The sequence below is a fragment of the Zeus faber genome (genome assembly GCF_960531495.2).
Source record: "Zeus faber genome assembly, chromosome: 11".
In the NCBI taxonomy this organism is placed as follows: domain Eukaryota; kingdom Metazoa; phylum Chordata; class Actinopteri; order Zeiformes; family Zeidae; genus Zeus; species Zeus faber.
The window spans coordinates 12,301,865-12,361,294 of record NC_137205.1 but is presented as its reverse complement, the minus strand read 5'-3'; the positions used below and the strand labels follow the sequence as shown (position 1 = coordinate 12,361,294).

The window sequence follows — 59,430 nt, the reverse complement described above, 5'->3', positions numbered from 1 at the left end:
CTCGAACGCAGCAGTTTTATCAAGCTGCAGCCGGAACAGGCCTTCACCCAAGTGGTACCCGAGATACTGTATCTCCCTCTGTCCCACGGCACAATTCTTTGGGTTGGCGGTGAGCCAAGCCCGCCTCTGGGATTCAAGCACTGCACCCACATGCTGCATATGTCGCTCCCAGGTGTCGCTGTGAACTATTACGTCGTCTAGGTAGGCCACGGCGTATGCTACATGTGAAGGGGTCTATAAGTCTCTGAATGGTGGCTTGGCACCGAACAACCCAAACGGAAGTGTGCGAAAGTGGTACAACCCAAACAGAGTGGGAGAATGCAGATTTTTCCTTGGACTCCTGAGACAAGGGAATCTGCGAGTAGCCCTTGGTTAAATCCAGTGTCGTGAAAAAACGAACCGTACCTAACCAGTCGAGAAGTTAATCCACCAGGGGCATCAGATAGGCGTTGAACTTTGACACTGCGTTCACCCTTCGATAGCTCTATGCAGAACCAGGCAGACCCATTGGGCTTACCCACCAGCTCGATGGGACTAGACCAGTCATTCGTGGACTCCTCTATCAACCCCATGTCCAGCATTGCCTCTAATTCTGCCTGCACGATCTTGCGTTTATGTTCAGGCAGGCGATACGGCCAAGAGTGCACCTTCACCCCCCGGGGTCGTCTCCACATGGGTTAGGGTTAGGGTTGGTGTATGAGAGACGTGAGGCCTGGCAGGGAGGAGAAAGCATCAGAGATGCAACGCTGAAGTGCAGCCATGTCCGCCCTCTGGGACGAAGAGAGACGGTCACTTAATAGGGCCGTGGGAAAGGGAGCCATATTGCCGTCTGCAGCTGGGACTTAAGCACGCCCCTTAGTCTGCCACAGTATAATATTGAAGGTCAATCATTTGTAGCAAGTGAGATTTAGGCTGCACATAACCCAGTTTCCTGGTATATTGGGAATAGTGTGACGGTAATTCCACAATAAAGTGTGCGATTGCTGGAAAATATCTTAAATGTACATTTTCTAAAAGGGGGCCTATTATGAAAAGCTCGCATTTTCAGTGCTTGTGCACATACGTTTGGGTCTCTGATGGGCCTACTAATACACAAACTGTGAAATAAGACAACCCAGTCAGTTTTTTGTGGGATGGCTGTCAGAATACATGAGATTCGACAAGCCGTTCAGATTTGCCTCCCCCTACTATGCATTTCTCAAAACAGATGTATTTATTCTATTTTATTTTATTTCCCGACATTTCCTAATTGAATGAAACAAAAAAAAAGCCCTGCGCGGTGTCCCCCACAAGCTTGAAGCACGGTCATGAAAGCAGTGGCGACTGCCAGTGCAGCAGTGCCCTTGATTTACGAAAGTGGGAACAAACTTTTAAACTAGGCCTTGTAGATCTGGTATGAGTGAAGATTCAGCAACTGGGTTGCTTATTTCCTCAAATTTGTTCAGAAACTGACTTTGGTGGACTGCTAAGGTAAAATAAGTAAAAGTTTACATACTTCATACAATGGAACCCTACTTCTCATGCTCAAACCCCATTGGCTCACAGAACTAGTGGCCTCAGGAGGGAGGCTCCACCCACTGAAACAGACCGTCAGCAACAGGAGGGTAATGGAGGCATGTTAGAATGGCTAGAATGCAAAATCCAAGTGGTATTATCAGCAAAGAAATTCAAAAACATGTTTTGGGGCCCTAACAGACCTATATTAACTTGTTGAAAAGGAGCATAATAGGTCTTCTTTAAGTATCTGTACTTAAGTATATTCACTTTTAGAGAAATTTTTACTCGATTACATTTCAAAGCAAATATCTATACTTTCTCATTTCTCACAGTCGCATTATTATAGCGTTATTATAGGATTTATATTAAAAATCAGGGACCGGCTCTCTCAAACTGCTGATTTAAGCTCATGATTCAATGATTAACTAAGTCCATATCCTTGCAAATAACACTTACTGTAAATTGGAACCAGGATACACATGAGTATCTAAAGTTATACCACTCTATGAAAAACTAACATTTTATACTTTTAGCACTTTTAAGAGCAAATGCTTTTATACTTCCGCTTAACTAGAAACATCAATGTGGAAAAAGTAATTTTGCATCACCTGTATTTGTACTTTTACATCATTATAAGCTCTAGGTACTTCTTCTACCACTGTCATTTAAAATAGCTTTAGGCCAGTAAAATTCCCACATTATCTTATGTTAACATCCCTCAAAATGTGTGTGTGTGAGGGAGAGGGAGAGAGATAGAGATAGACAGTGAGTTAGCTGATGTATTATTTTGTGCTGGGCGTCCCTCCCTCAGGAAGGACAGGTGTCCCTCGGGGGAGGCCACTCCCACATTGCCCCCCCGCATCCTGCAGTCCCAAATAGCAACACACACACACACACACACACACACACACACACACACACACACACACACACACACACACGGCAGGGAAACACACCAACTCTGAAGCCGAAACACCCAGTGCCTCTAACAGGGAGTGAGAGAGCAACTGGAGAGAGGGAGGTCCTTGTGGTTGTAGATTTTCAGAGGACAGACTGGAAAACGCACTCCTACACCCCGGGCGCTGTACACACACACACACACACACACCCACACACACATACACACACACAAACACACACACACACACACACACACACACACACACACACACACACACACACACACACACACACCCACGCTTCCAAGGCAACTGCTTCCGTCGCTCAGGTGAAGGGGACGCCACTCCCACCCGCCGCTCATCACACTTCCTGGTACCTCTCTCCTTCGACAGGTGAGTGTTGACAGGGATGGAAAAGGGCTCGTGTTGTTGAGAATATGTGGTCTTTCTAATGCGCGTGTGTTGGATCTCTCGATGTATTTTTGCGTTTTTTCGTTCCTTGGTGAAAATCGGGTGCAATGACAATGTAAGGAGGGGTTTGGACAAGGATCCTTTGTCTTATCTCCTGAGACACAGGCTCCAACGTGCAATTATTCCTCTCAATGGCTCCCTTTGAGATTTGTCCGGGGTTGGGCATTGAAGTTGGCGAACCGGAAAAAATATCTGAGGCTTTATTGATGTGTAAGAAAGGAAAGAAATGACTTTTTTCCCCTTATGCTGGAAGAATAGGTCTATTATTTCATTGGCAAATGTAAATAATTGGCCAACAGATTATTATTTCCTCTGTATTACTTATTCAAATATACAATTCAATGATAAGGGATAAGGCATACACAGTTCACCATATCATATTTTGTTAAGATAAAGAAGGAAACTTCTAGGAAACCTCTGCATCGCGTGGCTTTGGATGGCTTGTTGTTTGGACTTTTTGTTGTGTGTTTCCATTTGCATGTGACCCTACCTGTTAATAAATCACCTGACCGAGCACGCAGTGTTAGACTGCAGTCACCAAGGCGACAACTGGCCACAAGGAAGTAGGAAATGTTGGAGGTTTTTAGGGATGTTTCCAACTCGGCCTCTGGGCAGATAAGTAATTAAACGAAACACTGGAGAGCATCTTCAGATGTGGTCAGTCTAATAGTTGAGGATGGGTGAAGACCATAGAAGCCTGTACCCGCAATTAGAGTGGATTTGCTTGGTCATTGTTGTTTGGCTTAACAATTTGTCTTGTTTTGGTCCCCGCCACACAAAGGGCTCTGTTTCCCATCTGGACGTCGCACACAAACAGAGCTCAGTCGAGCTTGAGGAGACTCGCTGGCAAAGAGAAACTGTACGGGGTCATAAATTAAGATGGATGGGATGGATGGTTTATTTGTACTGGTTTCCTTTTCGATCGCAACCATTCCCTGATTTGTGTGGGTAATCTAAGAGGGTTGTTAAATTACCCAGTCAAATCGCCGGTTAATTGGCGGCGGTAGTTAATGGGGCTATTGAACCTCGATGTGCCCCAGACTTTAGAGAAGAGAGATCTCGGACCATAAAGGTTTATAACGCCGTGTCCCAGAGCAATGGACACAATAAATCGACTGGATGACCACAAAGTTTCCTATGCAAATAGAGAGCGGGGGGATAAGTGTTTGAAAGACAGAGTAGAGGGAAGAGAAACCACCATGTTCCTGGGGCGCGGCCTTGAATAAATAACTTTGCATACCACCCACCACTCCTACTATTTATAAGCTGATTCATTTTTCACCGAAAATACGTAATGTAGGCATGTGTTTTGTTGTAGCCACTTTGCTTTATACTTCAGGCCGCTCTCTACCTCCACGTGGGCCATAATGAGTGCAGCGTGACATCCTCGAAGGTGAAATGAAAAGCAAAGGCGCTTTTGTTTGAGAACGATGATAAGGGTTCTCTCGTACAAAGGCTAAAAGCTTGTGAAAGGGGCAGGTGTTTTCCCCACCAGCACCTCTACCCTGTGGTGTTTGACCCCACTCTGTTAAACAGTCATTCGGTCGTGACGTAGAGAAACCCGGGACAGCATCGCTATACACCAACAAACTTCCTGGCAAAATTGACTGACCGTGATATTGTATTGCGGAGCTACCACATCATACATGGCCTCTGACCAAGTTGAACTTTTCCCTTCCCTGCAGGTCGAATAATCAACAGCAAGAATGGGGTGCTTTGGATTCCTCAAAGTGATGATGTTCGCTTTTAACGGCATTATCTTTGTAAGTTGCACCCAAGTATGACACAGAAATACAGCTCTTGGAGGAGTTTGCAACGCTTGGTGTTCAAAATATGAACCATTACATTGGTCACTACATGTATTGAAGGGATAATGTGCAGCCAGCCGATCATTATCGCAAATTAACCCCAGATGCGGTGTCTTGTATCACTCCGAAGGGGGTTATTTTGTCATAATGACCGGCTGGCTGCACATTTATCTGCTTATTACACAACTACTTAAATTACATAAATTAATACACTGATCCAAAATAACTGGTTTGAAATGATTTTATTGAAAGTACGCCTAGCTTAAGAGCTTCTGCTAAGAAAAAGAATCACTCACTCATTCACTCACTCAACCTCTCTCTCTCTCTCTCTCTCTCTCTCTCTCTCTCTCTCTCTTCTTCTCTCCAGTTGGCGGGTGCCGCCGTCCTGGGCGTGGGGATCTGGGTGAAGGTGGACAGCGGCTCCGTCCTCGGCCTCCTCCAGAAAATTGACAATGCACCGGACGAGCTGAACCAGCTGCTGAACGTGGGCTACCTCCTGATCGCCGTGGGCGCGGTCCTGCTCATCATCGGCTTCCTGGGATGCTGCGGAGCCGCCAGGGAGAGCAGGTGCATGCTGCTGCTGGTAAGGCTGGCTCACATTTGCATTTTGGGTGTTAACAAAGGAAAGTTTGGCCGGTTTGTTTTCACTGGGTGGCAAGTGCACATCTAAATGGCTGAAAGGAAACAAAATGAAAGTTTTGGCATGGCTAGGTCAAAGGCCATGACTTGAACCCATCCTATAGTTGGAAAGACTGGAATCCAACTATAGGACGGGTTTGGCTGCTAAAGATGGTGCAACCAGTAAGTGCAACCATGAGTCTTAGGGGGCTATTATGTTTTCACATTGGGGACAGGGGAGCTGTATGGGGGGGAAGGGGGTAAGGACGATTCTAAGGGCCTGTGACTCACGGGGCCAACATTAGGGGGGGGCAAATGTGATATCTTTTCAATGGGGCCCAAAAGCCCTAGTGGCGCCCCTGATTGGGGATCTGAGTGTTAATAATTTTTTTCCATTGATTATATGACATAATAATGTAAAAAATGTGTTTGATATTGGTTCCATTTTTCTAATATTATGTTTTGTCTAAAGGTCTGAAACAATTCAGTGTGCCAAATATGCAATAATGGATGAAATTGGAAAGGGGGCAAATTATTTTTCACAGCACTGTAGGTTGGTCTTTGGTGTATATAGACCTGCCAGTAAGTACAGTGATATTTGTGTTGTAATAGGGCCCATCAATTGAGCCATCAAATCTCTATGCGATTTTAAAAACATACTTTTGCCATCTCATAAAAGACTTGTTAAAAGACTTCCATGTCCCTTCCAGTTCTTCGTCATCGTCTTGGTGGTCTTCATCGCGGAGATAGCCGGCGCGGTGGTGATCTTGGTTTTTAAACCCTTGGTAGGTTGTAAGAGGTGTGCTTCACAAGTTTGATAAATGCATCCTCAAGAAAGTATATCCAGTCACGGGATCTCTGTTTATGTTCCAGGCAGAGGAGTTGATTAACAAGCTGGGTGTTGAAGCTGTGAAGAGCATCAGGAAGGACTTTGGGGAGAAGCCTGACATCACCGGGCTTTGGAACGCCACTATGGACACGGTACATTGTTCTGGTGACAATGGGAGGGGATGAACGTCGCATCCATTTTTTGCCAATCCTTTGTGTATAACACCTTTGTGTCCTTTTTATGTCCCCATAGCTGAAATGCTGCGGCTTCTACAACTACTCGGATTTCACCAACTCCTCTTACTACAACAGCCACTCCAACTCCTACCCACCGCAGTGCTGCCTCACCCAGTACGAGCCCTGCAACGCCACAGGGGCCAGCGTTTCGTACAACATGGTAATGGGGCTTTCCACCAGAATCCATTTCTGATGCTTCACCCTTTTATTCTTTTGGGGGGGGGGGGCTGCCGATTCAATTCTGATCAGCAACCGTTCTGCTTTTCAGACAATCACCGGTTGCTTCCCAAAGTTGATGGAATTGATTGATAACAACATAGTCGCCATCGCTGCGGTGGCGCTGGGGATCGCAGCTCTGGAGGTAGGTCTGCTTTCATTCATTCTCCCATTCAGTTATCTTAATCTGATTCATCCTGCTTGAGATCATGTGATCTGATCTGTTTACGAAGGGCATGACGTATAGAGCTCAACAGTGAGTTTCCAGAAGTGAAAACCCGATTCATATTCTGAATCGAGGATTTTGACTATTAGCCATAATTGTGTAACCATCCAAGGTAGACCTACCACGAGCTATGAGATTATGAAACAATGGTATATAACATGGCTTTATATCAGCCATGTTTGTTGCATGTAAGAAAAACATGCTTTAATCGCCATGTCATGGAGAAGTACTACACTACCCACAATCCTAAAGTGTAACAGCCACGTCTCTGATTGGTGGAGCTTGCTGTTGTCCGCTAGTGAGTTCCTTCTACCACTGAACTTAAAACACTATATATACACAAACAACACACACTACAATATGTTACAACACTATTATTAACAATAAAAACACTATAATAATGACAAAGGTTAAAAGAAGCGCATTAGACTATCGTTAGGTTGGAAGTCGTTGGAAAGGTCGCATTCACAATGGTTCATGGGATGAGTAGTTCCTTCACTCTTAAAATAATTATGTACACAGTCTGACGATCTGACGATTTTTGGGCCCGTTTCAAAGTGCTACCATGCCAAAAAAAATCGACACGCCTTGTAATTGTTTTTATTGTTATTACTGGCATGAGAGCAGAAATGAAAACCGATTCAACATTTAGAAATATGTACCCTTTTTTATTTTTCACCTATAATGATCTACACCGATCAGCCACAAAAATTTAAACCGTAGCCCCCCCCATGCCGCCAAAACAGCTCTGACCCCTTGAGGCATGGACTCCACCAGACCTCTGAAGGCATCCTGTGGTATCTGGCACCAAGACGTTAGCAGCAGATCCTTTAAGTCCTGTAAGTTGTGAGGAGGGGCCCCGGTGGACCAGGCTTGTTGTTCCAGTACATTCCGCAGATGCTCCATCGAATCGGACCCTAACACTGGCCATCTATCATCAGTCCAGGCCACCTTCTTCCATTGCTCCATGGTCCAGTTCTGACGCTCACATGCCCATTATAGGTGCTTTAGGCGGTGGACAGGGGTCAGCATGGACACTCTGACTGGTCTACAGAAACACAGCCCCATACGCAGCAAGCTGTGATGCATTGTGTGGTCTGACACCTTTCTATCATAGCAGCATGAACATTTTCAGCAATTTTGTGCTACAGTAGCTCTTGTGCGGGATTGGACCAGACAGGCGAGACTTTGCTCCCCATGTGCATCAATGAGCCCATGGGCACCCATGACCCTGTCGCCGGTACACCGGTTGTCCTTCCTTGGACCACTTTTGGGAGGTACTAACCACTGCATACTAGGAACAACACACAAGATCTGTCATTTTGGAGATGCTCTGACCCAGTCGTCTAGCCATCACAATTTGACCCTTGTCAAAGTCAGATCCTTACGCTTGCCCATTTTTCTTGCTTCCAACACATCAACTTCAAGAACTGACTGTTCACTTGCTGCCTAATATATCCCACCCCTTGACAGGTGCCACTGGAACAAGAGGATCAATGTTATTCACTTCACCTGTCAGTGGTTTTAATGCTGTGGTTGATCGGTGTATGTTACATTCACCCTGATTATTTCCTGCGCTGATTAAGAAACAACTCTCGATCAAGTGCTGCTTATTCCTATAGAAGTTTAGCTGTGACTGTTGTATATAATTGTTTCAAACTGTGACAAAATGTACTAATTGTTGGTTGCTTAGACAAAAGTGTCTGCTAAATGATATAATGTAATGTCATGTTGTATTTTCTTTTTTGCACCAGGTCTTTGCCATGGTGGTCTCTCTGACCCTTTACTGCAAGATTGGGTCGAAGCGTGGCTAGCGGGCCGAGCATCACCTTCCGATCACACACACAAGTGGCGAAATTCACTCTGGAGGAGCGGCAGGACGTCCACGTTGAAGAAAAACAATGTGTCTTCATAATAGGAAAGTGATATTGGACTTTGTGAAATCATTAGAATTACTGATCTCATAACAAATCAACTTTTTCCCTAATGAATTCATGAAGGCACATATTATTTATTTCTTTATAATGAAAACTACCAGAGAAGCTGATGAGCCCTTTCACAGCTATAGTTTAGAATAAAGTCGAAGCAACGTTATGTATGTATGTACAATATAACAAAATGAATATAGGTAAAGAGTCAAAGAGACTGTAATGCTTGTTGCAAAGTGTAAAAGTACAATTTTGCAAGAGAGCAACCTGCACATCGCCAGGAGATTGTTTTAAATTCATTGTATACTGTATGGCAACATTTTTTAAATAAAGTTTTGAGTATTTCCCTATGGCTGCCATTGTTATGTTTCATGCTATTTTTCCCCCCAGAAGTTACAAGAACATCCTCAACGGGATTACTTTAACACCCTCACATCCCATTTAACAGCTATTGGTGACGTAAAATCACAAATTGGAAAATTGTGGTTGTGGTTCCTCAACTGGGTTGATAATTATTAAAATCTAGAAGATCATAACCAAGATGCTTTTTTAAAAGAATTCATTTCCCTGTGGTTGACGCTGCGGTCAAGAGTTCACTTCGATTTCTACAAAAATCCTTCATCCCCAACGCCCGATTCAATCTGCGCTCACTTGTGACCAATTTGTTTGGTTTTTCTTCCTTGTAGTATTCCTTCCTTCCTTATAGTACTTCCTTATAATATTTGTGGACTTGGGCGTTTTTTATTTCTCTGGCTACAAGTTTCCCTTTTGGGACGATAATAAAGTTGACTAATTAACTAAACATACATACTTGCATTACAAACTGCTTGTTGTTCTGGGAATTTGGCTCAATAAATATAATTTAGAGGAACATTGTTCACATAAGGAGAAAAATATATTTGGATTTCTTCCGCTTTTTTTCCCCTGAGGCCATAATAATGACGAATAAGCCAAACAAAGGGTGTTTTATGGCTACGTTTTATGACTAGATGAATAAAAGGTGTGTCGGGTTAATCGCCATCATGACCAAGGCGACACGAGGGAATGATTTCACATTGTAATTAATTTCCCATAATTTCATCGATTGATCAATTAAATGAATGTAATTCAGACGCCTAACTACTCTACCATTCGTCCATGTTTCTCTTTGCTCGAAGCAAAATTGCTCAACTACCCATCTGCTGTGTAAATACTGTCAGTATAATTCGCCACTGGAGAATCTTTCACTTTCCACTCTCCAGTGGACTGGATCAACTATAATATAATATAATATAATATAATATAATATAATATAAAATAATATAATACAATACAATACAATATAATATAATATAATAATAATACTTGTGATTATTATTATTACCACTTTGGCACTTTTGCACTTATCACTTTTGGGATTTGTGTTCTATTTTGTCTCTGTACTGAATAGTCCTGTCTGTCTGCAACTTTGTGTTGTATTGCTGCTCTTGTCTTGACCAGGTCTCAATGAGATTACCTGTCTAAATAAAGGTTAAATAAAATGAATACAAATTATTATTATTATTATTATTATTATTATTATTATTATTATTATTATTATTATTAATAAAATCATCATCACTGTTATTATATATAGAATATATATATATATATATATATATATATATATATATATATATATATATATATATATAATTTGTGTCGAGTAAAAAACAATGTTTACATTACTGTTAAATAAACAGTTTCACCTAAATAAATTCTGGTTGGAGCTGAGTCTGGAGGCAGGTTTTAGGCCCAGACTCCTGATGTTGTAGGAATCTCTCACACACTTATCTGCAAAGTCTTGTTCAAACAAATGTTTAGTCCCCACCCCACCCGTCCTCCCTCCTTTTGCAAAGTTTCCTTTGAGATCTCAGTAATCCAATGTATTTTCGGTTTTTTTTGGCAGCTACTCGTCAGGGAGCCAGCTCTGTCGCCGTTCTGCTGTTTGCAGTTGTTTTCAATTCTGTTTTTTTGTATATCATGCAGGGTTAAGATCGAGACCTGTCTGGAAAATCTTTTTGTTGTTGTTGTTTTTCGTGTTCATAATTGCAAAATAGCGGAAATGATAATTCAATGACTGCCGTTCGCCTCAGGATATGTAAGAAAATACGATATTATCTCTACGGCTCCTGCTTGCTTTTGCCAGTCTCTCATAAACCTTTGATTTTCATTTGATAGTCATTATTTATATCTTTACTACAATAATTAGGTTAATTATTGTAGTAATTTAATTTAAACAAAGTTACTTTACTAACTAAAGTGCGTGCAAAGGCAAAATGTTGAGATATTTGAATCATTTCATTCCCCCCCCACGATCAGTCTTTTAAATATGTCCCTAATCATCTCCCGTAGACACAAAATGGTCAATTCAATCCCCTAAATTAAGTGTAGTGTGTCTGTTAGCGTCGTGGTATTAATATCCTTATGTCCACATTGCGAGCATCACTGTGGCCTTGATGTTTAGTCACTTTCATTGACGTTTGCGTGTTATTTAACGTTTAGTACACACATTGGTAGTAGTAGTAGTAGTAGTAGTAGTAGTGTGTAGTTTGTTACACTAATCTCTGTCGCAATGTAGCTGAATGTTATTCTCCCTTGTAAGTCGCTTTGGATAAAAGCGTCTGCTTAATGACTAAATGTAAATGTAAATGTAGTTACTAACGAGGACAACTGCCCGCGGCGAAATAAACAGACGCGCAAATAAGAAAACAAGGGGAATAAAGAAGTAAACGAGCACATAAACGAACGCTGCAACATGTATTACTCGAATGGCAGTTGTACGCCACCTGCCGTCGTTGTGCATTTGTATTGGACCTTTTAATCTCCTCTCTTTTCTGCTGCGTGTCTGTTGGTATATCTTTTTTTTTTTAAAGTGTATGTCGTAAGGTCTTGCTCTCTTGATTTATTTGCTATCTAGTTGTATTTATGTAATTATTTATTATTTATTTATGTAACTATACTTATTTAAATGATAATAAAAAAATATAATAATAATAATTATGTAATTATTAAAAAATATAATTACGATTATTATTTATCGATCTATTTTTTTAAATTATTCTTTAAAAATCTCAGAATGATAAAAATAATTATAATAATAATAAAATACTGTTGTTGTAGTAGCGTCAAGTAGTGTTCTCTCTCCTACAGTTTCTGTTTCTATTTACATCTGATAGCTGTATCTACTTATTTTCTCTATATTCTTTGGTTCGGGAATTTCAAAAACCCATTTATTTCACGTTTTCCATGTGGTGCGTCGCAGACGCGCGGAAGATCGGGAGCTGCGTGAGTGGGGGAGTGCACTTCATTGCTAAGGAGGAGTCGGAGCCGCCGAGTCCTCTCTCTGCTCACTCCTTCAGAGTCCGCAGAGGAAGGGACACTCTTCAGCTCTGCCAAGGAGGACCCGAGGAAGACGTTCGTCAAGCCGCCATCACGTCTCGTCGTCCGTCGGGGGTTTGCCACCGAATCCAGTTTCGAAGGCGGATCCTGGACGTCGATGCACCTTTCTTCTCTCCGCTCTGTAGCAGGTGTCTGGGCAGCGGCCCACTGACAACATGTCCAATGGGAAGGCGAAGTAAGTGAGCCTCCCTCGAGTTGATTTATTTGTTCATATTTTCCTTTTTGTTTTAGCGGAACAGACAAAAAACAGCAACATTAATCTGTATTATTATACTGAGGAGCAGTCATTTGTTGGGGGGGGGGGGGGGGGGGGGGCAGTTTTCTCACGCACACACAGTGTCACTGAGCAGGAAATAACAAGACATGTCATTTCCTAGTAGAGGAGTAATTTGATCTCCTCCATGGCAGAAGTGGATCCTTTTCTTACTTATTTACAGAACTTCTTTCGACAATGTCGTACACATTGAGTTCGCATGGATCTAGAACACCCCCCCCCCCCCCCCCCCAGTCAGAGTGGAAGACGTGTTGCTGCCGGGCTTACGTGTGCAGTGCACCCATGGGAGCAGCATATGTTGGTGTTGACTCTCCTGCAGCGAGTGTTGTTACCTCACCCCTGCGCCCCCTCCCACAGCCAAATACATACGTACAGATCCTTGTCCAGTAGCTCGTGTCGGTTGGGGATGGGGGAGAAACGGCCTCGGCGGAATGTATGACCGTACTTGAGCTAAATCTGAGATATGTTGTTGGTTCAGTGTGTACGGGTGTGTGTGTGTGTGTGTGTTTGCATACATTTGCCTATGATGTTCAACCGCTCAGCCATGCCTTTCCATCGCTTTCCGCTGCAGCTCGACGCAGACGACCCTGAAGGAGAGCCTGGACGAGTGCATGGAGGCCCTCGACATGTTCCTCAACAACCGCTTCAACGAGAGCCTGGAGATGCTGAAACCGCGGTAAAGGAATCCCCACCATAAAAGCCCCCAAAAGACGGCGGGGGTCGCGCAGGGATCCGAGGGGGGAGCATGGCGCCTCGCTTTTATTTTTAAACTGTTTTGTTTTTTTTGTCTCCGAGCTCTTTATTACTGTCTGGAGGGGCTTTGTTCTGGCGTTGTAGTGTGACACGACGTGGGTGCTGAGTGCTTAGTCCTTCAGGATGTTTGCCGAGGCTGACGCCCTAGGCCGAACCGGCCCGACACCTAACAGAATGGCAGCCCTGGAAGATAAACACCAGAAACAAGGCAGAGGAGATAGCGGAGATCGAGACAACGACACACTGACTCACGTCACATGTATTCAGTCATACGTTCATACTTTTCCTTCCCTCTCTCTCTCTCGCTCCCTCTTTGCTCCTGTGCCCCCCCCCCCCTTTGCCGTAGAGCGCACGAGAGCATGTACCACGCTCTGGTCTACGCCACGGTGCTGGAGATGCAGGCCATGATGACGTTCCAGCACGACGACATCACCAACGCCGGCAACACCATGAAGTGCGCCCAGGAGATCTGCCAGCGGTCAGTACGTCCGCTCGCGAAAGAAAGCGGCGGAATTGCGGCAACGGCGGCTTCCGTCTGGGTCTCTCTCTCTCGCCGTCCTCCCGGTTGTCGACATGCTTCGTTGTTTGTAATCTCTTAGAATTAAAAAAAAAAAAAAAAAAAAAGTAATAAAGTCTTTAAGAGCCCCGTGTCAATGGTCACGCAAGTGATAACAGTCAAATGAGAGGATTTACATGGGCCGGTCCGGTCCAAGATCCAAGCTGATCCAAATAGATCCACGCTGGCCTTTTTAGCTGCATTTGCATCTGAGGAGCAGATAACGGCAGTGCCAGGAGGGGAGTGGGGGAGGGTAGGGGTTGACCTTTTTATTGATGGAGACAAAACGAAAGGGACGTCTCGAGGCTGCAGTAAATATTTTAACAAGATAAGACAAATGAAGCAGCCCCCCCCCCCCCCTTCGTTTGACGTTCCATCGCTACTCAGATCGTGGCGTGTCACGCTTTGATTGTCATCTGCCTTTTTTTTTTCTTTTTAGGTTTAGAAGGAAATCCGCAGGTCTGGCCGGCAAGTCGTCCGGAGAATCGTGCGCTGAAGGTAAAAGGCTGTTTTTTTGGGGGGGGGGGGCTCTCCCGCCTCGAGCATCCCCCCACGTTGATGCCGCCTGACTTTCTAACGCATTCCTCTGTGATCTGTGCGTACCGGTAGAGCAGCTCCACGCCGAGGTGTGCTACGCCGAATGCCAACTGCAGAGAGCGGCGCTCACCTTCCTGCAGGTACTGCAGCAGAACCCGGCCGCCGCTTCTGTCTGGACTTCCGAAACGTTAAAAAAAAAATCCCCCAAACGCTTTGAACGCCCCAACGGCAGCCGTGTTGAAAGCGGACCGGCGCGATGGAACTGCTTCCCTCCGACTTGATTCTTCCTTCCCTTGAAATGCGTCTCTTTTGAGGAGCGTCAAAAATCAAACGCTCGCTCCTTTTTGATTCGCAGGATGAGAACATGGTGAGCTTCATCAAGGGCGGAATCAAAGTACGCAACAGCTACCTGATTTACAAGTAAGACTCCGGAGAGATAGCGGGAACCATCCGTTTAGATTTTCATTGACCTCATGGAAATATGTCACCATCCCTGTTTACGGGAACGGTTTCCTAATCCTGAACATCTAACCTGATTGCCCCTTTTTCGGCCAGAGAACTGCATTCCTACATCCAGTCCCATGACTCCGTCACAGGGCCCAGCCACATCCACCTGGAGGGCGGCGTAGCGTTTGGAATCGGGGCATTTAACTTGGTACGTTCCGCACACGCATCACGTGTAATCGCAGCGTGTTGCCCTCTTCCCATCCAAACTAATCCGCCCTTTTTTTGCGAAACGCCTTTCTCCGTCAGACGCTCTCCCTGTTCCCGCCGCGGATACTCAAAGTGCTGGAGTTTGCCGGTTTCTCCGGAGACAAGGTTGGGTGGGGGTGGGGGGGGTGGGTGGACTTCTTCGTTCTCGCTCTCTCTGCTCGAAATCAGCAAATACACCCCCGTTCTCATGGAAATGTGCGTTTTTGTTTCAGGACTACGGCCTTTCTCAGCTGCATTACGGCGCGACGGGGGTGAACCTGCGCTCCATGCTGTGTGCCCTGCTGCTGCTCTGCTACCACACCTTCCTCACGTTCATACTAGGTACCGACCTTAACGACGGCAGAGGTCAAAGGTCAAGTGAACATTGCCGGGCATACAGTCGCATTTCACTTCTCCGTGTTAGCCTCTTTGAGTCTCTTTTAAAGGACACACCCGGCCACGAACGCAGGAGACAATTTCACTGAATACACGAGATAGAAACTTAACACATGAACGGCAGAGCACTGCAGTACAAAACAAACATTTGCAAATGAGATGTGGAAAAATACAAAAGTGGTAATCCAGAAGGTGAAACGGGTACAATCCCTTGCTTCATTAGGTTCATATTTAATGTTTAGTAGGTCTAGTGTACATTACCACATTTCTTTTGTTCATTATTTATCTTTAGGTTCATTTTTTTGAATTATTATTGGGTTTATTTTATTGTCAACTTCCTTATGGTTCTATGGCTTTATTTTTATTGCCAAATTATTTTCGCTTATTTTTTTGGCAATTTTTCTTGTTTTCTTGTTGCTTTGTCTGATTATAGTTATTGTTTCTCATTATGTTTATTGCCATATTTTTGTTATGTCCTGTTAATTGTTCGGTTTATTGTGTATTCTCACATTTCCATCTTCTAGTTAACTTTGTGGTTTATTGGTTGTTGCCGTTTTCTTTTTTCTCTTTTTATTCTATTGCATTCTGTCTTCATTTGTACGTTTATCTTTCTTCTTTATTGTTGCTTGCTCATTTTTGGGTTTATTGTATATTGCTAAGTTTCTCTAGTTTATTGTTTATTTTAGGCTTAATTTTATTGTTCGACTAATTAATTTGTTTTGTTGATTTTGAGGTTTATTGCATTTTGCCATTTGTCTTATTTTTTTTTTTCTATTAATTATTACAGTTGTTTTGATGTGGGCTGCTGTGACGCCGCAGCGAAGCTTTGTTCGCATCTCTGGGAGCTATTTGAGCACGGCCACAGATATAGCTTGACTTTTTTGAACAAAACGGCTCCAACAAAAGTGTAGAAATGGTGGTGGCGAGTGCATATATCTAGAGTCTCTCGTTAAAATGTCTCACCCTCCCCTCCTCTCTTTCACCCCCTCAGGGACGGGGGAGGGGGAGGTGGCGGAGGCCGAGGAGCTGCTGAAACCCTTCCGCCTCAGATACCCAAGGGTGAGCTTTACTGCACCCTTTTTGGCCTTTTATTATTTTTATTATTATTATTATTATTATTATTATTATTATTATTATTTATTTTAATAATCAAATTCCCCATTTACAGATGTCTTTTCGGGCTAGGTCTGCTTTTCTGGCTCCTTTTTTAATTTTTTTTTTATTGTACTTCCTCCTCTACCTGCGCCCTCCCTCAAGTCCTTTGGAGCTGCCGTACTCCGCCATGGACTCCTACCTGCTGTTACTCTATCCCTTCGCTGCTTCCTCTCCTCTTGGCGTTCCTTCGCTCCCACTCTACCTCTCACCCACATGCCTGCCCAGCCCAGAGAGCAAACTGTGAAGGCAGCAGTGTGTACCCATCATAAAGAGTAATGGGTGTACAATGAGGGTGTGGGCTCATATTAATATTATTATTGTTGTTATTGCTCTGTTTGTTCTTCTTCTTGTTCTTCTTGTTCTTCTTGTTCTTCAGCCTTTTCTGCGTCGGCTCTTTGGGGGCCTTAACATAATCAAAAACACACAAAACTCTGCGCACACGTCAGTCCCCGTAAGTCGTCTGATATTCTATGGGTCCCGTGCACGGGCCTGGCAAAATGGCCTGACCATGCCCCTTTTTAAACTTTCAAAAAATCAAACCTAATCACCTTTTTTTCCCCAAAACTCCCGAAATTCGCTACATATATGTAACATTACTTTACTTACAAAAAATGATATCGCCGCCATGATCGACACCCAACAGGAAGTCGGCCATATTTGATCTAAGATGCCATTTTTGTCACTTTTTCTTCATTTTTATGCTTTGTACTTTCGCAAACTCCTCCGAGCCGATTTATCGGGTACCACCGACACTTGCACTTCGAGGACCCGGTTATTGCTGCTTGCAGCGTTAATTATGATTATTATGATTATTATTATTATTATTATTATTATTAATCAAAGTTATTTTCATACTAGACAACACCGGAGTCTGCACATTGAACTGATCATTCTCCTTCTTCCATCCAGGGAGCCATATTCCTTTTCTTTGCCGGCAGGACTGAGGAGATCAAGGGGAACATCGATCAGGTACAACCCACAGAGGGTTTCAGTACTGTTTTCCTTTTTTATTTGTTGTTTTATGCAGCATTTAGCATATGTCAGACGGACAACAGGACATTTAAGCAATCCTATTTTAATTGTAATTTTTGCTTAGTAGTTGCAGTTATCGCATGCAGTAAACACGCATCACTTCTTCATAGGCAGTTGAATAAATCATTGCTCACCTATTTCATACTAGAAAGAAACACCTTAGATTGAATGTCTTCCAATCACTGGCCATCATTTCATCGCCTAAATGTCTCTATGGCAACAGGCCGTGGCTCTGTTTGAGGATGGCTGCAAAGCCCAACAGGCCTGGAAGCAGTTCCACCACATGTGCTACTGGGAGCTGATGTGGTGCTTCACCTACAAGAGGGGGTGGAAGATGGCGTACTTCTACGCTGACCTACTGAGCCAGGAGAGCCGCTGGTCCAAGGTGACCAGAGACCAATTTAGTATATTTGTCTATCAGATATTTCTATTCACTGGATGGTGAGAATGGGTTGAACGGTTCTCCTCCTCTCTCTTCCAGGCAATGTATGTTTATATGAAGGCGGCGTATCTCAGCATGCTGCCTAAAGACGAGGAAAGGCCTTTTGGGGAGGACGAAGTGTACCTCTTCAGGTAACGATGTGGATATCTGTCTCATTGTTAACCAGAACGGAGGCACATTTACTGAAGTGGAAAACCCACATAATATGAACTCAAGACTCGCCACACTGGATCATCCCTCTCTAAGCGATGGGGTTTGAGCCACTACCGCCATCTCTGCACACACAGTCATTGTGTGGTCATTGGGTGTGTGTGCTCTCAGACAGGTGCCCGCGCTCAAGCAGAAGATTGCGGGGAAGTCCCCTCCGACCGAGAAGTTTGCAATCCGCAAAGCCAGGCGGTACAAGGGTCACAGCCCGGTCCGGCTGCCAGTGCCGGTGCTGGTAAATTTGCACACACATACTCTTTCTTTCTCCCTGTGACATAGAACACATTCCAGAGACAAGTGTTTTACCTCTACGCCGTTTTCAAATTCTAGGAGATGATGTACATGTGGAACGGCTTCACCATGATCAGGAAATGTCCCGAACTCACTGAGGGAATACTGCAGACATTACTGGAGGCAGAGCGCACCCTGATGGAGACTCCTGGTATTACAACTTAACCGACCTAGCGTTCAAGCAGCCAACAGATGCTTGGACATATTTTCTGGAGGTTGTTGAGATTCAGTGTTTAATCTTTGTCCTTATCTTTCGTTACAGAGAATGAGTATTCAGTAGATGACAGCTGTGTGATCCAGCTCCTGAAGGGTTTGTGTCTGAAGAACCAGGGCCACATCCAGGCTGCCGAGGAATGCTTTAATCAGGTTTACAACAGGTGAATAATGGGGGGTTTTGGTCTTTCCCTGCAGTTGCAATGCAAGCAGCTTCAGCAACCAGATGCCAGTTAGTTTTCCATTTACCAGAGAAGTGTCAGTGTTAACCGTGGGCAGTTCAGAACGACCATTGGAACCGGGATGCAAACTCTTTTATTGAGCTCATACAGAGATAGCAAATACTGAAAAGGTGTCAGTCAAAATAGTTTAGCTCTAGGTAGAATCACCATGGCAACTTTTACTGATGTTTGCATATGGATTTCTGACTGCAGCTCCTCAGCTCATTATATAAATAGTGTTGTTTGCTGAGACCGTATCAAACCCTCTGATACAGTGGTAGCTCGACTTACGACTGTAATTCGTTCTATAAGAACGGTCGTATGTTAAAACAGTCGCATGTCGAAGCAATTTTTCTCATCTACACCACGCTCATATTTTTCTACGATTTCCTTCTTAGTTTCAATGGGAGTCATTGCCTTTTTCTTTTTCCCATCATCCTTCTTCTTAGGACTCATCATGAAGGGTGAAAATAAACAAAATACACAGCACAAACACAGTAAATATGAAAAAAATATCGATAAGCCACGAACTACGTGCGCACACACAATGTAGGTCGCCCGCTTACTGACTTTCTGACTGGCCGCCGACGCACCAACTGCAAATTTCCACGCTCATATCTTGGAGCAGTCGGTCGCAAGTCGATACAAATTTTTGCGACTCGTATCGTGGATTAGTTGTAAGTAGATGCAGCCGTAAGTCGAGGTACCACTGTTCTGTAAAGTGAATATTTGCATGAAACAGGGTGGCAAAGGATTAAAAGTCCTAATCCATCATCAAATAATTTCTCTGCTAATGAAAGTTACATTGCCTTAGCACCATCTTAGGTCTGCTGTATTCATTTCAACATGCTTTATTAGAAAAAAGGTTAAACTTTTTATTTTTAATTGACGTAAATCAACATTAAATAATTTATTCAATGGGGAACAAACGCTCAATTCATCTTTCGTTGTATCTTAAAGTGAGAAGAAGATGAAGTTTGACCACTATTTGGTTCCCAACTCTCTCTTGGAGCTCGGGTTGCTCTACATCGACCAGGGCCGGAGGGACGAGGCCGTCAAACTGCTGCGCAAAGCCAAGTGAGTGGTCTAGTTTCAAACTGTTCCATGATCGCATCCAACCCTGGAATTTGGTACCAATAGGTCCACTTTTTAAAACTTAGTACTCAAATCTGTCTTACAACTGGGGAGGGGGACATTGAATGACACACAGTCTCTGGTGTTTTAGAAACAACTACAAGGAATACTCCATGGAATCCCGCACTCAGTTCAGGTTGCACGCAGCCCTGGGGAAGCTCAAAGCTGATCAGGACGAGACTACTCGGCTGTGAAGAGACTTTCCCTCGTTCGGGCAGAGTGGACACCCAGGTCTCCCCACGCTCACTGGGTGTTGTGCCCGGAAGTACATTGTCTCCTTCTCCCCTGACTGATCTCCAGGGAAATACAACTGACCAATGGATAAGCTTTTAACAACTGCTATGGTTTACAGACTTGGTTGTGTGTGTGTGGATGGATGGATGGATGGATGGATGGATGTATAAATAGATAGATAGATAGATACTGTTTTTAATGTTTACATTAAATTATGCAGTTAGGTCTTAAAGGCAATACATTTTAATCCCTATGACATTTATTTGAATTGGTTTGATTTTAGTGTAGATAAATTTTACTTGATTGCACAGTAGGAGCTCTGCTCTTGAGCTATGTATATGACGATTTGAAGTGCAAACAGCAGGTTGTCATAACTTAGTGTTTTGGGTAATCAATCACATCTGAAGTATTGGCAAGGCCAAGGTGTAGTGATTTTTGTACAGGTAGTTTTTACTTTTTAATATCTGTAAATAAAATCAACACATTCCTAAGATATGCTTTTGTTATTGTAACCAGAAATGACTCATCTGTCTAATATCAAATGAAGTCTAAGGTTGTACATTTATTGGTGAGATGACTTAATGGCAAGTAAAGTTCATATAAAAACAATGGTGAAATTTGAATCCGGAAGATTATACAGCATAATTTAATATTTACATTTTATAAAACATAACTGATCTGTGCCCAAACATGGCAGCAGAAATTCTTTGATGGTTGTCCTGCTTGGAATCACAGATGTAGTTAACAACAGGACAATGGAGAGGCCAAACAACAGCGTCTTAATTCCATTGTGTGTCACAAGTCCATCCTATGTAGGCAACAACACAAGCAGCAGGTTCTTACAAATGTATGCAGTAATTCTAAATGTGCAGGTCCAAAACTATGATGACGCAGCATCCGCGGGAGAAGGAGGGGTCGACACCTGCTGCTCTCTTAGTCTGCGTTTCATTAGTTTCTTCTTTTTCTTCTCTTCCTTTTCAATTTCAGCCACCATCTCCAAGAACTTCGGGGTGCGGGGATCAACTGCGTAGCCGAAACGTTCGCGGGCCTCCGCCAGCATCTTATCGCGCCGAGCCTTCTCCTCTTTTAAATTCAGTTTGGACTCGCGCTTTTCTCTACGCCAGTCAGCAATCATCTGGGGCATCTTGGCCATGTTGTCAGCTATTACCTTTTCCCTGAAAGACACATAAACGGTGTTGAGACCAGTCATTCAGTTTACTCCTGCATGATGTAAATGTTAAATATTGTCACAGTAAATGGCGATGATTCATTATAAATCGTTGCTTAACCCTTGCTTTTCTTGTCAATACTGCAGGACGTTACAACCTGTCCATTGTAAAATTATATACGCTAAATCAACTTAATATACACATGCAAGATAAGTAATGAACCGTTCAAAATAATATACCATGTAGGTATTTCCAACGAAATGCAAAATAGAATCGAAACATAAAATAAGCGATGTAGCAATATCTGCAGGAAATCTACCAAAAGATTAACTTCAAGAGCTCAATAACAATCTATAATACAAAATGCAGCTCAAGGTGCTTTACGTGAATAGAAGGAAATCACGTTTTATTAGTCATAATAGAAAAACATAATTCAATAACACTTATTATTAGTCTTGAATGACTCCAAGCAATTCTCCCTTAACGCTAAAATAACCCGCACAACGGTTGAGGGCCCAATCATGTAGACCTACAACAGCAGATATTATGACAACAATCGGAAAGTAAACGTGGGAGGACGTTGGCTGCACACGCCAGCGTACTTACCTGGCACGGCGTTTCGCAGCCTCCTCCTCCTCCCTCGCCTCCACGTTCTTCAGCGTCACATCCAGCGGCGGGTGCCATTCGTCCTCCTCTTTAACCATCACCTCCAGTTGGGCGTGAGAGGGCCACAGCGTGGCGGGGTCGACGCCCGACGCAGAGCCGTGCTTGCCGTACAGCTTGCGGTCAGCTTTAGCGGTCTTCTGCCACTCCGGCGTCCTCTCGCTCTCCTTGTCCGGGATATAAAGCCCCTTCAGGTTCAACTTCAGCGGCTTCGGGTTGTAATTCGCGGCGTGCGGCAAGAGCCCGCTCTGCGAGGCGCCGGGAATTCGAGTTTTCAAGCACGAAACACGTTTAACTGTCTGACATAACGTCGCCGTCCTACCGCGCAGCACGGACGCCGCCATTTTCCCTGGCCGGAAGGACCCCAAACTGTGCGCCTGTCTTTATTTGAAGGGTGCCCAGCGCAGTGCCTGCTTATAACTACCGAGAAGACGCAGCGAGCGGGCAGGGCTGTACAAAAACAAACGTAAAGTATGATGTATTTCTTTTTTTAAACGTAAATTAATATGCTTTGGATTTTGTTTTGTTAAACGCAGCTGCGCAGATAGTTTTTCTTGATAGACATTGTGCAGCGTTCAACGACCACATGGGTTTATACCAGTGGTATGATTATGTAACAAAAAAAGATCCAGTGTCAGAAACAGCTTCGTATCAAATGGTGTCAGCGGTCTAATGCATATGGAATTGAGGGTCCTTGATTTGAGCAACCGGGAGAACCCATATTAATGACTAAATACAATTATTTTATTGCTGGGAAATCGTCTCTCGCAACACATTTTCAGAGACTTTAAAAATGTTAAATAGTGCCAAGGAGCATTCTGCCGTCCTTAAGATCCTCCTTGACTCAGTCATGAGCAGGTGGGGGAAAGAGGGCCAGACTCTTAGCGTTTCGACACCTTCTTTGAACATTTAAGGAGCGCTGGGCAGGGGGAATTGGAAAAAAAACAAACCTACGGTGAAAGAAGGCGTCTTTGTTTCAACCAAACCCCTCCTCCCCCCTTGCTCCGTCCGCCGTTTAGGAGACCCCACCCTCCCGCCAACTTTTATATCTGATTCCTTTTCAAGGAGGCGAGAATCGAACAGGAGGGCGTTGGAGTGCGGCCCTTTCCAGAGACGGAGGTCAACGCTTTTGTGCGGCGGCTAGGCGCGGCCTCTCCGTCGTCATTAAAGATGTGGGGTTTCCATGCCGGGAGTGGCGAAGGGGCTGGGGTGGGGGCGGGCATGACAGAAGCTTAATTTGGCTTAGGAGCGATTTCGCTGCCAAGCCTCGGGCTTTAGGGATCACATCAACGTCAGTCACAGGCAAATAGGCTTGTTAGAGGTTCGCAGATAAGGGGATGGTGGCAGGAAGACAGGTCTATTTCTGAGTGAGGGAGGGAGTAAGAGGGGTGGCTGTCTTGGCGACAGACGTTGAAGCGGCGTTAAGTAGGACGTGGTAACTTTCATGAGCGATAAGGCCGCTATGAATTGGCCGCCTGAGCTGTATTCTCCACCGTCACTTGGAATATGAGTTTTCGCTAAGAGATGCTGTCGTTTGTATGGAATTGCACATACTGTATGGAGTGAGTGTGGCACTTAACCGCAGTCAAAGAGCCTCCCCCCACGAGAAGGTAGAACATTATCTGCAGAGAGCGTTCCTGGCATCAAATCCTTCCCTTTGAAGGCCAAAGGTAAAAAGCGCGCATTTGAGCCCCTTTCGTACATGGCATCTGTTACTTTGCTGGATTAAAAAAATATCCGGCAAAGGCAGGAGGTAGTCATTCAAACATTAGCCTCCTTTACGGAAAAGTTCCGTATGGAGTCTGTTCCCGTATGATGACTGTTCCGGATACATTACGTAATGTTCGTGCGAGAGGTGTCTGATATCACACGGGACTTGGCAACAGAATCGTTTTTTAGACCAGCGCTTTGCTCCCTGTCTCCCCTCAAGGGAGCGACTCGGAGGAGACAGAGCCCCCGTCCCCGGACACAATAACCAATAAATCCAAAGTTGTTAAATCAGTGTGAACATTTTCAACCTGTCCTTCACTCTCTGGCTCCGGATAATAAAACATTCTCCCCCTGTTCTCCCTCTCCCTGTCCGCTCGCTCCCTCCGGCTCCGCGCTGCGGTGCAGCTGGCAGGCAAGCGAAGCGAAATATATATTCGTAAAAACCCACTATTTTTGCTTTATTTGGATTCGGCTCCACACCTACTTTACCGAAATGTTACTGCTTCCATTCCCACACACTTTCATTCACAGCGATACTTGCAATTTACCGGAAATTATACTAGGTCGAGAGTGGGGAAATTTATGGAACGACTTTTACTCAACATCAACACCAGCACCTTTTCCCACATGACGCCAATACCGAACACTGTCGGTAGATTTACGGCTTTCAGTGTAAGTGGGAAAGGGACTTCAGTTTTAGAAGTTCTAGCCCATTCTGATGTGGGCTAGAGTGACTTAAACTAGAAGTGCCGACCTCCGTCCCTCCATCTTCTGGCGTGAATGAAATATTGAAGTTGTCTCTGTACACTTTTAGGAGCACGTGCGCTGAGGATGGATCATGTTTAATTCATGGCAGGTAGCTCCTTATCGTAGTCTCATTTTGGTGACCCCAGCCAAACTGCATCCATTTCATCCTGTTCTCATGCTTGGTGTTTTTTGTTTTTTTTGTTGTTTTTTTTCTTTCCAAGGCAGTTCAGTCGCTCAAGCATGATGCTGTGGAAAAAAAAAAAAAATCTAAAACACTTTCCCTCTCTTCTTCCACTTTGCATTTGGTGGAGTGCTGGGAGAAGGCAAGAGAAAAAAAAAAAAAAAGATGGGGTCATCCTTTTTATGTAACAGTAAAAAAAGAAAAACTATTTTCGTAACGGCTTCATATTTTGTAGGTGACTCAATCCGGGGGGATTATGCTGTGTGCTTTGTAAAAATGTAAATGTTTTCTCCAAAAGCTCTTTCAATCAGTCTGTCTGTCTCTCTCTCACCCCTTTCCCCCATTTTCTCTCCCTCTCTTTCACATCAAACACACAAACACACACACACATACACACACACACACACACACACACACACACACACACACACACACACACAAAGCGATCGTCTGGCTTCGCCTCCGATGCAATGCTATTTGCCAAGCCAATGTTACTATTTGTTGACACAAAGAAGAAATCATAATAAATTAGGACTAAATGAACCACTCTTTTGTTGGCCTCGAACAATGAAAAGGGCTTTGTTGAGAATTTGGCAAGAAGAATGAGATTTGTCAGCAACCTCGGCAGAACGAGAGGATGAGGAGAAATTCCAAATAGAAATGAAAAGTGTCCAAAAATATCCCATTTCCTGGTAATGATGACACTCTGTGTTTAAACAGTAGAAACAGAAAAAGGGCAAAATGAATCTCGTTTCGAAGGATGGGTCTGTGCCGAGAGCGTTGGCACCCAGCGGCTTCCCAGAACATTAATAGGCTGAAGGTATCGCTCAACCATAATAATAATAATAATAAACATAGCTGCAGGCAGCTATACGCGGGGTCCAGGGTAGTCGGCCCTTCATTAAAGTTCAATGGGTGAGTGTGCTTTGGCTCTCTAAAGTGTGTTGTGACTGCAGAAGTTCCTTCGTTCCGGCCTGCTTACAGTGTAATTCCATGATGGGGGTGGTGTTTGGGGCTGTGGGTGGGTTTCCTACGACGCAACTAACACCGGTTATCATTCATGGCTAAAATGATAATCACCATTATTTTACTCAATATTGTTATCATGATTATTTATCACGATTATGCATGCATTTTGGGTAACACAATTATTTTATTGCACATTGTAACAGAAAACTGCCTTCACAATATTCTTAATATTCTTAATATTCTCAATATTATTGTTGTTAGGGACCCAGGGGCTGGGCTAATAATAATAATAATAATACTAGTCTTCACCGTTCATTTTGCCACTTATCATTTTTTATATTTTTATTCTATTGTTTGTATTACTGCCTATCTGTCCATTGTGATTATTTGCTTGCTCATCAGAGAGGTTTATCCTTAATTATAATTGATTTCTTAACGCACCCCGTGACTCTCTGAAGACAGCACTCCTTTCGGAAGACGGCAATTCCGCTATGCTAGGATTCTCGCAGCGGAGCATAAGTTGTGACTGTGATCACTCTCACAGCTCACTGCAGGCTGTTCCTTAAACAGCCCAGCAGCCCTCCCACTGATGTTAAACCTGGAGCCACTCCAACGCAGAACTGCCGGTGTAAGCGGTATTATAACGGAGCGGGTGGGTTGGTGGGTGGGAGGGAGGGTGACGTGCACACAGGGGGAGAGAGAAAGCTGTGTGTGTGTGTGTGTGTGTGTGGGTGTGGGTGTGTGCGCGTGGTGACGGGGCACAGTATTTTATGGTAATGGATGTGCCACATGGAGATCCAGTTAGTGATGTGTTTGGAGCACCACGGGGGGCTGGGGGGCTGGCAGGGGGCTCGGTATCCTGCTGCCTGGTGGAAAAACAAAATGGCTTCTTAGAAGATTAATTCACCTGGGCAGATACAGTATGGTTGGTGGGGGGGTAAAAAATATGACCGTCCCCATTCTCCCCCATCCTGCATGATGCCACATAAAAGCCGGGACCCTTTAAGCAAATTATCTCACATCGACGATTTCCCCCATATCTCATGCTCGCCTGAGCACCTGCAGACGAGGACAATTATAACCAAGAAACAACAACTGGTTTTACATCTGCTTTTGGCACTAGCGGGACGGGATAAATGGGGGCGGATTCCCCCGACGGTAAACAATGGCAGCGCTCTCTGCCTTTGACACGTGACTATTTTTCTACAAATAATCTTATGGCCCTTGGAGGGGTGGGGGTGGGGGGTTGGGATTCGGCAGTTTGTTGTTTAGAAAAAAAAAAAAAAAAGGATGCACAAACAAAACCAATGAGCCTGATTTGACAGATTAGCAAACAACCTTGACAACCCCCCCACCCCCCGAAATGTTCCGCTGCGGCCGGGGGCCCAGAGCGCAGTCGTCTTTCGTCTGCCACGTGGGAAGTCGTAAAGCCCGTCCCGCGCCGGCCCCGGGGTCCTAATGAAATGATGGATGGGAGCGGGAGGAGTGACGGAGAGGCCCCCTCCGTCCACCGGTGACTGCTAATTTGAGGGGGAATTCATCAAAAAGCGGCTCCGCACCCTGGCGCTCCTTCATAACGCCGAGCCGGGGCCCCGCGAAGATGAATGGAGGTAATTATGGGCTCTACCTGTTCACAGACGCTCTGCTCTCCTCCACCGCATGCCTGAGCTCAACGGCTTTAACACCCGATCTTCATGTTACTCTCTCTCTCTCTCTCTCGCTTCTTTTTGTTTTTTTTCATTTTGATTTTGATTGATCCCGGCAATGGATGCTCTCTTTGTCGGTTCAACTCGAATCTCAGCGTCGCTGCCGCCACAGGCGTCGCTGCTCCCCTCCCAAGGTTGCGTTTGCTGTCATTTGGAATCAGCTCCTTCAAGATGTCCTGTCAAGTGCAATGTACAGTACACAGGTACTTTCATCGAACAGACCCCCCACCTCCCCACGGAGCAATAATGTGAATGTGAAGGAGTCTTTTCCATCTTCTTCCACAGGCACACAGAACAACAACAAAAAATTAAAACCTCACAATACCTTTATCGATTCCATGATTAATGTGTGAGAAATGCTTTGGTCGGTGCTGAAGAAAATATTAAAGAATATCGAGAGGTCTCTCAGGGCTGGGAGTGCAGAGGCCTGAGGGGGATATGGAAAAGAGATTTGACCTCATACGCTTGCGATATCTTCCTTCTGTGAAAAAGAGGAGTTTCTTTGGAAAGAGCCACGGAAAAGACTTGCTCCAAAGAGGTTATTTCTCCTCTCCACGTCACCTGATCCGACCTGGAAAGCTCCGGCTAACACATGGTGTGTGTTTGTGTGTGTGTGTGTGTGTGTGTGTGTGTGTGTGTGTGTGTCTGTGTTGCAATGCCAATCCCTCGTCCAGTGTGGGGGATCTCTGTCGCAAACAAACACACCCACGCGTGGGCGGGCACAGACGCAATTTGGTAAATTTGGTGGCTGGGGGACGGTGGAGCAGAGGGGGGGGGGGGGGGGGGTTGAGGTGGGGGTGCCAGTGGCACGAGGCTAGTGCAGACGTTGCGCCCAGCGCTCCCTTAGCTGCGCCCGCACCATCTGTCATCGGCGCGAACATCTGCAAACCCAAGGTGCCCTTGTCACCCAATGTTACAGCAGCATGTTTGGCTTCTCCATTAAGGAAACCCGGAGTGATTCACCACAACAAAACCTATTAGAAGGGACGGTGTCGTGGTAAATCAGCTGGGCGGCTGCGGCACATTAAATAGCGGGACTCATCCTCCGGCTACACCGCCTGGCCGTCTAGCGTGTCTGGCTCAAGTGATATTTCATCTACGGACTGACTGACAATTTGGCCTGAGTCGGCTCTTTCTTTATGAGCCTTGGCTCCTCCGTTTTATTTTTTTTTCTTTTCCCCCCGTGTCTCTCTTGTTCTACCGTAAAACAGATGGCTTCATCCCATCCTTGTTTTTAATCTCACTCCCCTCCGAAAAGAGCACTCGGGGTCACGGCCGACGATGAAATCATGTTTGTATTTACAATATGCATGGAAACCTCAACGGCTGCGCAGTGGAACTATTTCACGTTTGCGTGGCGGGTTATTGCCTCCATCTTGGCACAGCAAAATTAATCTGGAATGATAGTATATTTGCCATTAATGCAGCGGAGTAGTCAGTGCTTCCAGCAGAGCGAGGGAGGGAAAGTTAGAAAGAACACGGGGTATCCGTATAAACAATAAAAAACTCTCCCGCCTGTATAGATATTCTGGGAAACAAAGAAACTAGAGTACTTTACAGCAGAAAGTTAGCACCCCCCGCCACCCCGTCAGATTTCAGGAAAGATATTTCCAGACGCCGCGAGACGATGGCAGATGGATTGCTGCACCGAGGCTGGACAATGTATTATTCACCGGCGCGGCTCTCTGGAGAGGCCCCGCCGTCTATTGCATATGGTGCTGAGCTGGATTACAGCAACAAGATCAAAACAATATGCTCATTGTCCACCACACAGGGATATAATCTCCAGGATTACTCTCCAATCAAACCGACCGCCGCCTCTCCGGATGATGCAGAGTGATACGGGGTTGGGGGGGGGGGGGGATTTAACGCAAGCTTTGGCAGCGGCGGCTCGTTTGGAGATTCCAGATATTTCTTTTTTAGACCAGAGAGAGGGAGAGAGAGAGAGAGAGAGAGAGCTTATTTGAATATTTCCCTTCTTCTCGTCATTATCTGGGCCCGCTCCGGAAGCCGGGCGGGGAAAAGGCTTTGCCTCGTGCAGCTGTCTTTCCGAAAGAGATGCGCGTGCATAGAGAGCTCTGGTGCCTCTGTTCCATCGGGCTCAAGCGCGTTGGCCACACAGGGCGACCCGCTGACCCGCCCCGACCCACGCTGACCCGCTGAGGAACTCCTGCACACGGTGACAGGCTGCATTTGAAATCCCCTCACGTCAGCTTTAATTTAGTATAAATCTGGTTCAGTAAAGTGGAAAAAACTTATTCGGAATCTACGGTGTGAACAAAGTCGGTTCTTCATTGGTCGACCCGCGAAACCCCTTAATGTCCGCCCAGGATCTGGAATCAAATAGAAATCCATTGAAATTCTACTCGGAAACAACTGAAACAAACTTTTTCTTTTTTTTTTTTTTTCTTCTTCTTTCCGGGACGCATTTTTGAGCAGGTTGTATTCTGTGGCTGTTTTTTGAATTGAACGTGCTGTCAAGCCAGTGAAAGAAAGCGCAAAAAAAAAAAAAGGGACCTTAAGCTTCAAGCGGACATAGACACCGCGCATACAAAGAAGCACACAAACAAATGTGGCGGTGGCACACAACGCTCAAGACGGGGCCAAGAAGTGCTTGGCAGGGAGGGTGGCCTTTGAAAAAGCACCTGCGCGTTCGTAAGACTCCAAAAAAAAAAAAAAAAAAAAGCCAGTCTCCAGAAGTCTGCAAAACAGCAACAGACGCCCGTTCTCTCGCTCTCTCTCTCTCTCTTTGGTGAGCTTTGTGTTCCTGGACGCGATCCGTCATCTGGGCCGGCGTTTTGATGTATGCCCCATTTGCATACCTGTCACCTGGCGTGTTTTACTTCCTTCCCCTCGTTTAGCACTTACCTTCGTCCGGCTGGGCTCATTATCGGTGGGCCCCCACCCCCGCCCTCCGTCACCGACCACAGGTTAAAAATAATGAGACGTAGAACCACGCTCCGCCATTCAACTGAGGTCCAGTTTACCTTGGGTTTAGTGGCGGAAAACTGAGCCAAAAGTGCTTTCCGCGATGCTCATTGAAAAAAAATCACCATTTTAATGAAGGATAGGCCTCGTTTTCTGGAAAAGGCAATACACTCGCTTGTTATAATGGGGTGTCGTTTCATTGTTGGAGCCTAGGGGGCGGCAGTAGCTCCAGCAGAGGCAGACCGGTCGTCTGGGTAGATCCTCAGCTCCTCCTGGCTCATTTGCTGAGGTGTCCTCGAGCGAAGCTCCCCAACCCCTAAGAGCGGCCGGCGAGCTGGTTGTCCGCTTGCACGGCTGACACGGCCGTCGGTGTGTGAATGGCCCACTAATGGCCTTAGCAGCTAGAGAATCCCTAAATACAGTAAGCGCAGTCGATTTACCATTCAATTGACTGTCACGTACACGTTTCCTGACCAACACGCTAACAATCTAGTTCGCCTTTTCCCAAGTCATGTCTGCGGCACGGAACATAAATTCAACGTCCCAACAGGATCCTCATGCATCTGGCCCACGCCTCACCGCTTTACGGCGGTTTATCGACGCCGCCCCCCCCACATTTCACAGAGTTATACGGGGCTGAAAACAACAGTTGCCTATGGATCATGAGGTAACACAATGATGGCTCCCCGGGGATGAGGGAGACGGGCGGGGTTCGGTTCTTTTTCCTCCAGAACCGCCGGGTCAGTCTCGAAAGACAGTCCGGGGAGCGGGGACGTGATTGCTCATCTTTTTATAGTCCATAATCTGTGTGTGTGTGTGTGTGTGTGTGTGTGTGTGTGTGTGTGTGTGTGTGTGTGTGTGTGCGCGTGTGTGAGCAAGCGAGGTGCTGACGCAGGCGTTTTCTCTCTCTCACTTTTCCTCCGCTCATCTTTTTAGGGGAATCTAATTCCCGATATAAATTAATTTTCCCTTTATTGGATCCCTCCTCACATTGCCATCCAGGTATTTGACGCGCGCCCCCCGGTGCCAACTGGAGAAGACACGTCGAGGCGGCTCACGCTGATTGGTGCGGGACGAACTGGAGACAGATTTGGGGGATTGTTGGGGTAAATTAGAGTGGGGGAGAGAGGCAGCGAGGGAGAGAGGGGAGAGAGAGAGAGAGAGAGAGAGAAAGGAGGGGGGAGAGGAGGAGCTGAGAAAAAGGAAGGTAAAACTGAAAGCAGATGGCAATGCTGGCACCTGTCTTGCACTAAAATCTGTTTGGAGCAGTTTTCCACGTGTATTAAAAAAAGAGAGAGCGAGAGAGAGAGAGAAAAAAAAAAATCCAACGCTGCATGTTATGCCAAAACAAACCCGCAGGTTTTAACCCCTTCCTGACCAGGCCCTCCCAGGCTTTCTCCAATCATAATAGCACAGAGATACAACAACCTTCTCAAATCCCTGCTCCCGCTCTCGCTCTCTCTCTCTTACCCAGACCTTGTAAGTAAACACAGGGGGGCATTCATGTTATATACAGGCAAGACTCATTTGGAGCTTTAATCTGGGAGCCACATGGTCTGCGACTGCAGGAACCGTGCGCACACACGTGCGCAGACAAACAGCAGCAGCATAAGGTTTGCGTATGCTAAAATGAGTGTGTATGTTGCATGTCATGGTTTCGGTCAGCATTCACTGCCCTTCTCCTCCTAACATGTTGTCATTTTTAATGTCCCAGTGCAGATTAACAGTGTGCTCTTACACAATTTAGGATTTACCACTGTTTAGCCTCAATCAAGTTTTCCAGTTCTGTGATGATGACATTTCAGCGGATTATTATCATTCAATGTGGAGGGGGTGATAAAAAAAAAAAAGCTGTTCCCATGGCATCCTTTGCTACAGTTCAACAAAGTATGATGGCAATCATTTTTGTTGGGTTTCAACCGTTATAGGCTACAAAGCCATCACCTCAAATGACTCAGGACTGTCCTGAGTGTAGTTCCGCACTTTTACCGCCAGAGAGCGCCAGAGTACCCGAAACCGCGTCTATAGGCAACACGACACACGCACACACTGGATTTAAACACCGCTACAAGATTTTTTTAATTTATTTTTTTACTGTGCAACAACTCTGAGCAAGACACCTGTCGAGGTTATTGTCACCCTCTCATTTTACTCTTTACCACACCTTCATAAACTGAAAATAGCCGCCTTCCTTCCCTCCGCTGGCTTCTCTCTCTTTTTCTAAGGAACCACAAATTGTTTCCAGGTTTTCACACATAGTAACTTTGTGTTTGGGGCTATTTGGAACGAAACGATTACAAACAAACCTACGTTGTATGTTGTATCCGTTCACGGCTAATGGAGTGGAAGGGACAAAGAAACATAAAACGCCACGGTATTTCCCCTATTACAGGCCTATTTTCATATAATGGTACCCCAATGTTGGTGCATGTTTCCTGGTGTTCGTAACAAAAATACAAGGTTCTCGAGCGCCGCTGAATTTACAGATACGCAACCTGCTGCAGATCTGTTTGGGAATGATAAATTGTGATCCGAGTAACGATTGTGTAATCTTTTAATTCCTTGGTAATTTGCTGACAGACTTATGGGTTTAGTAGAGAATAGCGTGTGGATATGGGTAGTGTGTGCATATATGGGAGAGCGGGTGAGACAGGCAGGGACACTGAGACAGACAGGTAGGAAGAGAGAGAGAGATAGAGAGAGAGAGAGAGAGACAGAGAGAGACAGAGAGAGGGAGAGAGAGAGACAGAGAGACACATTTTGAGAAGAAAGAAAGAGAGAGAGAGGACGTTCACGTTTATGATTGCATTACAGTCTGGCAGTGCCTGCAAGATTTGGGTTTCTTGCTATAGTGGTGGTGCTGCCCAGAGGTTGTTGCCATGCAACTCAATGTGGCACACACACACACACACACAGACATGCACACACACACGCACACACACAGGCCCCAACAATGGTCTGCTTTATGAGGTGCCCGCCGATGCCATGGTAACCCCCTCGTTCTGGGCAAAGACGGGCAGAGCCGTGTGCCAAAAAAATGCCACGGTTTCTTTTTTTTTTTTTTTCTCCCCCCCTTTCTCAAACCACGTTTCCCAGAAACCTTTTGAAACTTAATAAGTGAAACCAGTGGGCAGACAAATTACAACGGGAGCGGAGTGTGAGGGAGAGAGAGGGCTAAAACTTTGGGAATTTGAGCGTATCCCCGGACCCTCTGGCGTCGATTCAGACCGGAGTGGAAAAAAATGAAGTCTGTGTGATTGCAGATCGGTGACTCTGCGACGCGACGCCCGAGTGTACGCCGGGGTCCAAAGGGACTCATTACAAGGACCCGGTGACACAAACTCTGCCCTGCTATTGAATCGGGTGTAACTCCACCCCGACCCTCCTCGGGTGTACGTACCCCAGAGGAAACCCTGGAGCCTTTCCGCGAGGCGCTCTGTCCCGTCACCGACCCCTCTGTGTAGTTCGCTTCTCTGGAGATTATCAGCGGCTATCCGGCGTGAGGTCCTGACCCGTGGTGTGAGCGTACAGGAGGGAATCTGGTGCAGTTATATAACGCCGGCCTTTCTGCAGAGGTAGAGGCTGGGGGTCACACCGCTAGCGACAGGGCTGCAGCGTGAAGCCGAGCAGCTCTCGTCTCGACGCCAGGTCTCCGTGCCCCGGGCTTCTGTGGGCGTGTCGGCTGAAAATTGACTGGCTTTTGTTTGTGCACTAGACATTTCAAACCGCTCTCCCTTCCGTTATCTAATATACATTATAAAGAAGGATTTTCTTTTTATTAAAATGGTGTAGCTGTTTACATAGCAGAATAAATGCCTCGAGAAAAAACGACATAACTAGTCTCGCCATCAGTCCCGAAAGATAACTGGATGTTTAATCTTCCCTCCTATTGGCTGTCGGCCGGCGCCCAGCGCTGCTCATTTGCATGAAGTTGAAGTCTGCTCAACTTCCCTTGTCGTCGCCGAACGTAGCTCCGCCCCTCGCGGCTGGATGAAGCCGAGCTCCGATTGAAATGCATTGCAGCCGCAGTCGCTTTGCAGTGCTCGTGCAGCGGCAGTGTGACCCTCGCAGTAGAGGGAGCGGACCGGAGAAGAAAAAGAAAAAGGATATTCCTCTGGGCAGGAATGTGTCAGAGGTGAAACTGTACTGATGGAAAATCAAGAGTGTCTAGAGCGCGAGGGTTTACTCCCTCCATTTCCATGATATGAGGGGTCATCCAGGCACCGGGCCCACTCCCACTCCCACTCCCACTCCCACTGCCGGCCCAGACTGAGGCCTGATGCAATCGGAAAAAGAAAGGTGTTGTATAGGGACGATAAGCAACAGTGTGGATGTTGAGCTAAATGGGCAGGGTGAGGGGGTGACACATAAAATGCCTTTAAAGTCCCCTTAAATTATGGACCCTGTCTCATCAAACGGGCTAACAGGCTGTTACCAGCCCTATAACTGCCACTCATCCCACATACACACAAGATGGAACAGAGATCCGTGTTCCATCGCTCTTCTCCGCGTAAAACACACGGGGCACGCGGCCGGTTTAACCCTGTAAAGCCCAAATGAAATAAAAAAAGTGCGGGAGATGAGTTGGCAGACTCCACGAGAACCAAATGTCCGGATCTATCACACATTATCCATCCGATAGGGTTGTGAGAATAAACAATTCTAGTGCAAACGAGAATGTAAATGCAGTCTTGTGGTATCACAAGCGTGGGCTTTAAAGGGTTAATGGTTTCCTGATTTCTAGTCCAACGGCCGTTAATGCAGCTATACGTCAGCGTACTGTACCGGCCTGTGCCGTCCTTCACTGGGATGGACGGAGCAAACCAGAGAGGTAGAGGGAGGAAGAGAGAGGCGGAGGGCGAGGGGGGTGGGGTTGTCAGACTCACAGACGGACGGCGGGGGACAGACATTTGGACACGGAGGCCGTGCCAGCAGAGCGACTGGCGCGGAAACAGAGTCGCGGCGCTCTGTGAGACAAAGTGGATGTACAGACAGATCTGTAAGCAGAGAGACGGATACATATACAGACCGTCATGCGCTGGCAAGCGCACATACACACTCACACTCGCGCACACACACACACACACGCACACACACACATACACACACACAGATCGATGGAAGAGATAGAAGACATCAGATAAATACGCCCGTTCCACTATGTTCGGCCTCGCAAAGTAAAAACAAAAGGGCAAACCCAATTTTACTCTCAGACGTCTCTTTTTATTTTCTATAATGGGCATGACTAAATAAAATCCACAATAATGCCCTCCTCATGCGAAATGACTAAATGTTTATACCGCAGGAGAAAATGTCTTTCTCTTGTTTTTATTATGTTCATCAACAACAGATTGCCCCTTTTGCGCGGCGATGGAGGAGGAGAGGAGAAACATGGCGCTTGGCGAGGTGAGCGGGGCTCAGAAACTATTTCTGTGGAGGGATTTTATCAAACGCAGCCAACGGTCTGATTCTTTGAGTGCAAACAGTTTTTTTTGTTTTTTTTTTGGTATGTGTGGCCCTGGTCGGTGAACAAAACATACACATCGTCAGGACAGCGCTCTCCCCATTCATCTGCAACCAGACCACAAAATAGGTTAAAGCGCAAATCCCCGGCCAGGAAACTGCTCACAGGGAACACGGAGGAATTCCAACCCAGAGTGTATGTTTCATTAGAAATTCCCATGGCTCGTCCCGCGGACGTTGACAATTATGTAACATGACTCCCAACACAAAATAAAAGTAAGCCTGTAATAACGGACAGGAATCGTTTGGGTTTGGGTTTTTTCTCGTCTCTTCTCTGAGTATACATTGGATGGAAGCACTTCTTCCAACCTGGCAGAGGGACCTCGGCCTGGAACGAGTCTATCAACACCGAACACAACAGAGGGAGAGAGTGATAGAGAGAGAGAGAGAGAGGGAGAGAGAGAGGGGGTCGTTGTAGAGGGGGGGGTCCTCCCTTATCACTGGAGGGAAGGAAAGAAGGAAGGAAGGAGGGAGGAAGGAAAGACGCTGTGATTAGACTCAGAGCTCAGACCTCTCAGTCTAGGAGGAATAGCAATGGAAGGAATGAAGGAAGGAAGGGAGGGAGGGAGGACGGAAGCAAGGGGGGGGGAGGGGGGAGGGAAGTAATAAAGGAAGGGAGGGAGGAAGGAATCAGTGAAGGAACAGAGAATTGGAGGAAGCGAGGAGGGAAAACGAGGAAGGGCCCAAGAGAGAAAGAAAAGAGGGAATGAATGAATGAAGGAGGGAAGGGTGAAGGAGGGTAAGAAGGAAGGAAGGAGACTCAGATTAGGCAAAGAAATAAGAGCTCTGGAAGGAAGGGGGATGAGGAAAGAAGGCAGGACGAGGATTGAAGGAAGGTGGGAGGGAAGGAAGGAAGGAAAGGAAGCAAGCAGGAAAGAAGGCGAGGGTGCTCAGACTGGGCCGAGCAGTGTGTTTGAAGCAGGGCTGGTGGCTCAAGGAAGGAAGCAGGAAAGGAGGTGAGGATGCTCAACTGGGCAGAGCAGTGTGTTTGAAGCAGGGTTGGTGGCTCGGGGAGCGTGGACATGGCAGCAGCAGCTCTTGGACCGGCTCAGCCCGGGCACAGCTGCTTGGAGGAGAACCCGGTGGCATTTCTGCCCGTGTCCCCTTTCTCCACCGCAGACACACGCGCACGCACACACACACACGCACACACACACACACACACACACACACACACACACACACACACACACACACACACACACACACACACACACACACACACACACACACCACGTATACTCTCTTCAGCACTCCCCTGCCTTCACAGCATCCTGGTGTTGTGTAGCCCCAGCTCCCGATTGGTGCTCTGTCCGTCTTCTCCCCCGTTCGTCTGACTGTGTTTTCTTTCCAGATCGACGCCTCCGCTCCCAGGAAGCAGCGCCGTGCCGCGGGAGGCAGCGACGGCCGAGTGGTGGATGGAGGGTCAGAGGCAGCGAGCGGATGATCCAGGACTCAGGTGGCAACTGTGTTGTGACTTCCCTGCCAGGTCATGGTGGATGGTAGGACGCTGCCTCTCCTCTCTCTCTCTCTCTCTCTCTCTCGCTCTCTCTCTCTCAACTCTCTCTCGTACTCTCTCTGATTCTCTCTCTCCCGCTCTCTCTCTCACTCTCTCTCTCTGTCTCTCTCTCTCGCTCTCTCCCTCTCTCTCTCTCTCTAACTCACCTTTTCTCCTTTTTTCTCATTCGTTTGCCATTTGGATTTTCCTAGTTTTATTGAGGACTCTTGTGTCATGGGCTCAGTGTAGGTTTATGTTGATGAGTCTGTTGTAGTGCACGTTTCCTTGGAGCTGGGAAGTGTCATTTTGTGATCTGGTAGTAGTTCCATAACCTGCTAAATATTGTATTTTGATTGTAAATATTGGACAAATAAGTACTGAATAAATTCCGGACTCAAAAACCTTTAATCCATAAAAAGTTTTAATCCATGCTTCCAGTAATGACAGCGTTCAAAGGGAAGCACATCCTCTATGTTACCCATTGAGTAATCACTTGAAATTTTAATCGGTAGAATTATCAAACAGTTTGCATGTTTTTTCATATTGACCCTGTTATCATATTTTGAGCATGTCCAATTTGTAGGGGCAAAATAAATGTTTAAAGAACATATTTGAAAACTCTGATCTAGACAGAGCACTCTAAACTAAGCGTAGTAAGTCACACGACGAACACATGAGGATGAGCAGAATTACAGACGCCGAAACATACAGTACTCAAGAAAGCACCAAAACAAACCAAAAAAAAAAGGGTCTCACTTTAAGGAATGGGATTAGTTGTAATAAGTTGTTTACGCTTTTGCGTCCACAAATGCAAATTTTTTTTTATGTATTACACATTATGTTATAAATACGCTATGGGAATTTTGTCCCCTAAGGCCAGAACAATTACCAGCTTTCAACAGCAGCATTACCATCACACTACCACTGTATAGGAGAGGGTTCATGAGTCATGTTCCCCAAATTAAGGTAATGGATCTGATCACTGAACTTCTGATGCATTCATCTGAAACCATGGAGAGTGAAATATCGTTTACATGATTTAAACCTTTGACATGAATTCTGTGAATCAGAAGTGAACTGTTATGATAGACGACTGTATTTGGGCGGCAATTTCAGGACATGGACCACTTGCCCTTTTGAGCCGACTTGTTTTTATTTACCTAAATTCTTGCCACCCAAGACTATCTGGTTGAATTAATTAAAGATGTAGCGCATCAAACAGAACTAGGTCTCGTCCCGAATGGATAACGGGCTTTAATTACGTCCTGTGAGCTTATCAGGGCTGCGATGATAGATAGGCAATATTGAAGGCGCATCCATTAAAACATTTATGACCATTAATAAAACATATTCATGGCCATAAAACATACGGCTCACTTTGTTATCTGTCACAGTTGGAGGCAGCGCCCCACCTGTGTCCGGCCCCCCAAAAGCCTATTCGATAGGACGCCTTAAAATGGTTCTTAATAAATGTACCTGCAAGATATTGACGGAGGAGAACATGTCGAGAATGTTGAGTATCGTCTCAACTCCTGAAACTCGGTCCGCTCTAAATTAAACATCCACAGGTTGCACTCACGTCACAGGCCCGTTTTTCATCGATTACTTTTTCATTTATGAAGTGACAACATCAATCATGTGGATCTCTTGGTATTAGCCTTGTATTACCCCGCCCCCCAGCCTCACCCCCGCGCAGCCTCCCACGTCGCGGCGGCTGGTGTCGATCACTGGGGCGTCTTGAGGCCTGACACACTTTGGAAACCCCAGGGCTCCTCGCAGTGCCAGCCTGCTGCGCTCGCCGCTATGTAGGGCAGCACCGAGCCCCACCGCCGCCTTCAGTGGGCACGTATGGGGGGGGGGGGGGGGGTCAGGGGGGACACAGAGCGAGGGTGGGGGGGAGTGGGTGGGTGAGTAGGAAGGGGCAGAAGAGGGGAGGGATGGTGTGTGGGTGGGAGCCTGAAGAGGCATGCCAGCCAGGACTGACTGGGGCCCCCATGTGTTCTGTGTGGGAGTGCGGGTTAGTGTGGGGGTGGCAGGAGGTTGTAACTGGGGGAGGGGGAAGAGGGGGTACTGGGTAATGGCTGACAAAGGAGCATCCCCTCCTTTGCCTGGAGAGATTTGGTAGAAAACTTTGTGACTGAAGTCAATGTGAGTGGCTGACTAACCAACGATGGATTGCACCTCCATGTGTTTTATATTTTTTTTGTGTGTGTGTGGGGGGGTGGGGGGGCTGTGCCATAACAAGGAACTGCAAAAGGAAACTGTTCTAGGGTCAAGAGCTTGGTTTGCTAATCGCTGCCCTACACCGTGTTGGCAAATGGCTTAAATGTGCCTCCTCGTGCAGAGCTGCCTTGTGTTTTTCCTCTATTCTACCATTTCTGACGGCTCTCTGACTTTTACTTTTCTCTCATTTTCCCCGTTTGCCGAGTTTCGCCACAGCAGCAGCGCAGCGGTCAGTTGCTACAGGGTGACTGACAGCGGGTCGTGTTGTGGATTTTCTCTCGCGGCTGTGCCCCCCACACCCTCGATTCCCAGTTCACGGTGCTTTTTCATCTCGATTTACCTCCTCCCACCTCCCCCTATCTGTCTCCCTTTCAACCATGCCACTGTAATACTCTCTCTCTCTCTCTCTCTCTCTCTCTCTCTACCTCGCACTTTCCATCTCCAGACAGACCCTCCCACCAGTGCCCTTCTCCCTCCGTCTGGCTCGTCCCCTCTCTTTTCACCCAGATGACCCCGCCACCGCCCCTGTCCTTCTGTCTGTCTGGCTCTCCCGCACCCAGATGCCCCGGCCTGCATAACTGCCCGTATTACTGCCCTGCCGAGCCCTCAAAACATCTACCCATCTATCTATTTATCAATCCATCCATCCCATCCCTCCTCTGTTCCGGACTCTGTTCATCTAATTCTTGCTCCCCCTCTCCTTTTTCCCTCTCTCTGCATTTCTCTCTCCGATCTCGCACAGATGCCTGGCTTGGTTTGCAACAGCTGTCCCGCCATGTGCCGCTACCAAGTATTGCCACCGACTGTAGGGCCGTGCGGGGGTGACGGGGTGCTGGGTGGTGGAGGGGGAGAGTGGGGGGAGGGTGATTGGAGGGATGCCTGGTCATGAATATTCATCTTTTCTCCTGGAGCCACTCTACCAAACAGGGCCTGGCACCACATGGAGGAGGACCCCACCCAACGGCTAGAGGTTGTTGTCAGGCTGGTTTGGTGGGTGGCGGTGGTAAGGGAGGACAGCAAGGAAGGGAGGGAGGGAGGGAGGATGGATGAGAGGAAGAGAAAAAGCAAGAAAGAAAGGAAGGGAGGATGATTGGAAGTAGGGAAGTGAGGAGGAAGGAAGGAAGGTCGGAAGCAAAAGAAGATTTAAGGAAAAGATGAATAAAGAAGGAATGAAAGAAATAATGGAAGGGGGAAGGGAGGAATGGAGGGAGTGATTAAGGAAGCAAGGCTGGAAGAGTGGAAGGACAGAAGGGAGGCGGAATTTAGGAGGGATGGAGGGAAGAGAGGAATTATGGAAGGGAGGAGGAAGGAGGGCTTGAAAGAGGAAAGGGAAGAAGGAAGGAATAGAGAAAGCAAGACAGGCATGACAGGGGGAAGGAGGGAAGAGAGGAATGAAGGAAGGAAGGAACATACGGACAAATGAACAAAGAGAGAAAACTGAAGGGAGCAAGGAGGAAAGCGAGGCAGGAAGGAAGGACGAGTGGAAGGACGCAGGGCGGGAGGGAGGAAGAACTTCCAGAGAAGAATTGTGGAAGGCTTGGAAGGAAGGAGTGAGGGAAGTAAGTAAGGGAGTGAGGAAGGTCAGCGGAGCGGAGCGGAGGGGAGGGGGGAGTGTGGGAGACAGAGGGAGGATGGCGGGCGCAGCAGACTGTGCGGTGGCAGGCGTCCACGCCGCGACCACGCTCCCCTCTCGGAGGTGTGAAAGAGCGAACAGGAAACAGAGGAAGGGATTCAGAGAGGTGCAGGGGGTGGAGGGGGAGGTGAACGGGCAGAAATGAAACACACGCGAGCCCGCGGAGAAAAAGTTTGGACGTTTGTCTGCAGGAAAATTGGAATGCCGAACGTGAGCGATTTTTCCTCATCTCGGCGAACATTTGGAGCACCGTCATAGGATAGAAGTCATTTGATCGGTCAATTCGATAGAAACCACCACCCAAGTATATTTATTCAGTACGGATGACAGATGCGGGAGGAATATCCACTCGTAGAAAATCCAGACGGGTCAACGGGGTGGATGGAGTGGAGTGACGATCCGGAGGAGCTTCAGAGGATGAGCCGGTGATGGGTGGGGGTGGGGGGGTGGGGGGGCGCGAACGGCGATAACGAGATGACAAGATAGAAGCGAGGAGGGAACGAGGGAGGGAGGGGGAAAAGAGGAGTTTAGGGAGAGAGGGCGAGAGAGAGAGAGCGAGACAGTTGGGGTGAGGGGCAGCGGATCTGAGAAGGCCGGGACTCTGGTGGCTCTTCCTCCCTTTCATGGAGAGCCAGGAAAAGAGATTATACCAGTCCCGCTCTCCCTCTCCCTCCATGCTGGAGGGGTGGGGGTGGCAGATCCCCCTTTCCCCCTTTCCTTAATACCCACAACCAACACCACCACCTCTAATCACCACCTCCAGTAACCCCCCCAACACACACAAACACGAACACACCACTCTGCTGTCTGTGGCGGGACCCAAACCTGTGTGAATAACCCCACCAGGTGTGTGTGTGTGTGCGTGTGTGTGTGTGTGTGTGTGTGTGTGTGTGTGCGTGTGTGTGCGTGTGTGTGCGCGTGTGCGCACGTGTGTGTGTGTGGGGTGGGGGACGGAGCGGACCCCCTCATACGTGGATTCTGATCGGTGTGCTGATGAACACCCGCATATTTCGGATGGAGCGAATTTGGGGTCATTTGGGTGCCATGGTGGAGCACCACCGCCGCCACCATCGCTGCCACCGCTGTCTTTATTTTCCTGATGAGGTCTTGCAGCTTTTAGATCGTTCCGTGCCGGAAGCTTTGCGTCTCTCTTCTCGAGTACCTCGGAAACATACATAAAAGAGGGAAATTACGATTTGTGTTGGTGAGATGGAAGCGGAAGACGGGAGATACAGAGAGAGAGGGAGAGAGAAAAAGATCGACGGCATGGATCGGATATCGTAGAAGCCTTTTATCACCTTGTTCTTAATTTAGCCATTGTGTATTTATTCCATTAATCCATGTACATGTCAAGATCAACACGTCAAAGCAGTGAAATAAACTACGATCTACACCTGGTATCCCTCTCTCATCTTCTCACTCACCCACTCAATCACTTACTCATTTACTATCCGCACATACACATGCACAAAATTCAACCACACACACACACATACACGCACACGCACACGCACACACACACACACACACACACACACGCACACACACGCACTCACGTAAGCACACTATTGGTTTAATCAGACTTAAAAACCCTCCTTGCCGGTGGAAGATAAGCGGTGAGCTGGTAGCCCTGCCCTCCTGAGAGATTCACTCCTCTAGCGGTGCCGTGGAGCTGCCTGATAAGGCGAGGGAGTATGGGATACCCTTGGAAACACAGGCGTCCACACACACACACACACACACACACACACACACACACACACACACACACACACACACACACACACACACACACACACACACACACACACACACACACACAGACACACACACACACACGCACACACACACATCTGTTTAATAGCTCTGCATCAGTTATCTGGAACCTCTGCCGAACCAATCGGCAGCCGGTGCCCCGAAGCCCCGAGGCCAACCAATCATCTGTCCCCATCAGGTGTTGTTCATCTCCACTCTGTGCCTAGAGGTGCATGACGAGCCATCAAAAGTTTTTTTCCTGTGATTTACGTGATGTTTTGGTGTGTTCTTCACATGTGATTTATCATATGTCAACAATAGCTATGAGAGAAAATGTTGCGAGTGGGAGTTCCTCTTTTGGTGTATTTGGCTTATCTGCGGTTACCTCGATTGAATTTGGTCCCAGCTTCCTGGGGAAAAGGGTCGTCTCCAGTGATTTGGGCCGTCTAAGAACAGAAACTGTGTCCACTTTACATCCTGCATGTATTTTGCAACAAGATAGCCCAGAAAGCAGCTCTGAAAATAAGGTCTCTGGTGGAGGTATAGGAACTTCAAAGGAGAAACACCCCAGGCCCAGAACGGTTCTCCAGCAGCCTATAGGCCCTATGGAAAACTGAAAACAACAACAATAACAGTGTAGTAACAGTGTTTGCATATGTAGGCTATAGCAGATTTGGGGTCTGCATATCAAGTACTTCACTTCAAGGCTTATCCTTCATCCCAATGATTTTTTCCCCCTCTACCTTGGTCTACAAATGAGCAACAAAGGCCTCGGCTTATTAAAGACCTACAGAATTACCCACGAGACCCAGGAAACCTTTTGGGTTCCCTTACTTTTAATGACTTTTACAGACCATGATCTGTCGAATTGAAACTTGCATTTGATTTGATTCATCGAATAAATTGGGAAATTAAAAAAAAAATAAAATAAATAGAATGAGAATCTTTTTCGTTGTTTACACTAGAATCAAACATTTCTGCAGATGAGCTTTGCTTTCTTGCTCCACTTGTAATTGACTGTTTTTGAACGATTGCGTCGCCCCCGATGGACTAAAATTGTGTCATACAATTTCTTTGGTAATTCATGTGGATTATAAAAAGTATTTATGTGTGACAGTCCATGTGTTACACCACAATGCTATTTTGGGGGTAAAAAAAACCCGAAAGGTAATGTAATGGTTTTAGGCCTTAGAATAAATCTATGTGGCTCCAGTGGAGGTTGAGGCCTAACCACTGTTTAATCTCCTAGAGGTCGGCATGGGTGAAATGGATCATAATTCTAGGGGGGAAAAGAGAAAGTGTGATTTGGACAGGAGGGCCCTGCTCTGCTGCAGCCATGTTGGTTCCATGGGCCTTGCCAAGGTCAGCATTCCTGAACTCTGCGTTGCCTGGTGGGACTTTTGTTTCTCAGTTTGTCTAAAACTCAGACGGTAGAGTAAAGACTGCAACGGAGAGAAAGGTACGAGCAAGACTTTGCGAGCAATTTGGAATCTGCCAAAAAAAATGGACATGCTGCTGTTAAGACCACTCCTCATGCGACACGGGGAAAATGTCCCATCGAACACTAATTACTGGTGCATTTGTAGTTCAATTTTAAAGTTTGAAAACACCTATTCGGAACAATGTGGTATCCAAAAATGTTATGCTTTACTTTATATGTTCAGCTCTGTAAATGTGCTGATGTGTTACAACTTTAGGTCAGCAGTGAAGGTCAAGTTAAAAAACAAAACGAGTCATTAGTTAAAACACATTGGATTTTTATATTTATGCGATTCTTGCCTTTGTGTGTGTGTGTGTGTGTGTGTGTGTTTTACACTTTGTGATCCGCAGGAAAAAATACGTTTTGATCGGCTCTTTAAAGAGAAGGCTGGAGGTCTGGAAAAAACATTTGGTTGTCATGACATTTAACAGTTAGAAAAAGATTTTGCAATGAAATAGATAATATTATTTTGCAGTATTTTTTTTAGTTGTAATGTAGGTGAGCGCTTTCTGTATAATGCACCAGCTTTTACGTATAAAGGTGTATAGGCCATGTTGGGCGTGTGTATTATGCAGTTTAAGGGGCTATTGAGAAGACCAAACATCCCTTAATTTGCATGTATTTATTAATAACAAAAATTGTGTGTAATTAATAAATTGTGTTTCTAATTAATTACTTCATAAATTGATTATTATTTAATTATTAATTGTATTATTATTATTATTATTATAATCATCATCATCATTATTATAGTTATTGATTATTATTATTATTATTATTATTATTATCATCATTATTATTATCATTAAATTATTTTGTATGTTTTTCAGTTTGGTTAAGTCAGTTATTAACTAGTTAATTGATGTTTAACAAAGGCCATAAGCATTAGCTTTAATAACAGCCTCTAATATTTAGCTATATTATTTAAAATTTCAGCTATTCACCATGGGATGTTTATTTTTATTTTTTTTGTAGGCCTGATATGTTATTTTTAATCCCTTTCATATTCATCTTTTTTTAATAGGAGTTGAATTGCAATGTAGGTGAGCGTTTTTTTTCTGTTTTATAGTATAAAAAAAGTATAAAGTATAAATAGTGACTAAAAACAGCTTGTGATTCGTGTTATATACTATAACACGAATCACATCAGGTGTAGATGTTAGAAGTGATATGTGTTGCATTATAATTACACCTTTTACACCAAAACCCACCGTAAAATAACCCCCAATCACTGCTGAGGAGATTAAGGCCAAATTGTACCCGTTTTAAAATGCAATATATCAGCTTTATATTTACACTTAACGGAGAAAGGTGCAAAATGTGTGTTTTATAAATATGACTGTATCTTTAGACCATCCTTATCGAAAAACCTGCAGCAGAGCAGTATTTTCAAGAAAGCGTTGCACTTTGTTTTCTGTACTAAAAATCTGAAGCAGGACGTTTCTCACTCTATATAAACCGTAGATCGACACTGACCCGACTCTAAATATAGCTAAATCCCATGGTGGATTTAATCTTGTGCAATTCAATTGCACTTAATTAAAAGTAGCTTAACGCCAAATAAAAATACTCTTTAAATGATCATCACACTAAATCAATCTCCATGTGCTGAAAAAGAAATATATAGATATAAATTAATATAAATAAATAAATATATATATATATATATATATATATATATATATTTCACACACACACACCACTTTCAGCGGTGTGTGTGTTCATTACTGAAACATATGACATCTTAATATTGCCAGTGTCTAAAACGCGAGTTCACAGTAAATAAATGAAAAGTTGAACGAATGAGATTTTTGTCTAACTTTTTTCTCCCCTCCAGCTTCTCAACTATATTTTCATCTCATTTAAAACAAAATCCATTTCTTTAAATTATCCTAACAGACTGATTTCAGGCGGATTCGTTCGGAAACTGTTGACGGTTTTGTTCAATGAATTTGTTCAATTTGTTGATTGCCCATAAGTCTGTAGCCGCCTAATTTAACTGGTGATTATTTATTTCATGACGACGAGATCGGATTTCTCACGGTTTGAATGGAAGCCCCAACTCCAGTTCAAACTCCGAAAGTTCACTTTGCGTCGCACAAACCGGTGGGTGCACCTGCTCCGCGCCAGTGGAACGAGTTCTCCCCCCAAAAACAAAGCGACAAACGGGTGAAACGAGGTGGACTGGCTTGGACGTTGCTCGTGTATCGGTCCCGATGTGGAACGCTGCTCGTTTCACCGCCGGGTCCGCGGGAGAAGTTTGGGATCCGCACGACGCTACCAGTTCTAATTCAACCGGACAAAGCTGCGCTTCCCCTCCGCTGTCACCAACGGTTAAACCGCTTTATTCCCCCTCTCTCTCTCTCTCTCTCTCTCTCTCTCTCTCCGTCAGCGCCTGCCTGTCGCATCTCCCAACTTATTTTGGGCGGAAGAAGGTGGTGCGGTCCACACCTTACCCCCTGCACCTCTCTCCCTGCAACCTCCACCCTCCCTCCAGCCACCCATCCCTCCCTCCCTCCCTCCCTCCCTCCCTCCCTCCCTCGCTCCCGGCCCCGGCGCTGCCCCTGCTGCTGCCGGTGAGAGCCGCTAATCCCCCGCGTCCCTGCTTTGCTCTGAGCCCGTATTTTAATTCCTCTAAACCGCCCCCCCCCCCCCCCCCCCCCAGCTGCCGCCCTGGTTCCTCACCGACAACACGACAGACCGGGAGCAGATCCGGTTATTAATAATTCACCCCCCCCCCCCCCCAAAAAAAAAAACAACAACAACAACAAAAAAAACCCAAAAACAACAACCTCGCGCGCTTCGGGCTTCTCGGACACGCCGCACGCGGCTCGCGCCTCCTCCCGCGTCTTCTCCGCGAGATCCGACACTTTCACTTTCACTTCTTCTTCTTCTTCTTCTTCTTCTTCTTCTTCTTCTTCTTCTTCTTCTTCTTCTTCTAATTTTTTTTTTAACCCCCCCCCCCCCCCCCCCCCCCCCCCGGTTGTTGACGTGGATTGTGACAGCACGCGGCGACATTCGCCGACACCCGCCCCACGCGCCCGGCCGGCGCCCACCCGCTCAGCTTTTTGCGTTTTTTAACTATGCGCGCGCGCCGCTTCCACGCCGCTCCAGCCCGCTCGAGCCTCTCGGTCCTCCGTCGCCGGTCCGTTTAAAACAACAACAACAACAACAGCAGCAACAGCAACAAACAACAACAACAGCCACCAACAAAGAGAGCAACGGCAACGACGACAATAACAACGACAAACTCTTGATGTCGCGACGTCCGCGCTGCCGCGCGGTGGGCTGGTAGGCGCCGCGCGAACTTGTGTTCCGACGCCGGGGAACAGGTGGAGGAGGGCGGCGGGGACTCCTGGGGGAGGGGGGGGGGGGGGTTCTCCCGCTCTTCGTTTGACAACCGAGAAGCAACAGCTGAGAGCGGCCGAGCACCGAGAAGGGGAGACGAGGCTACTGTACTTACTGCCCGGGACAGAAGCTCCGTTCCTCGGACGGTGACACGGGCGGGACGCGCGGCGGACGCTTCGTTCCCCGGATCTACCTGCGCGACGCGCCGCGGCACCGCGCCGCACCGCGCCGCAGCGGCAAGCGGCGGCGCCCAACACGCAGTCCCCGCAGCCTCGGTGCGGCCGAAGTTTCTCCACGGGAATAACACGAGTTGGAAAAACAACTTTGCGCGAAGAGGGCTGCAGGGATTCTACGACTTTGCTCCCTTCGCACGTGAAAAACTTTTTTTTTTTTTTTTTTTTTTTTTGGGGTTAAAAAAAATAACAAGGGGGGGAAAAAAAAAACCCCAAAAAAACAAAACGAGAAACAGGCCGTCCCGTGTTGGGATCTGCATTTCTCCCGTTAGGCCCCAAACGGGACAGCAGAACACAGTCAAGTCTCCTCTTCTCTTCTCGCTCTCCCTGCAAAACACTTTTTTTTTTTTTTTTTTTTTTTTTGGAAGCCGGACTTTGCAGAGTGGAAAATGGGTCTTTGAGAGAGCTGGCACATTTCCCTGCACCACAATGGTACGTGCTGTGTAAACCAATAATTTTCCCATTTCTTATACAGCCATCTGGGAGTTTCCTTGGAGTTTGTCATGAGAATGGATGATGCATCGCAAAAAAAAAAGGAAAGAAAAAGAGAAATGATTTAATCTGAGTGGCAGTGGATTACAGTGACACGTTGAAGCGGTGTTTAACTTGCACCAAATGAGGTATTTTGGGTCGAGAACAAATATATTGGCTCTTATTTTTTAAAGAAGGCAAGACATTTTAATTGATGTAGTCCTTTATTCAAACCGTTTAAAGTGTTAAAACCCACTTGTTGCCAACGTTTCCCTCCAACTTCCTGGGGCAACCCAAATCTTTTCCCATCGTTTGCCCACTTCATTGACCCCGTCCTGACGCAAATGACTCATTGGATCAATTAAAACAAAAAACAAAGAAACAAAAAAAAAAACAACCTTTGTAAAACTTGTAAAACCTATATATTTAGTTTCACTGAACTTCAAATTGAGAATTCAACGTGTGACTTTGAAGCTGAGAAGATTGACAACATAGGTTTAACAAATTTAAGCAATCATTTTTTCGAAGTTTTTTCCAAGTTCATAATGATTTTCTTTCAGCGTATTAGGTCGGGGCTTTTTGCGAGGGAGGCTTGTGACGTAGTTATTTTAACTACCCATATAACTACAACTGTGAGCAGTGAAATGAAGGAGAGGCAGCATGCAGCCTTTTAAGTAGTTGACAGCAATATATTTTTAGAGAACATCATTATGAGCTTGACTTTTGAAGTTTTAAGGGTTTCCAGTGCACTAAAACTTGTCTAAATGTGGAAGAAGAAAAAAAAACAAAAACGAAGTACAACAGCCAATTTTGTGTCCATTTGATTTGTGCATAATTACACATAATGGTTTTATTACGCATACTCTTACCGCAGTACAAGATACGAAAAGAGTTACGTTTTGATTAATGGGTTTTATCAAGTTGCATCAAATTCGTCGTCATCTTTCCTCGTCGGTTTTCATCTTAGTTTGCCTGATTTGAGGAATCGAGGCGGTCGAGTCGTAATGCTGCTTTCCCCAGTCGGCGGCCCAAAGTCCAAAAAACTGTCCCGCCAACGCTCTATCAGCGGCGTCTTATCTCGAAGACAACCGTATCCCTAAATATGTATTCATTAGGTTGCGATCATCAAAACTGTCTTCAGGTTTTTTCTGAGTCCAAGGGAAAGTGCTTGGACGAGCCGCGTCGCCTCTCCCGGTCATGACCTTTCGATGGATCTTTGGCATGCGGTGAAGTCAGGCGGTGTTTTGGTGAATCCCCCCCCCCCCCTTACAACCTTGAATGGATAACACCGAGGGATCCTTTTTGCACATGAATATGGAAGATTATTAGTATGAATAATTATTTGTTTACTAGCATCCCAGCTCGCATGGCAGCTGCCCAACAGCCTCATCAGTAAAAATGATACGGAATTCAGGACAGACCTCACAGGGGGATTAGTCTGATTTGTTATTCCCCTACTTAGAAGCTCACCTCTTTTATTTATTTATTTATTTTTTATGTATTTTAATGAAGTACAAGATTGGGAATCGACGCCTCGCGATTTGGTAGCGCATCGGGTTACGCGTGAAGGCAGCCGTCGATCGGCGCGCAGCTCGTTCCCCCCCCCCGGGGCCCCGACCTCTCATCTGCAACAGATAAACAACCGTTCGCAAACATTTCCCATAAAACGGACGCGCAGCTATTATTCCGTCGGATGTCGAATTCCGACGCCCGCCGGGATCCCGCTCGCAAACGCGGCCGTGACACAACGAGGCCTTCATGCTGGGGCGCCGTAAGACAGGCGCTCGGGGGATCCTGAGCCGCGGGCCTCCCGGCGAACGATTTAAGAAGCCTGGGTCGGGCCAAGCGCTATCAATCCAAACACGAACGAGTATGATAGATGAATGACGTGCCGATTAAATCTCTGACAAAAGTGTTCCATCAGCCCGTCCAAGGTCAGCGCGTGTGTGATTTACGTTGCGAGGCCCAGAGGTAAATACAGTAATCATTCAGCGCTGTGTAAATTGTTAGGGTAATTGTATCCCACACTGAGTGTGTTTGTGTGTGTTTGTGTGTGTTTGTGTGTGTGTGTGTGTGTGCAGCCCACCGCACGAGGATCAAACAGGCACTTTTCCAGCCCTGTGTGATCTTGCAGCGCTTGGCTGTTGCTCCCAGTGATGTCATCCCTCACAGTAAATAGAATATCATGCCGTTATCCTCGTCCTTACCTTGACCGTAACCGTAGACAACGTGAAACAACTTCAGCGCCGCGGCGGAGGCTCAATCCCCCTGCGTTGTTATTATTTGTTGGTGCGCGAGGCGTTTGTTCGTGGAAATGTCCGTCACAATATCCAGCGTGAATCGCGCTTAAAGTTAAAGTCGCTTAGTTTTTTTCTCTCTCTCTCTCATCGCGCTTCGACCTCGACGCTTCTCATATGCAATCTGCAGCACGCCATAAACGAACACCAGCTCAGAGCAATTATGTTGTCTTTGTACCTTCTGACCGAAGACAGAAAGGAATTAATTCAGTGTTGCTGTTTCTTCTTCCTCGTCTTTTTAACCTCAGCGTCTTAAAAGCCGCTACCTTGAATGGTTTGTGCTCCGAAGCCAGGCGACCAGAAAAGACGGGGGAAAAAGGCATCGGCGTTTTAGACTTCCATCACAGGGTTTTGTTTTCTCCGACTTAGGGGGATAAAATGGGAGCTCCCGTAGCACAATGGTTATTTGGTATTTAAAAGAGGTTACCTGTCCTGTGATATTTATTCTTTCGACAGAATATGATTATGAACAAAATCTTCATCCAAGAAAACACATTCATGTACGCGCGAGTGTGTGCTTTCTGTGTGTCCAAGACATTTAAAAGCCTTTCTGTGTATTTGCACACGTCTAACACAGAAACAAAGCCATGTACTCCAGGGCGACACTCAAATAAGAAAAAAAATCTCCCCGAGTAACAAAATTAAGCAATTTCCTCAGCTGTGATGGACACACACACACACACACACGCGCGCACACACGCACACACGCACACGCACACACACACACACACATACACACACACACGCACACACACACACACACACACACAGGACAATATGACATGACATTTTACACAGTGACCCCTTCCCCGAACCTCCAGCTTTTTCCTTTTAGGATGGCAGCCACCCCACCAGAATAAACTGGTGAGAAGCCGTCACCCCCCCCCCCCCCACACCCGAAAAAACCCCCCCAAAAACCTAATACCTTGCTTTCCAAGTCCACCCGCGCGTATACTCGGCTCATGCAATCACTGCGATAACATCACCACCGAAAATTCAATCGTTGGTGCGTTCCAGTGCAAAACCTCCCCAAACTGCCGCCTCACATACTGTACTGTATGTTGCACGCAGACAGGAATGTGAGTGTGACCGTTTTTGGATCGGCTCGGCTAAACGCAAAGTCGGTCAACGACGGGCTAAACACAAAATATGCAATAAGGACACGAAACCCCAGCTGCGCTATGGCACAACTTTACAGAGCCGCGGGGCCACGCAGAGTCTAATGCATTTTAAGACCTTGTCATTGAAGTAATTCCCAAAATGTTGAGGGGCCCGGGGTGATCGATGTAAATGGCTCCTTCGGCAAGAGGCCTTTTTCGATAGAGACCCGAGAAGCCGCTACCTTCCCGGCTTTCAAAGGGGGAGACCCCGCCAATAGGGCCGTGCCGAGTGGTGTCTGAGTGACCGACGGACGACTTTAATGTATTTCATTTTTTTTTTTTGTGAGGTCACACCATTCACCGTACAGCCTGTTGTACTTTGCTCCAATGTTCCTTTTTTGTTTTTGTCACAATGTCACTTTGACAGCCGGGCACTAAGGTTTCTTCTGTTTATCCCTGTGTTTGCATTCTAGCTAAGCCTGGTCCGATGACTCGGCCGTGTCTTTAAATAGAACATCAGGTCCACATTATCAACACCATCATTATTAACACCATCATTATCAACATCATTATTATTAACATCGTCATTGTTAACGTCATCAAACAGGACAGTCGTGACAGGAATCAAAGTGCCTCTGATTCCTGTCACGACTGTCGATACCTCGTGTTTTGGAATGAGGAATAAGCGCCATTCGAGACGTTTTATCCTTTTGTCGGGATTGACCCTCGTGAAAAGCACCTAATCTGGATTCATAGGCATTTACACCTCCACCCGGCGCAGCGCTCCCGTGTGTCTATGTGTGTCTACGTCTCATTATTCCATTTCCAAACACTCGACACACTGCTTACCAGCAATCAAATTACTTTAGTTAAAGGTGTTAATATCTTCTGCTTTCCTGGTTTAATTTGAAACAGGAAAAAAAGACACAACTTGTGTCAAAAACACACAATACGGGGCTTTTCTTCCTTTGCCGTCCTCTTTAGGGCCTTAATGATGAGTCAGAGCCAAAAGCATTATTCATTAAATTGAGTTTGCCAGCTATTTATCAGCGCATAATTATTTGCATATTTGTTAATTTTTCAATGCCTTCTTCTGCGTTTGCAACCCGGGTTTCCACAATTTTAATCTGGCATCCAAGCATCATAGAAAATTGGAAGCCGAAAAAGAACCAGTGGCAAGCCCAGAAACAGCCTAAAAAAAAAAAGCAACCTCCTTATAAACACCTAACACACACACACACACACAGACACACTTGCACAACCCTCTAATTACACCCCGCCTCCCCCACCTCCATCCCCCAAGTCTTATTCCTCACCTCCTGAGATGCAGGTGTAAAATATCACATTTTTCCAGCGCTTCTCCCCGAGGTGCCGTTGGCTCGGACTCACACAACGTAAATTTCCCTCCTTTCATCCCCCCCGCCCCCCACCCCGCCACCTCCACCACCACCACGCACTCACACACATTTTTCACTACAAACAACTTCCCCCTCCCCTCTGTTCCCTCCGCGGCTTTGATGTGCTTGCCACATCTGCACAGGTTTGTTAGCTCCTTACCAGGTAATGAACGGCGATACAATTAAAGCTCCGGCGGAGTGAAGTGGGGCGCAGGTAGGATGTCGGGGGCGGGTTGCAGGGGGAACGGGGCCCCGTTTTCTGTTCGTGGAAGCTCGCATTGGCCGCTGCTGGAAGCGATTAGGGGTCGCTACAGCAGAATGACAAGTTGCGGTGCTCATAATCACGGTCATGATGCGGCGGTCATGTGTTGTTCATCAGCCATTGTTTAGGATTGATTGTTCAATCCAAAAATGAGGGCGAGGAGAACGGCGTTCTTTCCATGCCTGTGTGCGTCTGTGTGTGTGTGTGTGTGTGTGTGTGTGTGTGTGCGCGCGTGTGTGTGTGGATTTGCATGTTTGTTTGTGTTTGTGCGTTTGAATGCATAATAGCGCATAAGTATATGTGTGTGAAGGAGAGAGACCGACAGACAGAGCGAGGGAGGGAGGGAGAGGTAGGGGTGAGGATGGATGTACAGTATCTCCGCTTCGTTTCATCTGGTGCCATGGAAAACTTGGACGTTTCCCTCCCCCCGTTCAGATCTGACACATTATCCGTGAACGCGAGTCCAATTCAAACCTGAACCCCGGACTCCGTCCAAAAACAAGATCCTGAAAATTTGAACGATTCGCCAACACATTAGTTGGTGAGCAACTTGTAGGAAATGTCGGAAATGGTCATTGATTATCGTTTTGGGTTCCGCGCCACGCAACCCGAGACAATATGTGACGGGATAATTTGTGCGCTTCCACGCCGCAATCAAACAAATCCGTTCTCTAATCAGCCTCCATCGACGAAACGTTCCAAAAAACGTCGACGTCGTGTTATGGCTTCCATCTGGGTCACCCAAAAAGTCAACCTCTCGCACATCAAATGATGTTTTTTTTTTCGGGGCGGAGGGCTTTTTCTAAGTGTTAATTAAGAGAGAGGGAGACGGAGAGGGACAGAGAGGCCTAGAGAGTATTTTCGCTCAGGGCTGACCATATGGATTGGGCATATGCTGTGTATATATAGAAAAAGGCATATATAATTGATACCATGCTCCATAAAAGAAAAGGAGGGAAAAGCGGGCCAGTGCTATGGGGAGTGACATCAAACAATCAGCCGAGTCTCGAACAAACGGTGTCTCTCTCTGGTGGCTGAGCGGCAGAGGGAGCGAAAGCAGGAGGGAGACAGGGACACAGATAACGAGAGAGAGAGAGAGGGAGAGGGAGAGAGAGAGAGAGAGAGAGAGAGAGTGGTATTGTCCAATACAGTATCCCTGAATAGTTTTTACTGATTTGGTCATTGATGTGTGTTACCTACTTTTTCCATATAGTTTGATTATTGCTGTAATGTGCAGTGGTGGAAGAAGTACTCAAAGTTAACGTATAAAGGCGCACCCACAAAATTGCTCTAGTAGAAGTGAAAGTACCGTGTTGATGTTTCTACTTAAGTAAAAGTAGATAAGTACTCGCTCTTAAATGTACTTAAAGTATTAGAAGTAAAAGTGCTGGACATGTTCAGTCTGTGATACAGCCTAAAGTACGACCTGTGTGCTCGTCATATCCACATTTGTCTTTCTTTAGATAAAAGTATGTAAGTACAGATACTTATTGTAAGTACAGTACTTAACAACGGCACTTTATTACTTTCCACCACTGGTTACTATTAAGTAATTACTGTTGACATACTTCAGCAACGCATGAAGGAGAGAGTGAGAAACAGATGAATATGACTAGCGAGTCCCACTTCTCATTCTTTTATTTTTTCTGGTCCTCTGAGTGTGACGAACGCACAGTCAGCCTTTCGCATCCGTCTCCAGATCCAGGTCGTGCGAATCAGAGGCGTCAGAAGCTCCGACGTCCGTCCCTCCTCGACCATGGCACCTGGCGATTGCCAGCAGGCCAAAACGTCTCACCCGGGACGGAGCGGGGCCGTGTGCCGCAGGGAGTCTGACAGGGGCCACTGTTTAGTGGCACCGGTGGTTTCAAAGGGTTTCCCCTCAAAGCGGTCCCGCCGCTCCATCACTGGAAGCTCAGGCGGCACTCGGCCGCACGCAGCCGCGGCGGGAGAGAGTTTCCCTTCGCGACTCGGGTGACTTGAGTTTAAACTTCCTCTTTTTTTTTTTTTTTTTTTCCTTTTTCTCTTCACGCCGCTGCTCTAAACGAATCACGACATCCAGGCCGAGTTTCGAGGCCAGCGTTGAGCTGACGTTCGTTCCAACTGAATCGGGCCTACTCGAAGATTTTCTCCATTTTTCACGTAGAAAATTAATTGTTATCACAAGCATGTGCACGTCTCGCAGGTCTTGTGCAGACCTGACTGCACAAAATTACCGAGCACCTAGACACACAAAAACACACACATAGACACACATGCATCCATACACACACACACACACGCACGCACACATACATACACACACGCAACGCACACACACACACACACACACACACACACACACACACACACACACACACACACACACACACACACACACACATAGGTACAGATGTCCTTCCTATGTTGAAAAGCAGAGGACTGGAGCTGTAACCGCTCATTGCGATGGATATGAATAGCCTCTGTCTTTAGCCGCAGCTTGGCTTTCCCCGAGTCTGGGACTTATTATAGTGTTGATGCACGTGTCTGTGCATGTAAGCATTTGCTCGGGTGCAATCCCATGTATGTGTGCGTGTGCTGCGACTCTGTTTTAATGTGGCAGCTTTTGCATATGCACATATTGATTGTGTTCTGCTCAACGTCCACTAGAATCAACCGGCCCCGAAAACGTCCCATCTGACATCTTTGAGAAGGATAAATTCACATTTTGTTGTTGGCCACATGCAAATGTTTGTTTTTTTCCGGGACGGTTTGTTTCTGCTTTTAGGAATGTGTAAGGATCAGGGTTTAAGGTTGTGGAAATGGGATGACCTCACCCTTTACACCCCCTCCCCACGGCCAGCGAGAGCTTTGACTTGGAGCTTCCTCGTCGGCCGAGTTCTTCCGAATTAGAAAGTTGAACTCTTTTCTTCTGTCAGGTGGAGAACCGGCTGCGTTGTTCATTTATCTCCCAGTTGTTGTTTTTTTGTGTGTGTGGGTGTGTGTGTGTGTTAACACAGCCAGTCAAGTTCATTTACAAAGCAGCCGTTCAAATTTAGCCGAGTGAGAGAGCGATTTGTGCGCGTCTGGAGTGGAGTGAGTGGTGAGAGTCTGCATGCAGGCATGCCAGGGCTGTCATTCTATGGTTCCCCTCCATCCATGTTGTCTGGCCTGGGCTGCCTGAATTAACTGCAGTGGATGCTCATTCAGAGCCCAGGTCCCAGACGGCGTGTCCCGCAGCATACAAATGAACTATGCTGAATAGAAACAAACACTTAGAATAAATACCTTAGCTGCATCTATCAGTGAATGCGGGCCAAGGCCCTATAGTGAGGCCAGCCATCTACGTGTGTGAGTGAAAAAATGCTATTTTGTCTTTCTTCCTCTGTGTGTGTCTGCATGCATGGGCAGTCGCGGACACACACGCTTATTACACAGCTATTCACATGTTAGACGGCATCTCTGACTGTGTGTGTACATAATGTATAACTATACATTTATATACGTGTGCATCTGTGCATGTAGGGTAGTGTGCGCACTTAAATGTTTGGTGCTGAACAGTGCATGCTGCGTATGAAGTGGCCGCGCAGGTGAAGCGGCGGGGACAGGAAGTGCCTTTGTTTCGGCGCTGTATTGTGTGGTGGTGTGGCAGCCAAAAACCTTTCTCTCTCCACTCTGGTGGGGATGAGTGGCAGGGCCGGGCCTCAGGCCTGCGCAGCACATGGCCGCACAGGCAGAACACATTGCGGAACGTTTGTGTGTGTGTGTGCGTGTGTGTGTTTGTGTGTGGGCGTGTGTGTGTGTGTGTGTACGTGTGAGATGAATGTAAAATCCATTGCTTTTCTAGTATTAACAGTTTAATGCGTCATTTTATGAATCCTAAGTATAAACTTCATGTCTGTCGGGTTGTTTTATTTGTCTTGCCTCATACTCCCTGAAATGTGTTGAAGGTCAGTGTCACCTAATGAAATGCATGACTGTTGTGTTGCAGGCCACCGAAACCTTTCTGTTGAATGAAGACCCTTCCAGAGGTCCTGGGATGCCTGAATGCTTTGTAGTATCTGATTCCTACAGGGTATGCATCAATTATTATTATTATTATTATTATTATTATTATTATTATTATTATTATTATTATTATTATTATTATTATTTCATCATTGTTCTGTTGTTGTTATTATTGCTAATAATAATAATGATGATGATGATGAGGATGATGATGATTATTATTATTATTATTATTATTATTATTATTATTATTATTATTATTATTATTTTGTATGTGTTGTAATGTGAATATGTTGTGCTTCTGCCATTAGTCTTTAGTGTGACTGACAGTCTGTTTTCATGCTCTCAGTAATTGCACCACAATCATACAGTAATGCCATTTACAGCTCCGTCTCCTCAGCTGCAAACCATTACAATCATTATTTCCACACGCACGTTTAAGTAAAAAAAAAGAGGGGGGCCCTGCAACTTTGCAAAATAAGCGCCCTTTGCCTCGTGGGAATGAGAATTATGACGTTAATGTGCAGTATAGCCGAGCTGTATAAAGTCAAAGGAAAAAAAAGAGAAGAAATCTCCACAAAACATCACGAGAATTTTACGCAGAATGCTGCAGGCTGAAGAAGGCAAAAATAGAGCATTAAAATAATACATGATTATGATAAATCCACCTTGATGGGCGAGTACAGTGGATTTACAGTGGATGTCCTCATTTTAAATTTAAAGTCTGGAAAGCGTGAATGTGGAGGTGAAAGTGAATGTGGAGGGGAGCGTATCTGTGAGTGAGAGTACATGTGATTTTTAATGAGACGGGAGACATATATTCTGTATATAAATATACAGTTTATATATATATATATATATATATATATATATATGTATGTATGTATGTATAATTTTCCCCTCGTGCAAAAAGGCTTACAGCTCCCAGAGAACCTGAGTGGCTACAGCGTATCGCGTGTCTCGGGGTACAGAAACGAACCATTATGGCGGTAACAGAGTAGCGTCGGTCAGTGGAGGAGAGTTGTTGCAGCAGGGAGGAGCGTCCATGTGACCGTATTGGATTCCGGGGGCAGCGAGTTCACGAACAAGAAACATCCGCGGGAGGGTGTCTATACCTTTCCAAGTCCTTGCAAGGAGGTTCCGTGTGTGGTGGTGGTGGTGGTGGTGGTAGGGGGCGGCTTCAGCTTTGTCTGAAGCTCGCTGCTTTCTCCTCTCAGTCTGCCCCCCCCCGTCTTTCTCTTTCCATTTCCCTGTGTGTGTGTCTACCTGCTCACTCGTTTCCTCGTCATCTTCCCTCTCTCCTTGTTTGCTCAAGCACTGTTGAGTCGGACCGTGCGTCGGCGTCTAAGGACGTTTTTGCGCCTCCTTGTATCCTCGAGTAACCCGCGGCGGCCTCGACTGTGTGTCCAGGACGGCCTCTGAGGACATTAGCACAAAGCGGCTTCCCCGGCGGGCGTCAGGAAACCCCAACCAAGGCCTGAGCCGAAGCACTCCGTCAGCCCGACAAGCAAGTTGAAAAGAGATGTTGATGTTGATTACAGAGCGGACCGCACTGGAAAACACAGTAAACGTGTGTATATTAGAGCGTGTGAAAAAAAAAGAAGCAAAGACACGGCAGACCCCGCCACCCGTGGCATATGGCTCGGCCATGTGTTAGTTAATGAGAGATTTATTCACACAGACCGCTAAAAAGTGTGGCTCGTTTTAAGGAGCCGCGGCAGAGGCAATGTTTGGGTGTTTCGCTGCATCTGAGTCGACACCATAAAGGAGAGGCAGTTTGATCCGTTTTCTAACCGCTCTCTCTCTCTCTCTCTCTCTCTCTCTCTCTCTCTCGCTCTCTCTCTCTCTCTCGCTCTCAAAAGGTTGT

General features: G+C 46.2%; 4 protein-coding genes across 7 annotated transcripts in view; 3 read left to right on the top strand and 1 right to left on the bottom strand.

The window, feature by feature from the left end:
* Positions 1-4,573: 4,573 nt before the first annotated feature.
* tspan34b (tetraspanin 34b) lies at positions 4,574-8,614 on the top strand (the record flags this gene model as incomplete). Its single annotated transcript, XM_080009592.1, has 7 exons — positions 4,574-4,630; positions 5,043-5,258; positions 6,004-6,078; positions 6,167-6,274; positions 6,375-6,518; positions 6,627-6,719; positions 8,555-8,614. The coding sequence occupies 7 exons, from the start codon at positions 4,574-4,576 to the stop codon at positions 8,612-8,614; spliced, it is 753 nt and encodes a 250-aa protein (XP_079865718.1).
* A 3,506-nt stretch (positions 8,615-12,120) lies between these two features.
* On the top strand, positions 12,121-20,779 carry LOC307237240 (tetratricopeptide repeat protein 39A). The gene is made up of 18 exons (XM_080009935.1): positions 12,121-12,323; positions 12,994-13,098; positions 13,522-13,653; positions 14,171-14,229; positions 14,341-14,408; positions 14,624-14,688; positions 14,824-14,923; positions 15,022-15,087; positions 15,195-15,303; positions 16,349-16,416; positions 17,422-17,481; positions 17,768-17,929; positions 18,026-18,117; positions 18,308-18,428; positions 18,524-18,635; positions 18,747-18,861; positions 19,879-19,995; positions 20,144-20,779. The coding sequence occupies exons 1-18, from the start codon at positions 12,304-12,306 to the stop codon at positions 20,244-20,246; spliced, it is 1,674 nt and encodes a 557-aa protein (XP_079866061.1). The 5' UTR covers positions 12,121-12,303; the 3' UTR covers positions 20,247-20,779.
* Positions 20,780-20,909: 130 nt separating this feature from the next.
* Positions 20,910-22,472, bottom strand: gadd45gip1 (growth arrest and DNA-damage-inducible, gamma interacting protein 1). Its single transcript, XM_080009936.1, has 2 exons — positions 22,062-22,472; positions 20,910-21,461 (listed from the first exon to the last, which is right to left on the bottom strand). The coding sequence occupies exons 1-2, from the start codon at positions 22,460-22,462 to the stop codon at positions 21,167-21,169; spliced, it is 696 nt and encodes a 231-aa protein (XP_079866062.1). The 5' UTR covers positions 22,463-22,472; the 3' UTR covers positions 20,910-21,166.
* Positions 22,473-48,301: 25,829 nt separating this feature from the next.
* Positions 48,302-59,430, top strand: part of nfixb (nuclear factor I/Xb) — a 129,630-nt gene continuing 118,501 nt past the window's right edge. Inside the window, exons 1-2 of one of the 4 annotated variants that reach the window (XM_080009165.1) lie at positions 48,302-48,484; positions 57,547-57,630. In XM_080009165.1, coding sequence (XP_079865291.1) covers positions 48,482-48,484; positions 57,547-57,630 — 87 coding nt within the window. In that variant the 5' untranslated portion in view covers positions 48,302-48,481. The remainder of the gene's footprint in view (positions 48,485-57,546; positions 57,631-59,430) is intronic. The other 3 variants (XM_080009160.1, XM_080009163.1, XM_080009162.1) reach the window with 3 other exon arrangements.

What these genes read in the sequence shown, in the direction of transcription:
- LOC307237240 (XM_080009935.1), top strand. Translation starts at nt 12,304, where the DNA reads ATGTCCAATGGGAAGGCGAA. An exon ending in GCCCAGGAGATCTGCCAGCG is followed by an intron (nt 13,654 to 14,170) that starts GTCAGTACGTCC and finishes TTTTCTTTTTAG; the next exon opens with GTTTAGAAGGAAATCCGCAG. An exon ending in CCGGTTTCTCCGGAGACAAG is followed by an intron (nt 15,088 to 15,194) that starts GTTGGGTGGGGG and finishes TTTTTGTTTCAG; the next exon opens with GACTACGGCCTTTCTCAGCT.
- gadd45gip1 (XM_080009936.1), bottom strand. Translation starts at nt 22,462, where the DNA reads ATGGCGGCGTCCGTGCTGCGCGGTAGGACGGCGACGTTATGTCAGACA. An exon ending in GCTGCGAAACGCCGTGCCAG is followed by an intron (nt 21,462 to 22,061) that starts GTAAGTACGCTG and finishes TGTGTCTTTCAG; the next exon opens with GGAAAAGGTAATAGCTGACA.